Genomic DNA, 72,089 nt, shown 5'->3' with positions numbered 1-72,089 from the left:
GTACTGTTTTGTGAATAATAGTAAAAGGTTGGAAGCCTTGTGCTTCTGTAAATTCGTGGGTGTTATTGTCTTTACATTCTTGCAACTATACTTGTGTGTAAGAGTATTTTACTTGCTGTGTGTTTTAGGCAGCAAGTGTGAGTTGGCTGAGTAAAGTTAGAAATTCAGAGAAAAGTTGTTCATATTTCTGGCTTAGTGCCATCACAAGGCACTAGATTCGTGTTCAGAATTTACCCCTGTGACACCTAGTATCATGGAATTTGACTTTATTTACGCATATATTTAGGCATAGACTCTACTGTGATTTAATTTGGTTTCCCTTTTTTGTAATATTTAACATGTGCTCTTTTAGTATATAAATACCAGAGATGTGAATGAGTGAGCATTCTCAGTCAAGCCTTTACATATTTCTCTTGTATTTCTTCTATCTTGTATTTTTTCTGTAACCCTCACTCATTAGTCATTCCTCAACTTTCTGAAAGCCCAACTCAATCCTTTTAGTTCTCTTTTCTATTGCAAAGTTAACCCAATTGTCAATATCAAATTTACAACTTTCATCAAGATCAAATTGAAATTTGAATTCATCTGTACTTCAACCATTGTACAATTTCAAGACTTGAAGTAGAATTGGAGTGGGTTGCACAAAATGGAGGCAAGTTAGTGGGATTTTATGTGGTAAAAGAATAACATATAGACTAAAAGAAAATTTCCATAGGACCATTATTACTTGTTACACCTACTATGTTTTATGGAGCGGACTATTGTCCCTAAAACAAAAAACAAGAACAACGCCTTCATGTAACGGAACTGAGAATGATAAGATGGGTGCGTGGAGTGACTAGAAGAGATAGGGTCACTAATGAAAGTGTGACAGGAAAATTAGGTGTAGCACCCATTGGTGAGAAAATTCGAGAGAGTAGACATAGATGGTTTGGACATATGACACGGCGGTTGTAATAGAAGGAAAGAGACGGAGAAGGCGGCTAAAAATTACATGGGATGAGGTTATTAAAAATGATTTTAAAAAGTTAAATATAGAAGGTGAATTAACATGTTATAGAAAAGCTTGGAGAGAGAGAATTCATGTGGCCAACCCCATTCATATGGGATTAAGGCAAGGATCATCACGATGATGATGAAATACAAAAGCTTTTCTACTTCAAGTAGCTTATCTCCCAGTATCAGTTCATTTATTATTGTGAGGCATCAAAGTCAAACCAAACTATACCTCCTTTGATGACAGACTAGTTCTGTGGGGGCTCACATCCGGGATGCTTGGAGGGCTACACCTCTTTGTATTTGGTGGTGCATTTGGCTTGAGAGGAACAGGAGATACTCTGATGGAAAGGAGTTGCCTATTTCTTGTCTTAAGTTCTCCATTGTTTCCACTCTTTTTTGTTGGGTTTCGGGTAGAGATTATAGATCCATTGAGGACGTTGTCGTTCTTTTGTTGTTCCTATGGGATGCGCTCCCCTTTTGAGCATTTTTTATACCATTCTTACTTATCAAAAAAAAACAGACAAGTTCTTGCCGCTTCTTTCATTGTCAAAAGTGAAAAGATTGAAACAAGGACTACATCAAGAAGTCCACTAATGTGATCCTCCAAACACAACCCTCCTCTATCAACCTTCTCATTATTGCAATTAAAGAAAAATAAAAAATAATAATTAAGAAAGTGAGATAACAAAAACACCAATCCCTAAAAGTATAGTCTATACTGTCTTTATTATTAATTTAGCACCGTAGTGGGATCCTAGCTTTGTCTTTAGCTTTCATGGTGCTCAGTTCTTTCACATTCTCCTTCTCCTGATGAGGCTTCCTTTCTTTGTTTAACAACCTATTTTTTATTTCCATCATCATCATACTCATTTTGGACAACATTTTAGTACACAGTGAAGGAACTATAAGACCACATATTCACGTTCACATATAGACCAGTGTACATGATGACATTTAAAATTATCAAGTTTTCTACTTTTTTGTATATTTTACTCGGAAATGATCAGAAAATTAACTTGTTTCTATAGAACATTAATCAGATAAGGAGGTATGTCCTATAATCACATGAATCAGAGAAAATTCCGCCTTGGTCTGGTAGTAATCTTATCCCACATCCTTTCTGCAAATATTCTATGGGTCATTTGCCTTGTCATTCACGGCTATCCAGAAAACTCGAGATAAACCACAATGCTACCATCCTGCAAAACAGGTTGCCTCAATAATAAGTCCTAGGTGAGAGTACCTATGTGTAAGGCCGAATTCCTTTTATGTACACAAGTATATACTCAATCATGACTACATTTGAAGCAAGTATATGACTTCAGCATGACTGCATTAACAGAAGGAAATGCAATATTTTCACATTGTGAGAAAATATAAAAGAAAATAATCATCCTTTTCTCATGGAAACATGTCTAAAAGGAAAAATTAGGATTTAGTGACCCAAAGAAAAATTAGGATTAGCAACCATAAAGTAATAAATAAACTTAAGTACTTAACCTCCCATTAGGTCACTAAGGAATATCTAAAGCTACGTTCAAAAAGTCTCTCCTTATTCCATTCTCTGGCATAACAGAACCGCTAAAAACGCAAAGAAAAAATTAGGATTTAGTTACCCCAGGAAAAATTAGGATTAGCAACCATAAAATAATAAATAAACTTAAGTACTTAACCTCCCATTAGGTTGCTAAGGAATTTCTAAAGCTACGCTCAAAAAGTCTCTACTTATTCCATTCTCTAGCATAACAGAAACGCTAAAAATGCAATAACACTTGGAAATAATGATAACTTTAACATCAGATAAGAAAACTATAGTGATTGTTCTATCAAAGTGGCTGCGAAAGTATAGATATAGCTTCATTAACTTTCTTTTAGTTATATTTTCATAAGAAAGATTCCAATGTGATCATGACCAATACAAATCATTTAACTTTCAGGTGGTCCAAGGAAAGCAATATGAGGCAGCCAAATAACCGATGAGTAGAATGATAATTTTTTTATTATATAGTTTGTCATATAAACAAATTTGCTTCCTCATACCTATAAAAACAAAGCACTAAAAAGAACTAGAGAAGAAATCCCAAGCGAAATATATGGCAGTAAATATATAAGACAAGATCTGCTTCAGTTCTTGTTGAAGGAAAACTGAGTTAACCTGACTTTGGTCCTAAAAAATTATTTCTTTATTTCTTTATAACAGTAAATATATAAGAAATCCCTAGCGGAGGGTACCAAGAGGAATAGACTGGGTATAAATACAAAATGTAAAACTGATATGTAAATAATAATCCTTCTATCTTTACTTGAAAGAAGCTATAATTAATTTTCTGACCACAACAAACAATTCTACAGAAGTTTAACGCAACTGCAGAATCCATTGATTAAAGCGTATAAAAGCTTCCATGCAAGTACAACAAGAACAAAACATATTGTTAAACTAACCTTTTACGTAAACGGGATTATTAACAATAATCTTGTCTTTTGAAGCATCTGGAAACGAAGAGCATCTTTGTGAAGCAAGCTATTGCTATGTTCTTCTAGAGCACTCATCTGCATATTCCTATTGCCTTCATTCCCATAAAGATTTCTTCTGTGAAACAAACAATCAATGAGAGAAAACACTTTCAAGGAATTAATTTGTGAAAACAAAATGAAAGCCAAAAACAAGATTGAGACCATCAAGTACCTAAATTGAAGTAATCAACTTTCTTAGTCACCTCCGAACTTGCTTGTTGCATAGAGTTGTAACAGTCTTAAAAGATGAAAAGCTACAGTGTGAAGTATGATGGACTTTGGCCCTAAAAGAAAGAGTGAGAAGGTAGATTGAAGCCGAATTTAGGACATGTTAAGGTTTTAAAAACAGGTGAAAATTGTATAAACAACAACCACCACTACCAAGCCTTTTTCCCAACTACTTGGGGACGGCTACATGAATCCTATGTTTCCATACCGCTCTATCTAAGGTCAAAGACTCAATCAAGCACATGCTATCATATCCTTCTTTACTAACTCTACCTACATTAACTTTGATCTTCCTCTTCCCCTAGTATGTGGACTATGCCACTCTTCCTAACTAGCGCTTTTAAGGTCTTATTTGCACACGTCCAAACCATCTTAACCGATTTCCTCTCATTTTATCTCTGATTTGTGCTACTCCAACCATCTTCCGAATGTGATCATTTCTAATTCTATCCTTTATAGTCTAACCGCTAATCCATCCCAACATTTATATTTCCACCACACTCAATTTATGCCTATATTGTTTCCTAGTTGCCCAACACTCTGTGCCATAAAGTATGGGTACCCTAATAGTGGTTCGATAGAACTTCCCTTTCAATCTTAAGGGGACACGCCTATCACAAAATAGACTAGATGCACTCCTCTATTTATACCATCTTGTCTTGGGTATCTTCCTATATGCTAACAATGGATGTAGGGATATAGTCATTGATTTGAAAGCTAAAATTGTTGAAGGATTTAAATATTAAATCTACACCCTCTCTAACAACTTAAGCTTTTAGAGTAGATGGTTGTTAACATGGTATCGGAACAGGCAAGTCCTGTGTTCAAACTTCACCATCACTCTCATAATTAAAATTAAAACACGTGTTGTTTAAGTGTGAAAGTTAAACATTAAAGTTATACCCTCTCTAACAACTTAAACTTTTAGAGTACATGGTTGATAACAAAAGTAATAAAAAACTTCATATGAAAGACTTTGTTCATATAAGGTAGAAGAAAGAATGATAATATGAATATTCCAAGTTGAGTCTCGTGTTGTGAAAATTAAGCATTGTAATGTTTGTACCTATTATAAATATTAGTGTGAAATATCATTTTTCTGTACCAAATAAAATGAGTATGACCTTTAATCATGCTCAATTTTCATGGAAAAACATGACCCCGTGTATAACTAATTCAACTCAGAGACACACAGAGAGAGAGAGAGAGAGAGATTTCATGTGTAGCCAGCCAAAAATCATATACATAGCTGCCCATCCAAACATGGTATCTCCTACCCCCCAAAGTGGAAAGTTAGGGTTTAAGTTTTCATAGGGGTAAAAGAGTGTGAGTATCTTGCCAAGGTAAAATAAAATAAATAAAAATCTCTCAACTTCCTTTTGCAATTAATACTTCCACTTAAGCCTTTTCCCAACATTGAACTATCCGATATATTTACAAGAGTAAGATGTACAAGCAATAGCTTATAACATATAATCAAAGATTTAAAGGATTACTAAAGCTACTCCAGCAGGAAGTTTGGTTCCAAGGTATTTGGCACGTTTTCTCGCTGTTTTTTTCTCCTTGGTCTCCATAAACTCCAATGGACTTCTTATAAGAAGTGGATTGCGAGGATCAAAAGTAATCTTCTCAAGCATGACAGCACTCTTAATTAAATACATTGCAAGCTCAACATCAATTGTAAGCCCAGCAAACCCAATGAATTCCACCACCTTAAGGTACTGATGGGGCCGAGATGTAAACAGTCGCAACAATTGCAGCTGTAACAAGGAGGCTTGGAGTCATACGGTGCTTTAAACATCTAAGTAAACAATTAACATACAAAACCAAAATACCAAGCATTAAATCTTAATTGCTGAGGGCAAGTTAGAATCATGACATTGCTAGACTCAATTGAAGAGCCAAAACGAAATGATCCACACGTTCCATGGAGATTGAACACCAATATGACTAAACAAGATCAACAAAATTTCTTTTATGACATTAGTCACTCTGCTTATTGTTTTTTTTTCCTAGTTATCGCCTATTTTGATTTCACTATGCGTATTGTTGCAACCATAAATAATTATTCTGCCAATTTAAAAAACCTTTAATTGATCCATAAAAAAATTACTCAAGCACTCAAGAAATAAAATCAAGACAAGTTTAAAAGCTTAGGAATGACAACCAATGGATTAACTATCAGTAGTAACATTGCCAAATTGTCCACAAATAATAACTAAAGATCCTGAAAGATATATTAAACTTCTGCCACTGCAAGGTACTCTCGGGAAGTAATAGAAAGAGGATGATTCCCATTGTGCCGTTGGCTTGCATTTTTCATCTTCCAATCATGGGATCAAATTTCTGACTGGGGTTTCTTAGTTTGTTTTGTTCTTTAATTGTCTGTGCCTCTTAATTTATTGAATGATCTCTGTTCCTTCTCAGTTCTTCCTAGTGCAATATCAATTTCTCCTTTTTCACAACATTGTTCTCTTCACACCTTTCTAAGAGTTGATGAACTAATAGATCGGTGGGTTCATTCTAAGCATGTATGCTTGGGCCTAAATAACATGGAATCACTTAATCAGTCACATCCTCAATTACTGATCTATATGGATGTTTTTGCCTTTAAACCAAAACAACTCGGACACAACAAGATAAACCAAAAATGGAGTATAATACTGAGCAATCACTCAACAATCTGACTAAAGTAAACCATATTCGAATTACACTTTTGAGAGCAAAGAATCCTCGATACTAGCATGGTTGAAAGAGAAAAACAAAAAATAGAAGAAGAAAACAGTGTGTTAGAGATAAATTCACACGGTTCTGAAGGGCAACAATACTGAATCTAACCAAATAAGGATACAACCTCAAGAGGACCTACTCTTGGACAAGTTCTTGAGCAATTCATTAGTATCCATGGCAAAGGTACTTGAATAATCATGAGAATAAAGCAATCTTAGAATGTGTAACATATTAAATGACCATGTAAAACTCTTAGGTAGTAAATATTAAATCAACATGGGAACAACACAATGACATAAATGCAGGTTGTAAAGTAAAACTCATTACCTCCAACACAAATTTATACAAGAAAGGACATGCCTCTATTAGGGGAGCAAAAACCATAAGTTCTTCATTTTCAATTGCACTAATTCTCTAACTCCAGTTGCTTGAGCTTATTAAATACAGGAAATTTGGCTAAACCAATACTATTCTGAATAAACCAAGGAAAAACTAAATCAGCACAGATTATTAATTATGGTAAAAAAGAACATAAATAAAAATTAAGGGGGGGAGATCAAATGAATTTGTTACACTCACTAACCTTGATGGAGGTCATGTGCAAGGTAAGGCTCTCTAGCTGGGAAAGATAGCTTGAAATCCCCAAAATGTTATAAATTAGATATTTGCAATACTCAGCCCCGATATACATTTCAACAGAATCTGGAGGTCCTTAAATGGCAGGCCTATTTTTGGTCCGAAGTATTTAAAAGACATAAGATTCATTGCAGAAATCTCAATACTTTTCACATAGTGGCAATAAGTTATCTCCAAGCGCTTCAATTTGATTGATACATTGGGAACTTTCAGATTTACTAGACAGTCAGAGTCTTGCACAGACAATTGTTCCAGAAATGGACACTTAGTTAAGAAGTACTCGAGAACTTGTCCAGTTACATTCACATGTGCCAGCAGGAGATTGGTTAGGGAGTTGCAGATAGTAAACCCAAGAGACAATGAATGCAAGTGATTTGTAATCCGACCCGTGTCAGGAAAATTGTAGCACGTCTTAACAATAAGGAAGTCCACGAATGTGATCCTCCAAACACAACCCTCCTTTATCAACCTTCTCACTATTGCAATTTTAAAATTAAAAAAACAATAAAAATTATTAAGAAATTGTGATAACAAAAACAATACAAAAATGCTCAATTTTTGTAACATAAGTTGTTCATCGAAAAATAAAATAAATAGAGATATACAAATCCATACATTAGTGAAAAGATGGTTTGAATTTTTACCTGGTTTTCTCCATGGGATTTGATTTTGTCCAAAATCCAACACAAACAGCTGAAGATTCGAGAGATAGCTTGTTTGCTAAGAGACTTGCTTGCTTTGTTCCACGCAGTGAAAAAAGTAGCCTATAAAACAACATCACATTCATACTCCGGGTTGAATAAGGTTTGCACTCTTCGTGTCTTACTAGGTTTAGGATTTTCTTTTTTTCTTTTTTTCTGCCAAAAAAAAGAAGAAGAAGAAGAAGAAGATAAAAAATAAAAAATAAAAGAAGAAGAAGCAGAAGACGTACGCAGTTGGCTGGCTGGTCGCCCACTTCTCTGAGAAACAAAAGGCAACAGAGAAAATAATAAAATAAAATAAAAAGGATAAAGTGTAAAAAAATAAAAATTGTTATATAGAGAATGTGTAAATATCTTTTTTGTTTAAAAATTTACCTTATATTTTTTCAAATTGAGTAAATAAAGACAAATCTTTTATATGAAGACTGAAATTTCTAAACTGTCCTTAAGACAAAATATAAAAAAAATTAATTTTAAAAACTTTAAATTTTAAAAAATAAACAAAAATATAAATAAAATACTAAATATATAAGGGCATTTTACAAAAATATATAAAAACCCCAAAAAATTATATATTTATTGTTTTATTTATTTTTCTATTTTTATTTATTTAAAAAAATCCCTAAAATCCCTTAAAGTTATTTTGGGATTTTTATAAAAAAAAATTTGGTCAAAATTGTTGACTGGGGGACAATTTGTTACAAAATTTTAAAATATAGAGATTTATATGCAATTTTTAAGAAGCAGATGTGTTTTTTGCACATTTTTTATATAGTATGGGAGTATTTTAGCACTTTACCTAATTAAATGTAGTAATGATATGTTACATTAACGCCTGCCATAATATGGAACTTTAATTTTTGTTTCATAAGATTGGACTTCAAAAGTAAAGATTAAAAGCGTTAAAGTTAAATTTTCTATGAGTTTTAAAAATTATGTATTATATCTATCTCGAAACTCAATATTTATTTAGACAACAATAAATGTTATAAAAATTAAAAATAGGAGGCCAATTGAAATTTGCAAAATAACTATTGAAACCTAGGGTATATCCCAAAATTTCAAAATTTTGGGATATGCCTTCCTCCTTTATCAACACCTTTCATCACTGTTTTAGTCTTTCAGTGCAACGTTACTCCTTTTTAATTTGGGATTAACAGAAAAAGTAATAATAATAACTAACACAATGCATCATGGTAATGTTTTTTTTTTTTTTTTCTGCTAATTAAATACTAGTCCACTAAATATTAAATATTTCAAGAATATCTAATAATTTTTTGTAATTTTAATAATATTTTTCTCTTCTAAAATAGAAAATCAACTGTTGAGGCGTTCAAGGATGGACCTACATGTAGCTAAGGGGACAATGTGTCCCCTGATTTTTTTTTTTTTTTTTTTTAATAGTAATTTACTCTTTGTTAATTTGGTTTTTTCAATTATACATCTATTAAATATAACTATTGTCCCTTGAAATTACTAAAAAAATTCATTATTACCCACCTCACCTTATTATTCGGTCCGTTCCTGGGTGTGTTAGTGTGTTTTGTAAAAAGTATAAATAAATAAATATAAAATTCGGTGGTACAAAAGAGGAGGAATTCAAAAATAGAAAAATAAATAAAAAGAAATAACTTTTCCATACGAAATAAGTACGTCCCCGTTTGAAAAGAAGTCCATGTTCTGATTCGAGAGAGCTGTTCAAATGTTCGGTGGCTTGCAAGGAATTGGGAAGAAGAAATGGGGAAGACAACAATCTTGATATTTTAACATTTCTTTTTTTTTTCTTTTTTTTTCGAGTTTTATCAAATAATCAGAAACTAAACACAACAGTATAATCCTAATTATTTAATTGAGAAATGTTATGACGTATGTGTGATGACACAGTTCAGTACACAAATCTTACTCAAAATAATATTCTGAAGTGTTTTTTTGGGTTTTATTTGGTAATTTGTGTAACAAATTCAAATTACACAATATAACATCAAAAATTCAAATTACAAAGATAAATGTTATATATATAGAATAACAGAAAGAAAATGTATGCTTAAGAATATAATGTTCTCTTTGCAATATGTCATTGACTTTTGGATGTTGGACCTGAAAACAAATTAATGGGAACCACTAAATTACAAAGGATGTCCAAGTCCAATGGTCTGGCCATCAGATGTTACATAAGTTCAATCAAATTAAAAATTTGTTAGTGAATTATTTTTAAATAGAACTCAACTCACATTTGTGATTTGATTTAGGTTGTGACTTTAAATAGAGCAAATAGAAATATATATAAGATTTATGTAGCTGACAATAAGTAATTCAAAAAAAGACTTGGTTGTTATAGTTATAGAACTCAACTTATATGGTTCATCTGTATTGTTTTAATTTTATTTTTTGTACTTCACTTTTATAATCATATCATCATCTTTACCTTTAATCTCATATGAATGGTTCTGTTTATTTATTATCTTCCTCCAATCTTTTTTATTACATACTATGTGCACTACTGTATAGATCTCAAAATAGCATGTGGAGAGGTTTTCTTTGTTTTTTTGGGTTATGAGGTGTGCATTGCATGTGAACTTTATTGTTCTTGTCATTCTCTCTAGTGGTCCAATTTTATTTAATTGTGAAAAGTAACAACAATACAACATTACTTTTTCTGTTCTAAAATAAGTGTTCGTTTTAAAAATTGTGATTATAATTTTTTTAAAACTCCTTAAGTCTTATAAAGTGGGTGTGGGAGAGAGGTGCGAGTACCAAAACATAAAAGTAATAAAATCTAAGTCATACACAATGAGAACGGGAGCGAGAGCGCGTGCGAAATACGAGAGTGAGAGCGACACTCGTTTAGAAGAATTGTGTGACTTAGGTGATAAGAACACAAAATTTAATATGAATTTTTTGTTTTTCATAATTTGTTTTAATAAGAAAAGGCATTAAATATAATTCAATAAGACGCGGAAAAATTGGAAATAAAAAAAGAAAAAAGAAGTTTACTAGTGAAGGTAAGAAATATTTACAAAAAGTTTACTAGTGCCTGAAATGAGTGGGTCTCGTCATTGTGCATTTGTGCCACTGTGAGTTTCGCTGAATCCGAGTAACTAAAATAGCAAAAGCACATTTGAATTTGTTAACCATAAAAGCCGAGAGAAATTAATTGTCCTAAATTAATCAATTAACTTGGTAAATCAGATTCTTCTCTTGACATTTATTTTTATTTATTTTTGTTTTAAAATTTTAAAACACGTACACACCAGCAATATTACTTTTAACGGGTACTTAAACATTTAACCACATTATGAATAGGCGAGATCATATCAGACTGGGACGGACCTACTACATGCATGCCATAAAATATTACTATTGCCCCGTGAAATTTTTATTATTTTTCCTCCGCAGTAAACAATCAAGGACTCTAGGATAGTAATAATATATATATATATATACCCTATTGTTTTTTAAAATTGTTTGTATGGTTTGTGATTTCAAAAAAATAAGACAAAGACACCACCACAATGTATCTTGGGATGGTAGGATTTGAGTCCAACCTTCTAAAAATATATACTTGAGCCCAGGAGGGTTCGTTATTGGGCCTTTAATTTTTGTTTGCAATGGTGCTCATTATCAACCCAATCAAATTCACAATGCCCTAAATGTCTAATATAAAAATAACATAATATATTGGGCCATTCAAGAGTGAAAAAACATTTGTTGCAAAAAGTAATATTGATACGAAAGGTCAGGCCTAATTTAGGTTTCTGTAATCAGCCCGCCCCAATAATTTGTGAGAAACTCGACTCCAACCCATTGTTTTGAATACAAATCAGATTTGTGGGACCACGAGCCTTCCAAATTTATATCTTATAATATAAAAAAATACATTTATTTAACTCATATTACAGTTTTTATACTCTTTGATGGACAATGTTGTTGGTTGTGGTCCACTGGCCCATTCGAATCAAAATAATAGGTTGTAGTCGAGTTTTCTCATAATCAAATTTTCAATCTCAATTTTGAAAACCCATGGTCAAAATTAGTAAGGGACCTAAATTGTTGGGCTGGTCCTAATTGGGCTGAAATAGATACTGTAGCATGTTGCTAATCAGTAGGCATGTGACAGGGCACCCTCTTTCCAAACTCATCCCATCAAGAAAAATATTTTTTCAAACCCGAGCCGAGGCGTCCAAATATACATATATTTTAAGAAAAATAATTCAAACTTAAATAAATATAAGGTAAATTTTATTAAAAAAAATTTTAGTATAATCAAATATTTAAGAATCATAATAACAAAAATATTGTTAAAATCTAAAATTATCCTTAGAAATAAAGAAAAATAAAAATTAGAGCTAATATATAAATATTTATTTATAAATTAATTATCAATGGGGACGGGTTCGGGGATTTGCGGGTTTTAAACCGTCTTCCCAAACCCGTCCCTAACCTGATTATAATGATTCCAAACCATTCCCATTAGAGGCGGGACGGATATGCTCTGCTATGGTCTTGGCTTGGGTTGTGGGGAATACTATATGAAAAGAGATTCTTCGAATATACGTGCTGAACTTCCTTCAGGTTTCCTACAGCCAACATATATTCAAAGAATCTCTTTTCATATAGTATTCCCCACAACCCAAGCCAAGACCATAGCAAAGAAAATGACAGACAACATTGAAGCCAAAATCATAGTAGCATGTAACTAGTAGCACATCAAAGAAAGTAGCAGACAAACCATTGAACTAAAATATATACCAAACTCATAATTATTTTTAATTCTACTTCAACTAGTCCAGAATATTAGTTGCATGCATCTGGAAGTAAAATCATAAGGAAAGAGATATTCACATCACACGATATCATATCAAAATAATTCTACAGTGTGAGACTGCATTTGAAGAACAATTGTCATTTCATTTTCTACAAAAAAAACATATAATACGCAACAGCATAAAGCAAAGTCCAAGTATCATCACCCAATCAAAAAAATCACAGTTAATCAGCTGTAATAATGAAGCAAATAGCTCTTATGCTGGAACGATTATGGCAGATTGTTCCATGGTCTACAACCAGGAGTATTTCATTCAATGGAAGAAACGAAAGTGATAACTAAACCGAAATTTTTAGTCCCATAGTTAGCAATAATGATGCCGTGTCAACATGGAAATTTTAGAATAAATTTGATCAACTGGAATTTGTCACATTAACAGATTTAAAGCATCAACTATCGTCAAAACAATATGGTACATGGCAGACTACAAAAGAACCTGAATTTGCCACATTATTATCAGCACAAGATTCCTCCAAATGGCAAAACCATTAATCCATCATATCAAGTTGCTATTTTTTTGGCAGAGAAAAGAGGATGAAATCAATCCTCTAAAGAATCAGAGGGTAAACTGCAAAAAAAATGAATAATGCAAACAGATACTAATATGTCTTGGATCGAATACAATCCCTGCAAGCATCAAATATCAATCATACCAGGCATCGGAAATCCTACATTATTGATCCAACAAAAAAAGAGTATCACTTTCTCATAGTCTTACAGGCGAAGAGCATTGTATTTGTCAATCATAATCGCAGCAGTTCACACCTTCGCAGGTGCAGTACCACCAGTAGTTGGCCTAAAAGGAGAAACAAAACCTCGTTATTTCAAGGTAAAGAAGTATACTACACTGTTGAGAAATAGCTGAAAACAAGAACATCCATATATGTAGGTTAAAATTAGATAATAAGGACATATAAGTATAATATAAATTTCCACAGGGAAAATCATAACTAAAACAGAAAAAACTTACAACCCAACAAAAACTTTGAAAGCTTCATAGATACCCCACTGCGCTCCAGTAAGGGTTCCGATCTTGACAATAAGAAGAGGAAGGCCACGGGTAAACAAACCCCACAAGCCTAGCTTCTCTACAGCGTGTAACATGCACAAATAAATAAGTATAACAAACACAGTGACCCTAAAGAAAGAAAATAGAAGGGCATTAGCATTACTCAGTGGCCTAGTTAGTAGAGAGCCCAACTCTCTGAGCGGGTGTGCCGTGTTCGAGTCCCTCCTCACCCTAGTTTGCCAGGATAATACATATATATATATATATATACACATATATATATATTTAAAGAAATTACATATTTTAGTATCAGCATCTTTAACTCACATCCAGATTATCAGCAAGATGTGATACGATCGCACAGAATACACCAGCAACATATCCACCAGCAAAGCTCACCCCAAGCTGCAAGCTTTTGCTGCACTGGTCTTTTGGAGTTGGGATAGCATACTTGTAGAGCATCTCCACAATGGTCTCAAAAGATGCGAACTTCATCATTGTATCTGTCAAATATCCAATTTTTTTTATTGTCAGAGGGCCTCCTAAGAAGGGATTATCAGGTGTAATTCTTCTAATGAAACATAAAAGTAGAAACAAGGCAAAGAAACCACAACTCCAGCCACTCAAAATACTTACTATAGTTATGTCTCATGTGCGCCAAATTTTAGACAGACAATAATGTACCAATTGATTATTAAATACTAGATGATATTAAATCACATCAACTAGCTACTTAAATAGACCTCACTCCTTCAAATGCCAATCTTTAACAATGTAAAAGGCCTAAGGGCCATGCGAAGACTACACATGAAGCAACCACAACACATTCGTCAACTGAATATCAGCAACAGTTGGAGTATCGACCCAATGGGCACTGCAGGGGGTATTGGTCTTTTTTTGCAGGAAGATGGCGTATTCCGTATAATTGATCAATGTGACTTCCAGGTTACACTTGAATTTTGTTCAATCCAACAAAGGTAATTGGGTTCTCATTATCATTTATGCAAGCACTGATGACCGTATTAGGGCAGCCCAATGGGATTATCTACAACAGAGAGAGCATAATTGGAATCATTGATGGCCCATTATAGGTGACTTTAATGATTTATTAATGCCAACTGAGAAGAAAGAAAGAGAGAGGGGGGAGAGGAGGTTTGGATACCAGAGGAAAATCCCTGCTAATATATCCAGGAACGATTGGATAGAGCATTGGCTAGTGGAGAATGGCAGCATATTTTCCGGGTGGAGTTACCCATCTTACTGTTCAGGTTCTGATCATTGGGCTCTTCTATTGAATTTATATCCTAATTTCAGCAAGAACCATCGTCAATTCTATTTTGATGTTCGTTGGGTTTTGGACGAGCGATGTGCGGATATTATCCGTACTGCCCGGCAAGGTGCTATTCAGGGGTCTCAGATGTTCAAATGGTCTGAAAAAATTAAAGCCTGCAAATTAGCTTTATTGCAGTGGGCATTCTCTCGGTCTTGTAATTCACGAAGAAATATTTAGGTCTCTGAGGCTTGTCTTAAGCAGCTCAAGGAAGACTCTCAGAACTACAACCACTAACAACTTTCTCCAAACAGAAAAATACCACCAGAATTATTGACGCGACGAGGAAATTTATTGGGGCCAGAAATCTCAGATCCAATGGTTGAAATTTGGTGATCGAAACTCCAAGTTTTTTCATCCTTCTACAATCTGCCGAAGGAGGAGAAACAATGTTTCTGGAATTGAAGATCTCAGTGGGAAATGGCACGAGGATGAATCTCAAATTCAGGCTATTTTTCAAACCCAATCCCCTACCAACATTGCTTCTTTTATTCAGCATGTTCTAGTGAAGGTACATGTATATGTATCTTACTACCGGGCAACCATGTATGGGCTGGGTGATCAAAACTCTGCCAAATTGGTTGGGTTGAATTTGGCCCATCCACCAAAATAAAATTACCATCATCACGAAGAATTGCTACTAAAGAAATTGAAATGCTAGAGCTTATGTTTGTGGACCAAGTTTGGGACTCATTGACAAGCACTAAGTTACCATCTAAAATTTTCAGTTCTGATGAGAATACATGTTAGAGACACCTCTCTCTGTCATTTGGGAGAGAGAAAAAAGAAATAGACATTTCATGTGTAGTTGCAAAAAATTATATACACGGCTGCCCATCCATCTTTCTCGGTCAGTAATCTCTCCACTGTACCACCAAGGACAGTAGCCTAGTTGTATCTCCTACCTCCCGAAGTGGAAAGTCAGGGTTCAAGTTCTCATAAGGGCACAAGAGTGTGAGTTTCTTGCCAAGATAAAATAAATAGATAAAAAATCTATCTACTACCTTTTGCAATTAATGCTTCCTCTTAAGCCTTTCCCAACATTGAACTATCCTATATATAATACCAAATAAATTAAAAGGAGAAGGATGTACAAGCAATTGCAGAAGGAAGTTCGGTTCCAAGGTACTTGGTACGCTTTCTCGCTGCTTTTTTCTCCTTGGGTCTCCATGAACTCCCAAAGACTTCCTATAAGAAGCGGATAGCGAGGATCAAAAGCAATCTTCTCAAGCAATACAACACTCTTTATTAAATACATTGCAAGCTTAACATCAATGGTAAGCCCAACAAACCCAATGTATTCCACCACCTTAAGGTTCTGACCTTAGCCATTTTCTTCTCAGAATGGGCTTGGACCATTGCAGCTGTAACAAGGAGGAATGGAGTCATACGGTGCTTTATACATTTAAGTAGACCATTAGCATACAAAACCAAAATACCAAGCATCAAATCATAATTGCTCAGGGCAAGTTAGAATCATGACATAGCTAGATTCAATAGAATAGCCAAAACGAAATGTTCCACACGATCCATGGAGATTGAATGCCATGTTGTTATCATATAACTCAGCAAGATAAAAAATAAAAATAAAAAAGAAATTCTTTTATGGCTCTAGTCATTCTGCTTATTGTGCAAGCATAAATAACTATTCTGCTTTAGACATAAGATTGAGTGGACATGCAATTTAGAAGACCTTTAATTGATCCATAGAAAAAATACTCAAGCATTTAAGAAATAAAATCAAGACAAGTTAAATGCTTAGGAATGACAAAAGATGGATTAACTTTCAGTAGTAACAACGCCAAAGTGTCCACAATTAATAACTAAATATCCTGAAAAAATAAATTAAACGTCTGCTACTGCAGGGAACTCTCGGGAAGTAGAACAAAGGGAATGATTCCTATTGTGTTTTTTGAATGGCATTCTTCAGCATTTTTCATCTTCTAATTATGGGGTCAAATTTTTACTGGGGTTTCTTAGTTTGTTTTTGTCTTTAATTGCCCGCAACTTTTAATTTATTGAAGAATCTCTGTTCCTCCTCCCCACTGCAATATCAATTTTTCCTTTTTCACAACATTGTTCCCTTACCAATAGAATTTTAAGGAAAGAGAAAAGATTTCAAAGTTACCTTGTAATGGACAGCAGACCGTGACACCTTTCTAAGAGTTGAACTAATAGATTGGTGGGTCCATTCTAAGCATGTATACTTGGGCCTAAATAACATGGAATCAGTCATATCCTTGATCATTGATCTAAATGGATGTTTTTGCTTTTACACCAAAACAACTCAGAGACAACATGAAAAAGCAAAAATAGACTATAACGCTGAGCAATCACTCAGCAATCTGATTAAAGTAACCATTTTCGAATTAAACTTATATTGAGAGCAAAGTATCCTCGATACTAGCATGGTTGGAAGAGAGAAAGGAGAAAGAAAAAGAAACACTGCATTAGAGATGAATTCACACTGTTCTGAAGAGCAATAATGACTAAATCTAACAGAATAAGGCAACAGTCCAAGAGTTCCTATTTTGGGAGGAGTTGTGAGCAATTAATTAGTAATTTAGTATCAATTGCAAAGATACTTGAACAATCACAAGAATAAAGCAATCTAAGAACACGAAACATACTAAACGGCCATGTAAAACTCTCAGGCAATAAATATTAAATCAACATGGGAACAACAAAATGATATATATTCAATTACAAAATCAAGCAGGAGAATAGATCAAGCTAAACAGTATAAGATCATTTTTCCTATTACTGATAATATTGTAATTTGTAATAGCCATAAAGAAGGAAGTAATTGCTCGGGAAAATTGAAAGCTTTTAAGCCAAAGTCCAAATGAATCAAATTTCCATTTGGAAATTCAATTACGAAAGCAATAAACGTCATAGTTTAGAAATGCAGGTTGTAAAGTAAGAAGTATTACCTCCAACACAAATTTATACAAGAAAGTACATGCCTCAGGGGAGCAAAAACAATAAGGTCTTCATCATCACTAGCACTAATTCCCAACTCCAGTTGCTTGAGCTTATTAAATATAGGAAATTTAGCAAACCCAATACTATTCTGAATAAACCAAAGAAAAAGTAAATCAGCACAGATTGAATAAAATAAAATTAAAGGGGGAGGAGATAAAATGAATTAGTTCCACTTAATAACCTCAATGGAGGTCATGTGCAATGTAAGGCTCTCTAGCTGAGAAAGATTACTTAACATCCCCAAAAAAGTTAAAATTAGAGATTTGCAAAACTCACCCTCGATATACAGTGCAACAAGCTTCTGTATGTTCTTAAATGGCAGGTTTATTTTTGGTCCGAAGTACTTACGTGACAGAGATTCATTGCAGAAATCTCAATATTTTCAACATTGAAGCAGTTAGTTATCTCCAAGTGCTTCAATTTGAGTGATACATCAGGAACTTTCAGATTTACGAGTCAGTGTCTTGCACAGACAATTGTTCCAAAAATGGACAGTTAGTTAAGAACTACTCAAGAACTTGTCCAGTTAAATTCACATGTGCCATCAGAAGATTGGTGAGGGAGTTGCAGCTTGTAAACCCAGGATAAAATGAATGCAGGTTATTTGTAATATGACCCGTGTCAGGAAAATTGTAACCCCCATCCGTTGAACATTCTGACAAGTCTAACTCAAGCCTTTTAACTCTCTTTTCTATTGCAAAATTAACCCAATTGTCAATGTCAAATCTACAGCTTTTATCGAGATCAAATTGAACTCTGAATTCATCTATACTTGGACCACTGTATGATTTCAAGACTTGATTAACCCAACTCATATACAAAGGCCTTTCTTCTTCAAGTTCCTTGTCTCCCAGTAGCGTTACATTTATTACATTTATACCTCCATCTCTTTAGCTTGGCAGAATTTCAAAAGTATTATTATGACATGTTTGGATCAATTCTATAAAAACGATTCTCAAAAACAAAAACAGTTTTCATGAAATCCAATCTCTGACAAGAAAGAAAAAGAAAAAAATACAGAACACATATTTTCAGGATGAAATAAAACCTTACAAGATTTTATAGATTCGATCTGCAGATAGGTTGCACTGCTTGACTTTACAATCCGAGATGAGATGTATCGAGGGCTGCCCTCCGTAGACTTTTAGATCTAGGGTTTATTTTTAACTCTTAAATTTAGAGAACCAACTGTTGAGATGGATTAGAATCTAATGGCTGAAATGAAATCTTATGAACTAATTGAATTATCAACTCTTTGGGCCTCATTAATAAAATGAAAATGATGCAAGTTGAACTAAACTTATACTCATATGGACTCAACCTTTTAAATATATAATGGTAAACATATATGGGCCTTTGAGTTAACGGGTTTGTTTTCCGTTCCGTACATTGTAGGCCCAGTGATGGCACGATCTACAATGTTGATCTGAATTCCCATATGTGAATTGTACTTATTATTATATGTTTAGTAAATAAATATAAATTTACAATTTTAATGTGCCAAATTATCTCAACAAAGAAAAAAAATAAAAAAACACATGCCTCCATGGAGGCTCGAACCCCTAACCTTCCTTTAAAAAATAGTGACCTGGTACCTAATGTTGATGATCAAACAACATTTTATAACATACTAGCAAAGAGCACGTGCATTTGCACGTGATTAAATATCTTTGATAATTTCGTAAATAATTCGTTCAAAATATAAATTATTACTATATAATATTGTAAATCATGTTATATTATTATTTTTTCCCCCAATAAGAGATATGATATTATCAATTATATATTGAGAACTACCAAAAGCTCATAAATTCACTTTCTATGCAGTATTAAAATAATGAGCTCGGAAACAAGATCAAATAAAAATAGAGCCAGAATGAAATGCACACACCAAATATGTATGCATTAAATAATATAACGAAGTCTGTCAATCTAATCAAACATCAAATTTTATGCTCTATGAACATAAGATTGAAATCTAAACTTATTGATAAAACCAAAAGATTTGGTTTTACCAAATGAAATCTAAACTCATTGAGTCTTAATATGAGTACAACAAAGTTTGTAGATTCATTGACAGTAAAAGATCACACGAAGTTTGAAAATAAAGAACATAAAGCATGATAATATCATATGAAGAGATACCAAGACTTCAGATTTTACTATTAAACATTTCTTTGAACAAATGATATTTTTGTCATGGATTATGTTTCAATAATTCTAATGATTCTAATGAAGAGGACTCTTAAAATTAGGCCCTCTAACAAATACGCAATCTAAATCATAATAAATACATAATTAGAGCAAAATATTAATTTTATAAATCTGAGCTATTACTTACTTATATTTCCTAAGGACTGCATGAGTTAGCTCCTCTCTTTCTCCCACAAGTATTTGGCCCTCTAAAATCGGTGCAGGTATTTGGTTTAAATAATATTGTTCTTTCACTAAATTTTTGCAATAATAATACGAATGTAAAGCTATATTACCTTCAATTCTACCGTTGATCTTGATCTGAGAAAGTCTGTATCCTTTCTTTAGTCAAGTGACAATGCTGACTCTTGCAATGCGATATTCTTGGACCTTCAAATTTAGTAATTCAACATCATAAATGGAAAAGAAAATTGTTAAAAACTATATACATAACAAATTGAATATAAATTTAATTATGTACATATATGGATGTGTGTCAAAAGGAAGAAAAGAACAAAAAAGAGATCATTTTCGGTAAAAATGTTCTTTTTTTAAGAGAGTCCCCGCGCTCATCAATCATGTTACTCGCAGTAAGTACTTGAGTGAAAAAAATTTGTCCCACATTTGACTAACAAACCCTACAAATTGAACAAGAAGTTTAGACAAATATTTTATATGAAGCATTAAGTTTGAAAAGTATAATTAAATAAAATATGTAGTATAGATTTTTGTGTGCACAAACCTATATTTTTATTCCATCTTCATCAAGCCACAAGTAATCAAGAACTTGAGCGGCGCATGGTGATATACTTTAACCCATTTACGTATGTTCCTTGCCCTTTCCACACGTACATCTTTGGTGATGTATCCACATCCTACTCCCAATTCCTCCTTAGCAAAAATACTTCTTATTTTCGTTAACTATTATATTGTGTCAGCATAAATAATATCCAGAGAGATGGCCTAAATTGGGGTTGAGAGAGAGAAGGGAATGATTTATCATCTTGAATAACTCTTGAGATAACATTATGAATATGACTCATTCTGAAGTTTCAAAGCAAAATCATCTTGAGTAACTCTTGAGATAAATGTTAGGAATGTGAATCATTGTGTACTTTAAAAGCAAAATAGTTATAAGTGAACACGAACCGTTATGTAGTGAAATATAATGGTATAAGAATTTTTGTGATCCCATGCGTTTGTGAAAGAGTGGGTAATTTTTATTATTAAAATAAATTATTTACGCATCATTATGTGTTTTAATGAGTATTTTATATTTTAAAAAAAAAATCAAAATTGTTAAGAAAATTACACTTTTAGAATAGTATAGATATAGATATAGATAGATAGACACAGATAATTCACGAACCGTGAAAGACCAATTCGGTTGTGAATCACAGTTTTCTTTTGATAATTATTTTACTATTGACGGAACAAACTCAATAACTCATTGCCAACCACATAAATTTGTTTTATAAGCAAATACAAGTTTATACAGCAATAATAAACCTATGAAGAAATAAAAATATATTTGTAATCTAAAAACGTGACATGTTCTGGGGGTTATAAATATAATTTTAATCTAAAATATATCTGTATACTTCTGTGTAGTTTTATATTTGTAACATGTGTCATACAGAAATGCTTCTCAATGTGCATGAAAATGTATACACACATCAGGTATTAACCGTCAAATCTCATTTGTTAGTTAAAAAAAGTAGCTTATGTTTCTATATCCAATGGTGACTCAGAAAATTATGAGGGGGGCTTTAAATTTGTGAGGGCAAACTTATATAGTGGGTCCATTTTTGTAATTTCAGTGGGGGCATCATCATAAATTCTCAAAAATTAAAAATATAAAATGCAAAAAAAAAAAAAAAATCTGGCCCCCACTGGTCCTATTATGGGTCCGTACCTGACGGTGAGGATTTAATTCGTAGAAAAAAAAATTTGCAGCTGAGGTGAACGCTCCTAATGTGTTGTATTATTATTTATTAATGTTATAATATATATATAGTCCACGGTTTGATCCTAATGGACTTGGAACCAAAATCGTAAACTAATAGTAACCAAACAATAAAACACCAAATCGAAGGGACAATTTGGTTCAACTCGAACCGATTTACTCATTCCAACTCCCTTTTTCTTTTTTTTCTCTTTTTTCTTTTTTTTTTTTTCTTTTTTGCATTCCTATTAGAAACCATAAGACCAAATCTAGCATTTTATACCAATTATTTCAATCAACTCCTATAATTTCTAGAAATGAAAATTTTAGCCACTCATTCAGTAACATTTCTGCCACTAGATTGAGCCTGTGATTCTAAGAAGAGTCTTACTAGTTAATGTTCAGAAACTGAGAGAAGGTTCAGCCATTGCACCATTTTCGTAATCTCTGCAAAATAGACTCTTTAGCAATGGTGGGATTAGAGAAATTCCTAGCTCACCAACTAACATAAGATGCAAAAAGTGGCTTACTGTAGTCCCATGCTCGCACGATGCAGGTTAGCAGGTTGTCACAAAATCCCCCAGCAATCTACAGTAGAACACCGAAAGAAATATGTAAAATTTAATAAGAAATTAAGCAATTTAAACAATATGAAGAAACAGCTGTGTCTGGAGCCAAGGTTGCTTAGAACCTTGTGTGCAGACCAAAAAAGCAAGTGGATTGGGGCTTCCAAACCTTGCCATTCTTAACAAAGCATTCATTATGAAACATATTTGGGAATTAGTTAATAGAGATCAGCAAAGAATTTGGGTCAAGTGGACTTCTCTGTACCTGATTAAAGACTCCAACTTTCGGGATTTGAAGATTCCGCAGTCTTGCTCATGGAGCTGGAGGAAGATTCTGCAAGTAAGACCACTTACCAAGAAGTTTATTAGTCACAAAATTGGAAATGGCCCATTTGCAGATAGAATTGGGGAGCAACATATCATTGCTTCTGACATCCCACTTGAAACCAAGGTCAGCTACTTCATTCATGGAGGTGCCTGGTCCTTTCCACAATACATTACTCTTCTTTTCCCTGAGCTTCTCCTCCTTCCACCGCCACAACCACAAAACAGTGACACATTCCAATGGCTTTCCTCTCCCCCTGGGAATTACTCACTCAAGCAAACTATATCCCATATCTTTGGTCAATTCCCAAATGTCCCCTGGACAAAGGCAGCACCTCTTTTCTCAATATTCAAAATCCATTGCAGAGATCCATTCACACTTGTTCTTCTCATGCCCCTTTGTTTCCCCCATTTGGAGCTTCATTCAGACAAAGTCTCGAGCATTGGAAGGGCAACTCGCCATGGTGTATAATGTGCAAAATTGCTCTTTCTTCTACAGTCTACCGATGGACAAAGTTTTCGCCAAAAACCATCTTCTCAGAATGCTGCGATGAGGCAAATTTGCTTCTATGCTGTTGAGAGACTTTCCACACTTACAATCAACGATGAACTCACCGATCAACTCGAAATCCATCCCCGTCGTCGGCCACCGCCAAGACCACCGGATGCAGCCAGCTGATGAATTGGTGGATCGACTGAAAGACCAACAGGTCCAATCCCTCCTAGCCGGAATATTCTGTATACCGTTGGTTATGGCTCTCACGCCATTATCAATCGCTATAAATTTATATTCTCCTGGGTCACCTTTTATAAATACTATCGTTAAATACTTAACAAACAAAATAAAGCAACTTTAAATTTATGACGTAACTTTTGTACAAATTATTATCCTCAAATCAGATTGTGTGTTCATATGTCGAAGCACATTGGGTTCAAATGACTCGATGCCGTTCGGATCATAAAGAATTGACAAGTTTGTTTATTTAATCATTTTAATTTAGGGTTTAATAGTTTAACGTTTAACTCGTGTAACTTATTTATAAATATCTAATCCAACATGTCATAGTCCTAAATATAACCTATATAATATGTTATATGTTTAAACCCAATTATAGCGAACAGTTAACTCATTTTAATATAAATTTTGACTAAATTTTATGATATTTCTTCTTATTATTAAATAGACCAGGTTTAGATTTACCTGTTAATTAAAATATCCTTACATAGACATGACATGATTATGACCACGAATACGAATTGCCACCCCTACTCTTGACGAATTTGAAATATTGATACTAGTTGTTATTATTTTGAAAAGTTTAGACTTGACGTGTTTAATAAAAAATATTCGTTTGAGTTCAATTAGAACCGTTTTCAAAATTATGTTGACTCGCTCATGTAAGTAAATGAGATTACACAAACTTTATGTTCCTGAATATGTGTTCTTAAACCAACTTATGTAAATGTATTCACGAGTCATACACAAACCTAAGTTCACAAACATATATAAGCGTACACAATTTTATGTTCACGAGCCTATATAAGGAGTTCAACATTGTTCAGAATGGACTTATTAACTAAACAAGTCTAAAAATTGAACTCATAAATAAAAATAGCTGGTGGATGTGTTTTTTAATATATATATATATTAGAGCTATTGGATATTATGTATATTTTTCACCGTATAACCATATAAAACTAAATATGTATTTTTTCCAACACACATATTACCTTTTGGAAATAAAATATATATTTTTGAAAATCTAGTAAATAAAACATTTTACACTGACGTAATTATCAACCAAGCATGACTAATTATTCTCCTGGAAATGACAACTTTGTGAAGAAAATCTATTCTTGAGCTTTCAAAATAAACTAAACCCACTTCCACGATAAGATGTGGATTGCGAAAAAAAAAAAAAAAAGTGCATAATTTTCTTTAAAATGGCGCTTTTTGTGGGCCTGCGGAACCATCTGGGAGTCCCGATTTAATTGGCTTTTTTTTTTTTTTTTTTTTTTTTTTTGAAGTTAAAGTAATTAGTCACACACCTTAACTCAACCGAGGCTCAAACTCCCGACCTCCCTTTGGGGAGAAAGGGGTGATACCGGCCAATTGGTCGTTTGGTATATTAAATTGGCTTTGTTTATACATTATAGGAGATTTTATACACATAACATTAAGGCTCCGTTTGTTTGGACCTAAAATGTTTTTCAAAAAATATTTTTAAATTTTTTGGTGTTTGGTTGTCGTAGAATATTTACGAAGAAAAAAAATATTATAATTTAACAAAAATAACTTATCGACAAGTTATTTTACCTTTGCCAAATACCAACAAAATAAAAATAAAAGAATATTTTACTTAAAAAATAAAAATATTTTTCAAAAATAATATTTTACGTCGAAACAAACGGAGCCTAAGTTAACTTAATTTTGAAATGTCACAAGACTCATTTATTTATACTTTGCATAATAAAAAATTTCCACAAAATAAATTAAATCCGGTATCATCCTACTCGAATAAAATATACATTCATTGTTACATAATTTAAAAACATACATTCATTTCTGATTAAAAAAACTAATAATAAATAAATAAATAAATAACTAAAAATTCACATTACCAATGCTTGGTAATATTACAATCACTCCTCTCTAAATCCTACAAAACTTTAGTGTAATCCTCCTTCAACAAACCTCTTCATGCAAGCAACATCCTATAAATATGTAACCTTATCTCTCAAAGTACAATAAGTGAGCAACAAATGAGCAATATTCACCGAAAACATATGTAAAATTAAACATAAGTTATATTTGTAATCGAATGTAGACTAATCTCGTACCCAACAAATACGATTGGGAGGATTAATATACAAATTGGAAGTATGTGATCAAAATTAATTAAGGAGCCTGAAATTGAGTAATGAACAAGAGATGCAATAACGATTAGTATAAATGCAATGAGGGTTTTTAATAATAGATACTGAACAACATATGTACATATATATATAATATCAGTACTGTTCAGTTGCTCTTTGGTGTGCAGGGAACAATATACGCGACTTTTACTTCAATCGTTGGATGAAATCCAACGAAATTGAAAATAACTAATAATATTTGTTTTTGATTTTTTAAAACTCCAAAGCCACTCAAGTGTTTTAAATAAAATGGAAGACCTTATAATAAGGGTTGATTGTTTCCTGTGAGATGATTTTAGTGACGACATGGAGATAAAACAACATTCCCTCCTGTACGTCAACCTCCCAAAACATCCTCTTGCCTGTGGTGAATTTGACATTATTAACCATTTCCTTTATTTGGGGAATTTGTGTTTTTGTGTGTTGCAGTCAGGGTTCGGCATTCTTACGGGTGAATTTTCATAATTTAATTTGGTTTGATTGTGTCTAAAACTTTCTATTCTTTTTCTGATGAAGCTACTGCATATTACATATGCTATAAAATTATATTCTTCTTTATTAAGAATTATTAAGGATAAGGATATTTCTTCATACAAAATTTTTGACAGAAAATCTATATGTTTTTTTTTTTTTCCTTTCTCTTTTCTCTTTATTCATAATTACTAAATCCTTCCATACTATAAAAAATAATAATAATAAAACACTGACTACAACTTGTAAGTTTAATTACGAAAAAATACAATAGTGTGTCCTTTTAAGAATTTTACCTCCTTATTATAAGGTCTTCTATTTTATATAAAACACTTGAGTAGTTTTGGAGTTTTAAAAAACCACAAACAACACAAACAATATTAGTTGTTTTCAATTTCAGTCGTTGGATTGCATCCAACAATTGAAATAAAAGTCGTGTATATTGCTCCTTGCACACTAAGGAGCAACTGAATAAGACTATATATAATATAATATACTGTAACATACTTGATTATATTTATATGTCAATATAAGGGGAAGTAAATCTACGGATGGTTAATAAGAAAAAGAAATAGGAAGTACAAAAATACCATGCATTGAAGATAAAAAAAATCAAGTTTGTAATAAGATTTGAAGGAATAAGAATTCAAATCACTCTTCAAGGGCAATAATTCAAAACTGAAAAAGAGGGGGAAAAAATCAGTCTTACTTTGAAGTACCTCAGATTGCTTTCTAAGGAACAGCTAACTTGTTCCTACTTTCCCAGTCCGAGCGAACAGAAAGAGAGTCTTACAACTTATTAGGGTTTGACTGCCATTTAAGGACCTTGAAACACAAAGATCGACGGGGCAAGATTAGGGATTAGGTTAGTGGAGAGAGAAAAAGGGCATGAGACTGATGAGAGTGGTCGTCAGCCATTAGGGCATTTGATTAGTGCTCTGATGGATTAGAAACCGGAAATGCCTTTTGTTCCTTCTAATAATTTATTTAGGTGTGTTTGTATGGAGTGATTTGGAGAGATAGGGACAGAAAAGAAAAGAAAATAAATGATATGGCTCAAGTATGTTTGGTGGCTTAAATGGAGAGGAAAGAAAGGTGCCTCATTTGCTATCTTCGAGAGAGAAAAAAAAACATAACGTGGTTTAGTAATATTTTGATAATACCAAAATTAATCTTTATAAATAAATATATAAATTTGTTATTCCATTAAGTCCTAGTTCCATTCAAGTCCCTCTTTCTAGCATGCTTATGTGATAATCCAATGGATCATTTTTCTAGTGGATGGACTTCATTTGGTTAGCCCCAAAAAATCAAAATCAAAATCAATATTCTTTGATTGAACTTAAATAAACCACTTACAAATATAAAAAGGAATGACAGTAATTTAGTTATTATCCTTTCTTTTCTTTTATCTATCTAAATAATAATAACTATTATTTTTTTTCTTTTTTTTCCTATCTATCCAAACATGAATAAAAATTATCATTATCATTTCTTTTATTTTATCTCATAACTAATATTATAATTTCTTTTCTTTTCTTTATCTCCTAACTAATACTATCCAAACGCACCTACGATTTGTAGTTTTTTTATTTTATTTTTCACATTTGTGATTATAAAAGAATATATATCTCTCTCTCTATACACACACACTAGAAATTCATACATGCAACTAATTTGAATTTTTGACTACCACTTAAAAAACACACACACTCGTGCACACAGGGATGGATCTAGAAATTTATATGAGGGGGGACAAATTTATATAGAGGGTTTTTTTTTATAATTTCAGTATGAGCAATTTTATTATTTCAAGGGCGTAAATGCAAAAAAATATAAATTTAGAGGTGTAAAATATAATAATAAAAATTTTCAATGGGGCCAGATGCCCCCATTGAGCAGACTATAGATATGTGCCTCCACGCACATGAGATCAACTTTGACATTGTTAATTTGAAATTTTCATAGTAAATGCAAAAAAGTATAAATTTAGAGGTGTAAAATATAATAATAAAAATTTTCAATGGGGCCGGATGCCCCCATTGAGCACACTATAGATACGTGCCTCCACGCACATGAGATCAACTTTGACATTGTTAATTTGAAATTTTCATAAAAATAATTAAAATTTTATTGCCATCTACATAAAAATTGAACACATAGCTTTGACATTGTAAATTTAAAAACTGTCATATATAAATTAGGGTTAACTTCAGTTACACCCTTCTTGGTTTGTCCAATCTTTAAGGAAATCCCCTCACATTTACAAAATTTCAATCAAACTCCCTAGTTTTTATGGCACACATCAATCTTTCCCTCGGTCAACGGTCAAAGTTGGTCAAAGATACTTATTGTCAACATCAGTAAAAAATTAAATTTTAATTTCCAAATTGCCCCCTGTTTGGTTACAACTATATACCATCTTTGAATCGGATTGTACTAATAAATTAAAAAATTAAATTTTAATGCCCAAATTTTAAGATTTTGTTTGTAATTTCAAAAGGTTGGATTCTGTAATTTATTCTCATGAAGAAGAAGAAGAAGATTGTGAAGATTTTGTTTGTTTAAACGCTAAATACTAAGATCAGAGTATCCAAAAGCTACAATGAATAAGATTTTGCAGACTTACTAAAATAAAAATATCGAAAAGGAGAAAATTATTCGTATTAGGGCTAATAAGGGATTTTGCAAACTTACTAAAATAAAAAAATCCAAAAAGAGAAAATTAATTCATATTAGACTGATAAGATTAGGGCTTTTAATTTTAGATTCAAATAGAGATAGAAAATTAGGTATCCAAATGAATAAGATTTTGCAAACTTACTAAAATAAAAATATCAAAAAAAGAAAAAATTAATTCCGGGCTGATAAGATTAGTGCTTTTAATTTTAGATTCGAATAGATAAAGCTAACCTTGGTGGAAGTTATAAAACCTTGTTTGGTTAAGTGTATAGGAAAACGACAAAAAGGGTACATTAATTATTACATTCATCTATTTATTTTTATACCATGTCTGATAGGGGTATGGCTGATTTTTTGTAAATGTTAGGAGTCCCTTAAAAATTGGACAAAGTAGTAGTGTAACTGAAGTTAGTCCTATAAATTAATTTATTTTTATCATCCGCATAAAAAATAATATTGATAATGTAGTTCTAGTGGTTTAAGTCTCTTCAGGGATCCACTTGTAAGATATGAGATATTGAGAGAAGTCCACCTAGTCTTATTTTTTTCATATGGTTAAATCTCTCACTTTCGAATTGTTGTAGTGATTATTACTAATTATTTAATTTTAAATTAGAAAATAATCCACAACTGTTGCAACTTGCGGCCAATATTTGAACTTAAAACTACAAAGAAATCAATAGTGTATTAAGAAACTCTTAATCTTATTCACAGCAAATCTAAAATTAATCATTTAAACTTACGCCACAAATAACAACCATCATTTTAAAATTCTTAACATAATAGAAGTTTACTAAAATTATAATTCTATCAATATTTTATGATAATGAATTTCAATGCATCTATTATCAAACCAAGTCAACATAAATCAATATTTAAAAAAAAAAAAAAAAAAAAAAACAAAACACAAACACGCAATTAAAATAAGTGAACACTACTAACTTATTTGTGTCTTCATAATTGAATAATTTTATAAATGGCCAATCAAATCAAAGAAAACACTTATAAAATAATTAAATTAAAACTAAAACTAAAACATTGTGAAAAGTGCACCGAATAATAAAGAAATAGATTCTTCTTATTCTTAATACGTACATAATGTTCTGTGTGAGTATATATAAAAAATAGCTTACCCTAAAAGGGATGTGCTTTAGTTGGGCTTAGATGGTTAATTATTAGAAGGTAAAATAGATTTTTAATTTTAAAAAATTGTGTTACTAACTCACCATTGAATGCTAACTAAACATGACCTTTTTTGTTTTTTACTTGAACGCGATTCATACAAGAAGTTGGATAATTAGAGTATAATATAAAAGACATGATAACCGTTAAAGAAGGAATTTTTTTTTTTTTTTGGCTGTATGAGTCCTATTGAAACGTGATTGTATTGCTTTGAATATGGAATAAAATTCATTTTGGTTGGTGAAAAAAAAAATTGGATGGAGTGAATCAATTATGAAAACTCCAAATGATATGGGAATTTCAATTATTAAACAGTAATAAAGGGAAAAAAAATCATTCTATGAATCCTATTGAAACGAGAAAAGTTTGAAGTAATTAGAGGACATAATGAATAAATAGTCAGCGGGAACACTGGGATGGATTAAATAAAACATGGAAAACTCCAAATGATATAGGAATTTAAATTATTAAATAGCCTTAAATATTCACATATATATATATATATATAATATATATATATATATATATGAAATAAAAAGATTCAGAAAAATATTTATCAAGTGGAATATATTCAGTAGATTAACTATATATATTTATATATTCAACAAATAGGAATAAGTAGAACTCGTTCTTGTTCAAGCGATAATATATATATATACACACACACATATTAAGAATAATAAGCATATTAACATAACTAAAGAATGAGAATACCATGGTGAATAATTATGGCTTATTTGCAACACACTTGAGATAATTAAGAAACAGAATAGAAATTTTTTTCCCAAACGCCATATCCTCAAGAAAAAAAATATAAGCAACACGAAATACATATTGAAACATACCTTAAACCAAAATAGGCCTTGAGTTCTTCGCATCAATCAAACACTGACTTTTCTTAGTACGCTTTGAAGTTTGATAAGTTAGATGACACGAGTACATATTGAAATAAAAGATGGGTAGAAAAAGTGAGAGAGGTAGAATGAGAGAAAATGATAGGGGCAAAATTCCATCCGCCAATTATATAACTTCTTCAAATACAGTCGCCGAGGCCCAAGTAGACGTGAAAGAAGCATTTTTTTTGTTTAGAAACAATGGGAATATACCAAAGGGCCTTAAGCCTAATGGTATAACCTCGTCATCGTCAAAGAAGAGGAAAGGAGTTTGAGCTCGGCCGTGGACAAAAAAGTATGTGTTTGTTTGACCATTCAAAATAAAAAATAAAAATAAAAAATAAAAAACAATGAGAATATAGGAACTCTTTGATTTTTTAAAAAGGAAGGGGAACAGGAAGGGAAACTATTTTGTACAATGTCTCAAACGAAAGGGTTAAAACTGGTGGAGTGACTTATGTAATGAGAAAACTGTGTAATCGTTTTTTTAGAATCAAAAACTGCGTATACACTTCTAAGAAACCGAAGCACGTGCAACATATTTAAATCGAGTATATTATACTACTAAAAAGTGTGTATAAAAAATAGATTTCACTTGGTATAATATATATATTAGACTCCATGACACTATTAGAGGCTTACGGCCCTTCGTCTGATCATCATTTTCTTGTTCAATACGAATGAGGTCACCACATGGTTCCGTGTCCAAAATTTTCTGTTACATGCCATATTATCTAATATATTGAATTCTTTAAAATTATTTTTAACTTCAATTCATCTTATTTTTGAGTGTTTTATCATCTCTTACTTTTTTACTAACACATCTCGTGCATGTACCAAACCAACACATCTATAAGTCTTTGGTATATGTGTTCAAATCATCTAAATTTATTATTTTGAATTTTTTTACCAACGGCTGATGCATTCTGACACTCTTATTAGTGACCCTATCTCTTTTAGTCGTGGACTTTTCTTGCAACTTCAATCGAATGCGAATCAGTCAACTCATCCGTCTTAATATTCTAATTATTTCAACATGAAGACGTTTTTGTTTCTTTCTGAGACCCAACCTCCACTCCATAGAACATTATTGGTCTAATAATAGTCTCGTAGTATTTTCATTTTAATCTATGTGTTATTCTTTTATTGTATAAATTCCTACTAACTTGTTTCTATTTTGTCAAACCCGCTCCACTTCTAATTATTGCATGCATCACTAGTAATCTCTCCATCATTTTTGTATTATTGATCATACAAAATAAATAAATAAAGTGCTTGCTTTGAGCAATAGTTTTGAAATGCTATTATTATATTATCAATGTCCGATTCCTTATTAAATTTATATTCCATAATCCACATATTTCATTTTAGTACAAACCCTTTCGATTCTAAAACAATTTTTCACGTTTCTAGTTTTATTGTTAAATGTCTTCTACTCCTTGTTGGTGATTTTATTTATCATTTCTATTTAAAGTTTTTTTTCTTCTTCTTCTTCTTCGGGGTATTCCCTAGCTGTTTAAAGTAAGTCTTCCGTGTAGTTAATATCTCACTTTCTTTTATTAATATTGTGTTATATATATCATTAATATATTTAATATGTTTTAGGTATTTAGTTGCTCCATCCCCATTTTTGTTAGTTTATAAATATTTGTCTCGCCTTCTTTTGTGCTTATTTATTTTTATACGAGACATTTGGTAAGTGTAGGTGTGGCGATTTTATAGGCGGTTGTGTCGTGGGGGAGTGTGAGACATTGACAAAGAACAAGTTATAGGTACACAATTCCACATCGTCTAGCTGTGAAAAGGAAAAGTGTTGTATATATAGGTGTGTCACTCCAATCGATACAAGGTATTTTGGGGTAAAACCTAAAAACAAAATCATGCGAGCTCAGATTCAAAACGAATAATATTGTATCATGTGGTAGAGTGAGTTGTTAAAAATGATATCAGAATCTAACCCAACTGGAAGTGTAAACAATGAGGACGTTGGGTCTTAAGTGGGGGTGATTATGATTACATGTGCATAATTTCACCTGAGTGTGTAAAGAAAATTATTATATATGTAGGGTATCACTTCAATTAGTATAAAACTTTCATACAATGTAATGGAGTGAATGATTATAATAAGTGTAAAATCTCTCTAAACGATAAAAGTTTACTATATTATAAAGTTTTTTCTTTTTTGTTTAATTATTTATTACACCACCTCACCACGTCTCTCTGTTAATAAACTCATCTCCTTTAGTTTTGCCCAAAATCTCTTTCATTTTATTCCTAATATAATATATCATTTTCATCCACAAGTTATTTACATCAACTTTTCAATCCCATTGCTGCTCCTTTTACATATGTGTTTTAAATGTGGTGGCTTGACCATACTTTCGTTGTTTCTACCTCTTATTTTTAATACAATTTTCGATACGTAAACAACTTAAACCCTTTAATTAATATGTTTAGAATTAATATGTGATATTAATTTGTGAGGCTTTCCCTTATAATCATGACCCCGAATTTCTAACAATCCTTCATTTATTACAAATCAGATACATCAAAATATAACCAGGATCATAAAAAAAAAAAATGTCCTCTTTTATACCAAAATCAATTTCCTCAAATACAAAAAAATCTCCAAAATAAAAAAAAAATTTAAATCTCGCAACGCCAACTCTTCCGTCCTAAGCCTATATTTAGTAATTTTCGTTCATCTTCAGTATCTGAAATTGGAGGGTGGTGAAACAAAAAGTCCCAGTAAGAAAAATCATAACAAGAATTTCATAGAAGTTTAACAAAATAGCTTCACAAAACATACATATTCATGTGAGTATATAAACAAAATAAATATGTATTTAATCAAAATATTTAATAAAAATATTTAATCAAAACCACTCATGTCATTCAAAGTATAGTGAACCCTACACTGATAAACAAATAATCCTCGTTGGATCACAAATCACCAAGCTTTCGCTGCGCCCTCTGCAACTCTCGACCTCCTCTCTGTCCTCAAACACAGACACTGTCTTTTCTCAAGACTCTCTCTATCTCTCTCAACTCACTTAGTGCATGAAACACCCGAGACAAATACTTCAATAAATAGGCAATTGGCACCGACACGCGTCATACAATAGCTTGGTCACCCAACAACTTGCTCATCACACAAAACTCACGTGAAAAAAATGAAGCCCGAGTCAAAAAGTTAGTCCTGTCAAAAATCTCATCATTACTTACTTTAACCCAATCTTTACTCCAAACAGACCACCCAATCCTTCACTCTTCGATAGACAGATCATATATATATATATATATATATTAAGTAACAAAATCAATATAAATATACAAAACCAACCCAAACCCATTTCTCACATGCTCTTTTCCATTTCCCACCTCCATCAAAAATACAATACACATATATAAATATATATATTATATAACAAAACTAAATTAAATTTCAAAACCCATTAACTTTAATAAATAAATAATTAATTTAGATACTCTAAAAATCATAAAATTTTAAATTAAAATTTAAAAATTCGGGTCATCACAAATCACTTAACAATCTTTATGTGAGGTCTATTCCCACCTTCCATATAAGCAATAACAAATTTGCGTTTTACTTATTTCACTTTTTATTGTTATTAGATGCTCTTCTCTTATTTTTTACAAAGAAATTGTTAGTTATTGCTAAGTCGTATGCCAGTGTTTCTTCAATCTCATTATACTCTCCAAAATCATATCCTTCCTAAACTCGTGTATTTTTTTATCAAAAAATCATACATGATTCAATTTCGGTGGATGTCAAATAAGCACATGACACCACCCTCCAAAATTGAAAAATGTATGAAGTTTGGAGAATGCATCATTACTCATATCCTATCTTATGTTCACTTACATGTCCATTAAAATTCGGACGTGTAAATATACTTTTATAATTAAGTATAAATTGTATCAATTTGGCAACAATGAACTTTGCGAACCACAAATCTTGAATAGTTGCCATGGCGATACTTCGTCAGATGGTCATTATGTTCGTGAGAGTAAAGATGAAGAATGAGTTGGAACGAATGGCATTCTATGCTACCATTGGATCGGGCTTCTTGGCTGGCTTCTTGGAAATTTGTGGCATTTTGCATTTCAAAAAGTCTTGGAGGTACGTGTGGTTTCAGTTTGTGGAAAATACTTGCAACAACCTACTAGTGGTAGTTGCACCGAAGGGTAGCTTGGGTGCGAAGATAGTTCCACAAAGATGAAATGGGAGGATAATTTTCTCTCTAAAATGGTTAGTCTCTCTCAGTATCTCTCCAAACACACACACACACACATATATATCACATTAATACACCCACGCACATATCTAGTTTAAACAATGAACTATATATTTCAGCTCCTATGACTACTTTGGGTATTTGATTTTGCTTCTTTGGTATTTGTCTATATGAAACTTTTGAGATATTTTCTTATTGCAAATTGGAAATGAAAATTTATTATAGCAATATTCTTAAGCATAGTGCTTGACCTATGCATGATTTTCTCAATTATAATTAGACCATTGAGAATATATAACCGATTACCATTCATTCTTAGCATAATGTGATACTAAATAGTTCCCAGAGAATTTATTTGTGGTGTCATTTAATGCTTCTTGAGGCGTATACACACTTGTAATTCAAGATACTGTTAATAGAATCTGAAGATGTGAATACCTTTTTTTTATATATATTTTTTTATATTTTTAGTTAGCTCCAATGGGGCAATTAGCCAGTGGACTTTTCAATTTCTTTTATTTTATATGCACAAATTTTAGTATTAATAATTGTGTCACCACTGAATCTCAAATGATAAATAAATAAAAAAACACCTTCTCTCCTAAATCACTGCCCCGAACAAGTTCTTAAATTGAAAAGAAAGCTATATGTCTTTCTCCTCAACGGGTCCATCAAAAATTTAAAAATAAAAATTCAAATAATTTCCTACTTTACAATTTATTATTTTGATTCATTTATTTGTTAATTATATATATATATATATATATATATATATATATATATATATATTATTATTTTTTTTATCATTTTATTGTTAAACAGCTGGCCTCTTAATTGAATTTTTGAATAAGGCCACCATTGTATTCTAATATTTGTTTTTACATTTTTAATTCATTAGATTTGAAATTTTGAGATGATCCACAAGTCCACATATTAAAAAAAAAAAAAAAAAAAAAAAAAAAAATCACAAATTAATCCAGCCTAAATTGATGTAACGATCCCAAAACTAATGCCAAGAATTTTTTTTTAAAAAAAATTCGGCATAATCTCCCCTAAAAATAGACCTACCGCAACCTGTTTAAATGCATATTTAACCTGTCATGCAACTAATTTCCGAATTCACGGCAACAAAAGATAATGATACAACCTACTAATCTAGACAATGCTTCAAGCTAGGATTATCCTTCCATTCTTCAACAAGTTACATATCATCAAGTTCGCATCCCATATGTCATCAAGTATCATAAGTGTATTACATAATCATGGTTCTTCAAAAGAAATTTACATCATTACACCTTTGGAATTTTATAAAAAATGAGGGATGAACAAAGAAGTAGTCTATTACAAAATAATAAGGAAAATGCTCCTCTAGCAACTTTCAAAGTTGGGGTGGATTGTCGTCCACCGGTTCTTTTCCAAGACCTGAAAAAAATGTATAAATAGTAGGGTGAGCTATATGCTCAGTAGGTGACACTTAAGACACAATTCTTGTGTCCTAGTGAATCCAATCAAAGCATAGGCCAATGGGAGATAGGGATCATACAACATAGGGGATCAAATACAACATACAATTCAATTCCAATTATAAACAATGCAATGCAATGCAACGCATGTCAATGACATTCTCCATTTTCATTCTCAAAACCATCACTTTCAAACGTTAATATAGCCCGCCCTTTGGTAACCCCGCCGCGACACGAGAGGAGGATTGGCTAGTGGCCCTGACCCTTGGTAACCCCGCGGCGTCATTATGGGGCCCAACTAGCTCAGCCACACTAGGGCGACTCCCTAGTCCCCTCTAGGCTATATTAACATCCGGCCCGTTGGTAACCCCGCAGCGACCGGGTTTATCAAAACCAATTTTTCCAAACACATCACCCAAAATTCCCATTTTTTTATTTTCAAACACCAACATCCCTTCCTATGCAACCCAATAAAATGTATGTATCTTACATGATGTCAATACAATGATAAATGGGAATTTAACACTCTACAACAAGTACCATTTCATATAACATTATAGCATGCTTGTAAAATAATAATCATGATAGAAACTCACTATATAAACATGCTATCCATTCAATCAAGTAACACATATTCACATAACATAGCATATTCTCAAATATCTCAGTTTAAACAAGAATCAAAGCAATCAAACATGCTGTAACACAATTAGAAGAGCATGATTCAATATGGAATAAGATTACATAACTTAAGATGTCCCTACCTCAAGATTGCATCAAAACCCTAGAAAATGGATCCTCAATTTCGAGCTCCCAAAGAGGACCAAAAGTTGGAATTTCTGATACTGGCACGTAGGGCTCATCGTGCTCGTCGTTTTGCCTCAAACGGTACCTAAATTCGGCAAGGATTGAGAGAGTAATCAAAGGTTAAAGCTTGAAGTGAAAAAAAAAAAAGAAAAAAAGAAAAAAAAGGAGGAGCCGAGAGACAAACAGAGAGATGGACGCAAGAGAGAGAAGATGAGGTTACAGTGAAAAAAAAAACATGGTCTTAACATTTGTGGGTCCCACTTTTTTTTTTTTTTAAGATTTCTTTTTTTTTTTTTTTTTTTTTTTTACACACCGCACACAGACATATATATATATATATATATATATAAAGGCACAAACATTACAATTGAGGACCCTTCTAGCGGTGTGTAACATATTTTTGGTATTTCCGCATCTGTCACAAGACTCACAACACCTCTGAATAAGTATAGAATATTTTATTATATCGGTATAAATACACCTTGAAAAACAAAAATGTCATATAAATATATACTTCGTATATTAGTTATAAAATACTTTATGAAAATTCGATTTTGTAGTGCCATAATAATACAACCTTTCATGTCCTTAGACCGGACAAAGTGAAAAAACCGGAACACGGTTTGTTCGTTTCGACTAAACGCGGGAAATTTCGCCTGAGTTGTAACAAATTCATCGATCCATTTTCTCTCTCTTCAGTTGTCAGAAGGACGTGCAATATCTTCGACGATGTGACATGATTTTCCCCCCTTTACTAGTGATTACTTTGGAGGTGTGCTCTTTATATTTCCTCTCCTCTAGGTTTAGAACTTTCTCTGGGATTCAGACTGGTGAAGTAATGTGGAGTTTCTGAGGCTCTGATTTTTGGTGCGGAAGTCATCATCTCATCCTTCTATTTCCGTTTCTCTCATTAATTTGTAATGGAACTGAGTATATTTCCTTTCTCTTTCTAGGTTTAAAACTCTCTCTATAATTCAGATTGGTGAAGTAACGTGTAGCTTCTGAGGCTCTGGTTTTTGGTGTGTAGATCATCATTTATCATGTGCCCTGAATTTTCTAAATAAATTCCTCAATTTTATTAAATCAAAATACTTCATTATACGAGACTAACAAAAGAAATACTCTCTTTATTAATACAAAATTAATTCCTCAAATTAAATACAAAAAAAATCTCTAACTACAATAATTTAATCCTCAACACCAACTCTTCCATCTAAACTCGCAACTAAAAATCTTCAAGCATTATTGATACCTGAAATTATAGGGGGTGAGACGGGAGAAGACCCAGTAAAAAAAATTATAACAAGAATTTCATAAAAAATTAGTTTCAAAAAAATGTTTCTAAACAAAATACATATATATAATTTTAACAAAATAGTAACATTTAATAAAGATTTAAATGCAAAAAAACTTCCTCTAGTATTGAGACAGTGCATATTGTGTGGTAAAAAATCTCCCTATACTATTAATTTGGTGCGATTAGATCCCTGGTGGTGTAAAATGACGATAATACCCTCACTTCAGTTGAATAAATTAATGATTATAAATACCGCCCATGTAAAATAACTCTTTTATCTAAATTTATATAAAATAGGATTTATTTGACAAAAAAATAAAATAAATATCAAATTGTATAAGATAGGGATAACCCAAATATGAATATAACTAAATCTAAAATAAACATGTTCTTTCGTATTTTAAAATATAAATAAATTTGTCATATATATATATATATATATATAATGCCGACGACTCCCACCTCAACGAAACCCAGTTCAATCCTCCGGTTCATGTAAGCTTCGTTGCTCTACCTTGTCGGTGACCCATCATCAAAGATTCAACAGTTTTGACAAGCTGAATTTAAAGACCCATCTCGTCTGGAGTTGCATTGAAGGCCGGTGAGCTCTAAGCAACAATAACAATTCTGGTGACAGAACTGTGACCTCCACAAATTGAGCTTCAACTACCAAACCAAGAAGCCCACGGCGAACAACAACCCGAATTCTGGCGAACCCAGTTCAGTCCGTCGAGCTTCACATTCACCCAGTTCAGTCCGGCAAACTTCACATTCACTCAGTTCAGCGTGCTCCAACTTAGCTTCATCTACATTAACAACAGAGAGAATGAAATCGATAACGTCCACGCAAGCTCCCCATCTACATGCACTACCGCTGGTGACCAAACTAGTGAGCCTCAAAGATGAACCAACAGTGTTCTTCATTGAAGAATCATTCTGGCCGGAGTTACATATGTGACCCATTTCTGACGTACTCCACTTCAGATCAGCGAGCTGCACTCAAAGACTCACCAATTTCGATGATCTTCAGTTAGACCCAAAAGCTGCTTCAACACCATTAGCTCCGGCGAGCTTCGTTCAACAATTCGGCCAACTTCAGGCGTGAATTGTAGTGACCAAAAGCTTCAATCTGGTGACAATCAGTTCGGTGAGCTTCAATCTTAACATTCAATCATTTTTTCTTCACGAAATCGACAATAATCGAAGCCTTTATCAGCAATGAGATTTTTATCAGCCTTGTACTCTTGATTAGGCCAGTAGTTTCCCCGGCCTCATGGTTGTCTTCATCATTTATCGATGATAAAATCCGAACGTCAAGTTCTACTCCTTGAAGTTCCACATTCTCTTCAACCCGCAATGGTAGTTGTGCATCTGGTTATGACGACCTTCCGGAGTATATGTCGTCACTATTAGAGGAACCTTGCCTTGAGCCTTCTCTTTATGATATTTTCCCAAATTTTTAGGACAAACATTGTATGTGTTGGGTTGAATTTGTTGTTGTCACCCTATTACTCTTCATGTATCAATAATATTGCAATTTTTTTTTAGGCATTGGTTTTTACTTCAAATGCATTTTGTTAATATATATATATATATATATATATATATATATATATATATATTTTCAGTTTTGTCGTTGTGGTTTTTCTTGCATCTTGTTTTCCTGTTGCAAGCTGCTGCTTTATTTTTACTTCAATTGCTACCTATTTTGCCTTTTTTTTTTTTTTTTTTCCTGCCTTATTGCATTTGGATTGCAATTTTTTTTTAGGCATTGGTTTTTACTTCAAATGCATTTTGTTACTATATATATATATATATATATATATATATATATATTTTTCAGTTTTGTCGTTGTGGTTTTTCTTGCATCTTGTTTTCCTGTTGCAAGCTGCTGCTTTATTTTTACTTCAATTGCTACCTATTTTGCCTTTTTTCTTTTTTCTGGCTTATTGAATTTGGATTGTTCATGTATTTAGTAATTACTGATGTTTTGAAATCCGTATCAAAATGTTTAGGCATTCAAGTAGCCCGTGGGTCTGTTTTTCTGGGCCTTTTCTGTTCAATTGAAGCAGCGGGAGGGAGGGAGAGATGAATTGGGTTTGGGGTCCTTAAATGCACAAATAGTGAGGGACAAAATGGAAAATAAAAGGATAAAACGAAATTTTCAATTTTACTTTTGTAAAAAATTATCAAAGGAACCAGTTATGCAGCTTTTCAAAAAATAAGAACTTATTTGTTACAAAATTTATATATCAATAATTTGTTTTTCACTTAACCCTTTAATAAAATATTTAAAACAAAATTATTCCAACAAATCAAGTTACGAAGAACCCTACACAGAAAAAGAGAATTATCATCACTTAATTATCCGAGCACCAACTCTCAGCCCATTTCTATCCATCTCGGCTCGCTCTCTCTTTAATTCTCAAATTTTTCTCTTCTGTTTGCTTATCAAACAACAAGCCAGATGCTAAAATATAAATAGAGGAAATCTCACCGACACAACAATTATCATTACATTTGGTACCAAAAAATCACATTAGTGGGACCCGCCTATTCCCACTTGCAGCTGACAGTCCCTTCTTTTCTTCTCTCTTATCCCATATGATTCGTACAACCTGCCCTTTCTACTCATTGTCGGCTGGGTGCATCTCCTTTTCCATCAGACAAGAAATATAAATATATATATTTATTTATTTATATCATCAAAAACCAATTCAACCCATCTTTATAATTCAAATGAGACCCGCCAAAATATCATCAAAATCTCTTTTTCTCTATTTATTTCGGCACTGCTCCCTTTCTTTTCTTTTCAATTTCGGCGGGCAGAATCCATTTTGCTTCCTATCTCTTCAGATGCAACTTAATTATATATCTTATATATATATATATATATATAAGAAAAACTCTCAAGCGGTAAAAAAGGCGGACTATTGAGCGATCTTTCAAGCGAAGTCTATTTTTAAGACTTAAAATCTATATTGGTGGACCGCTTTTAAAAGGGTGGCTCTCTATTATGTCTCTCTCATCTCTGTCTCTCCAACCTAACTTCAGCTACGGGGAGATCCGGCGAGTAGCTACCGACAACGCAGCAACCCACGGCCGGAAAACACACACCCACGTGTTCGGCGACACGTTTTCTTTCTTTCCTTTTCATTTGTCATTTTTTTTTTCCTGCCGGTGAAGAAGCAATCCCACGGGCTCTGTAGAGATGAGAGTTGGTGAATTAGATTCACAGGCGGACACAGAGGGGGGCTTGGGTGGGCTTGAGCCCCAAAAAAAAAAAAATTTTAGTATTGTATTTTCAGCCTAATTTTTAAAATTTTTTTTTTTTAATAGTAGTATTAGTCCCTGTTTAACCTATTCAAAAAAAAATTACTTATGAAATTGTGTAATTAAATTTATGTTCAATACTAGCTCCAATAAATAATTCTTGGATTCGCCCTTAATTAGATTTGGGGTTTTTTTAGGATTCGACATCAATTGAATACTCCGATGATCAATCAAAAGAAGGGAAAAAAAGTGATAACGAGAGGGGAAAGGGTGTTTTGCTGAGTAAGGGACTAGGGAGAAGGGATGTGCGCATGAAGAGAGGAAAGGTTTGCGCAGATTAGATTTCTGAACGGCGACGATGACAATGAAATTTCTACAACGAGCCCACACAGGCAGTGGATAGATGGTAATAACCGTATGAAGTATTCTTACCGGCAAGCATGGAGTCCGGCAAAGACAACGACGGTAAGAGCCGAACAACCCGGACTGCCGGTAGCCAAGGATGAATCGCACCGGAGTTTTGTTTTAACCGGTGATGCAAGGAAAGTGACAAAGCAAACAAAGTCTACGCCAAGAATTGGGTTTGGTTTACTCAGTCGTTTCAGTGGACCCACCAATATGGATTTAAAGTCTTAAAAATAGACTTCACTTAAAGACCGTTCAGGAGTCCCTTTTTTTGAACAGTCTAAGAGCCTCACTCTTTATATAACTTACATCCCTTTATATAACCTACATGCTGATGCTCACGATTTCGATGTATATAAATATAAATATAAATGCAACCACTAAATCAATTCCATTTACTATGTCAAGTGGGACCCGCAATAACAAAACCTATTTCCAGAACATTCATCTCTAATTTCGGCACCTGATCACCTCAACATAAATATAAATATATATATATATATAAGGGAACAAAATCAAATTGAACCAATTAATCTCTTCCATCAGTCATCATCACCAGTATATGTATATACTTACATTATCAACATTTCAAAATGAAACTTCATCAAACCACTAATTTAATGAATAAATAATTAAATAAAATTAATTTTCTAAAACCAACACTAAAAAACAAAATATCAGTAACTCAAAATTTTTAAGTCAACAAATCTCCAATATAAAATTAAATACTCAAATTTGACAACCAAAAATTATGAACTAATTAAATTTTAAATTTTAAAATTAAAAAATTCAGATTGTCACAAATCAAATCATCCTTCTATTTTCGTTTTTCTCACTGATTTGTAATGGAATTGAGTATATTTTCCCCAAATCCTCCTATCCAAAAGAGGACTTAATGAAAGAAATAAAGAAAAGAAAGTAATTATATTTGATACAAAATTATTTTAATAAATTACAACCATGACTTTTTCATAAGTTTTGTCTTTTACCATAAAAAAAGTAAATTTAGTATTAATAAAGTTGACATTTCATTTCTCATTATTCATACCTTATTAATAATGGTTTACCAAATGTAGATTAAATATGAAGTATGATCAAACTCAAATTTTAAAAAAGTAAGACACAATACCACTAATATAAATATATATTTTAATAAATAGGACAATTATAACTTTATAATTTTTATACTAATGTTACATGAGTTTAAAGGTGAAATTATATGAATACAAAATTAAAAAATATTATATTATATATGATACTACTATTTTTTAATTGTTATTGTATTTTTTATTTATTTTTTCATATTACAAACTGTATTACAGTGTAATGTAAAATTTAAAATGTGTAGATCAATTGTGCAAAACAGCCCAAGAGTCTTGGGCCTCTTGGCCAAGGGTTAAAAATAAAAAATAAAATCATTAAAAGAAAAAAAGGTATTGAATACGTCTCTTGTTCGTAAAGTATTGGTCTAACACGGCACATGTTTTTTTTAGGTTTTCTACACTTCATAGATCTATAAGCCAACTTACCCCTCTAAACCCGCATCTGAGGTAACACCCAATTCCCTCTGGGCAACCAAATTCATTATGTGATCAATCCATGAGAAAATTGAGGCATTTAACACAAAACACACATATATACACAACAACCCAATTCATAAAACATCAAATTAATTCAAAAAGTGATAAGCATGATAAAAAATATCAAAAAATAAAGAAAATGCTAGTATTCTTGTTTGTATAAGATAAATGAAAAAAAAATGACAGTAATTGAATTATTATCATACCTTTCGTTTATAATTTTAGATGTGAGTTTTTAAACCAATGCTATAATTTTGGAGGCTAATTTTGGCATTATAAAAGTATCACTAATCCACTTTCCTTTCCCTCCGAATCTTCTAATTTTTTTGAGAAATACAATATGACTTCCCCAATCATTTCTTTTCACCTCAAATCAGCCAATCCAAACATAATATTCTCTATCTTTCTTTTCTTTCCCTGTCCCCCAAATCCTCCTATCCAAGCGAGGCCTTTGATGGATGTATAATTTAAATACCCGGGGAAGATTGTTAAAGTAACGCACTATCTCATAAGATTGAGATAGGCTTTACAGACTAAGATAAAGATTAGAGATTACGATAAGGATTACAGACTAAGATAAGGATTACAGATTACGATAAGGATTAAGCCTACAAATTATGATAAGGATTAAGACGACGGGAACTTTACGTGACATCCTGACGTAAGCCCTATAAATAAAGGGGGCTAATCGACGTTTTGAGTATGCAATAAATCCTAACTCAATTTCTTGATTTCTCCAGAGAGAAATTACTTCGTACACTGACTTGTTCGTCGGAGCCTACTCCACCAGTAACACACCTGTGTTTGTAGGATCACATTTTCTTCTCTTTGTTCAGGAAGTCAGATCAGATCCGGGTTTTGCAAAATCCATCATCAACAATTGGCGCCGTCTGTGGGAACTTATTTTTGTTCTCTAAACAAAGCATGGTTCGTTTGCGATCTAGTCTGGTTGCTGGCGAGGACGAAACGTTGCAGGTTTCTGATTAAAGGGACTCGACGGGGCAACCCCCCGTCGTCCCAAACGATCAGGAACGCGTCGTAGCGTTGGAACAACTGGCGAACCAGTTAGTTCAACAAAATGCGATGATTCTACAACGCTTAGCAGCCCCCAACGAGGAGAGAAACAGTGAAGTACCCGTAGGGTTAACAACGACTCCCGTAGGGTTAACAACGACATTGAGTTAGTCAAATAGGGGGTCAACAGAAGAGCCATCAGCATCGGTCCCCTGAACGGAATACCACCAGGCTCTTGGAGATACTTCTAGTTATGTTGGTGACAAGACTGAGGATGTCACTCATCTCGATCTAGAGATGCAGGATCTGAAAGCTAGGGTTGACGATGTTATGCAAACGATTCAAGGGAAGGGCCAAGCTGCAGTGAACGATATGGTACAGAAGACCAACCTAGCTTTTAGACTAGCTGTTATGAGTTGTCCTCTACCTAGCAAATTCAAGATGCCAACTATTGAGAACTTCGATGGGACGCGGGACCCTCTCGACCATTTAGAGACCTACAAAGCTCTTATGTATTTGCAAACCGTACTGGACGAGATTATGTGCAGGGCTTTCTCTACCACACTAAAGGGTTACGCTCGTCTCTGGTTCAATAAATTAAAGCTAGGTTCCATTGAAAACTTTGAAGAGTTAAGCAAACAATTTATAGGACATTTCATTATTGGGCAAAAGCATAAGAGACCAGCAACACATTTACTGAATGTGAAGCAGCAGAAGGGAGAGCCTCTTCGTGATTACATAAGTCGTTTTAACACTGAAATGCTGCAAGTAGAAGAGGTGGACGACAAGGTTGCCCTCACAGCCTTTATAGGAGGACTACAGACTTCGAAGTTCCTATTTTCCTTATCAAAAGAAGCCCCTACGAGCATGACAGAGTTAATGGTTAGAGTGCGGAAGCACATGAATGCTGAGGATGCTATGAATGCACGAAAAAACAAAGATGGTGAAGATAAGAGGTCGGATAAAAAGAGGTCAACACCTAACACTAGGGAGGAAAGGGAATCGAAGTACAAGAAATTCTCAAATAGCCAAGCTGACAGATCGTCTCGCCGTCCAGTGAGCCCAGGCAGGTTTAATAACTACACCCCCCTAAATACATCTGTAGAGCAGGTCTTTCTGCAGATTCAAGATGACACATCATTGAAATGGTCGCCAAAGCTAAAAGCTGATCTAACAAAGAGGTCTTGAGATAAATACTGTAGGTTCTACCGGGACCATGGACATAACACAGAAGATTGTTTCGACCTCAAAAACCAGATCGAGAACCTTGTTTGTAAAGGTCATTTACGCAAATTCACGATTGGGAATGGAAAATGAGGCTCCAACGCTGCCCGAGAGGGCCGAGATGATCGCCCTCCTCAACACCAACCAATGGGTGAGATCAGAGTTAAATCGGGTGGCTTCACTGGTGGTGGGGAGACGAGTTCAGCTCGGAGGGCTCATGTTAGGAGAATTCGGAATTTTTCAGAGGTGAATGAAGTTGGAATGACAAGTCCTCCAACAAAATTACCGCGAGTTAAAGGAGCCGGTCATAACCTTTTCTGAAGAAGATGACAAGGGAATTCACCAGCCCCATGATGACCCTCTGGTAGTTTCCATGGTCGTCGCTAATTTCATTATTCGACGAATACTGATAGACAATGGTAGCTCGGCTGACATACTGTTTCTTGGGGTGTACGAGAAATTGAAAATTGGCCGAGAGAAGCTCTGACCCATGAAGTCACCACTGGTGGGATTTTCAGGTAACAAAGTATATCCACTGGAGACAGTTACCTTTCCAGTTACTGCAGAAGCCAATCCAAAGTAGGTCACTGTAATGGTGGACTTTATAGTGGTAGACTGCCCATCGTCATACAACATTATCTTGGGGAGGACAACATTGAATGCCATGAAAGTAATCACTTCCACTTACCATCTCCTGATGTGTTTCCCAACTAAATATGGTATGGGAGAGAGAGCTAAGAGGGGACCAAACAATGGCTTGCGAATGTTATGTCGCCTCTCTCAGAAAAACAAAATCGCAAGAAGCACTTACGATTGAAGGGCTGGAAGGGAGAGATAGGCCAGACTTTCATAGAACGGAACCTATAGAGGAGCTAGAAGAAGTCATCTTTGGTGATGGTGAGCCCGAGAAGAAAGTGAGTATAGGGTCTTTACTCCCCCCAGGTATCAAAGATAAACTTACTCAATTCCTTAGGAAGAATCGAGACGTATTTGTTTGGGCGCATGTAGACATGCTTGGTATAGACCCCATTATCATGGAGCACCGCCTAAATGTAAATCCTAACTTCAAACCTGTCAGACAAAAGAGGAGGACTTTTCGCTCTAGAGATGAATCAGGCTATATCAGAAGAGGTGGAAAAGCTCTTAAAAGCCGACTTTATTTAAGAGGTGTACTACCCTGACTAGCTGGCAAATGTGGTCCCAGTGAAGAAGGCAAATGAAAAGTGGAGGTTATGTGTGGATTTCACTGACCTTAACAAAACTTGCCTGAATGACAGCTTTCCTCTCCCGAGAATCGATATGCTAGTTGAGGGAACGGCTGGACACGAACTACTAAGTTTCATGGATGCATATTCTGGATACAACCAGATGTCCATGTACACCTCAGATAGAAAAAAAATCGCTTTCATCACTGATAGAGATTTGTACTGTTACAAAGTAATGCCTTTTAGGCTCAAGAACGCTGGTGCAACATACCAGAAGCTAGTGAATGCAATGTTTAAGCACCAAATTGGTAGAAACATGGATGTATATGTTGATGACATGTTGATGAAAAGATTTAAAGCTGTAGACCATTTGACTGACTTGCAGGAGACCTTCTAGGTACTTAGGAGGCATAAGATTAAACTCAACCCTAGCAAGTGTGCCTTTGGGGTTTCCTCAAGAAATTTTTTGGGATATATGGTAAGCAGAAGAGGAATTGAGGCCAATCCAAAGAAGATCCGAGCAGTCATTGACGTGAGATCGCCAAAATCAACCAAGGATCTACACGACTAACCAGGAAGATCGCTTCCTTGAGTAAGCTAATCTCTCAGTCAACTGACAGGTGCCTACCTTTCTTTCGTGTGCTAAGGAAGGCTTTTGAATGGACCCCAAAGTATGAGCAGGTGTTCAAAGAACTAAAGTTATACCTTAGTTCTCCCCCACTATTGTCTCGAACCATACAGGGAAAAAAACTATACATATACCTTGCGGTCTCCACGACAGCTGTCAGATCAACTCTGATACGAGAAGAAGAGGGGGTCCAAAGGCCAGTGTACTTTGTGAGTAAAGCACTCAGGGGTGCGGAGAAAAGATATCCAAGGATGGAACAGTTGGCCTTTGCTTTAATTGTGTCCGCCAGGAAATTGAGACTAAACTTTCAAGCGCATACAAAAGTAGTTCTAACAGATCAACCCCTTCGATAGCTCCTACACAAGCCAGAAAGCTCTGGTCGACTGATGAAGTGGTCAGTAGAGTTAGGGGAGTTCGACATTCAGTACAAGCCAAGAACATCAGTAAAGGCTTAGGTGTTGGCTGATTTCTTAGCTGAGTTTACCCCTCCAGAATATGAGATAATTTTCGACAGAACCAGGTTCAAGTGTGTAGATGGGCCCAGAAGTAGTCTGGAACTTATTCGTGGATGGGTCATCTAATGTTTAGGCTAGCGGAGCTGGGCTTGTTCTTGTTTCCCCAGAGGAAGAAAGTATACAGTACGCACTTCGGTTTGGTTTCAAAATAACCAATAATAAGGCAGAGTATGAAGCCTTGATAACAGGAATATGACCTGGTCCTCTTTTATAAGGGTCGCGATACCAAGTCAAGCTTGAAGAGTTGTGTGTGAATTTAGGAGGTGGCCAAGTTTTACATTTATAAAAAGCCACTATTACCTTTCTCTACATAAAATATAGATAGGGTGAGTAGGGATCGTCCCAAGGGATTTGATGGTGTATCGAATTGTGAAACTACAAATCAAGCAAGTATTGTCTAAACATCATGTGAAGAGTACAATATATCTAAATAATAGAGCATATATTGTCTAGACAACATGGGGATAGCACAATAGATCAAAACAAGTCATTAATGCTTCATTAAACTCACAATCCACATACAACACAATATTAGAGGAATATGCCATTTGGACTCACAAGCATGGAACATCAAACATCAAGAGTAGATTGTCCTCCCATCTAACATTATACTACCACTACACTAAATCTACACTACTAGCATGAAAATAAAGCTATCTAGACTAGGGGAGAGGCACAAACCATCAAGAATAGGCATAAACCATCAAATGAACCAAAATAACATTCATTAAGCATATCATCTTGATAATCTTTAGATCTATAGCATCAATACACATAGACATGCATCAAAAACACTAAATCTAGAGATAAGCACATGAATATCCTACTCTAGCATACATAGACATATGGATAGAATAGAATAGTCAATTGGAAGCATTAAACCATACAAACCATGAAATAATCAAGATTCATGAATATCAAGATGTATCATACAACACTAATCCCTCAATAATACACAAGATTAGAGTATAGAAAGCATGCTTGGGGCTAACTCTAGCCCCAAGAAGATGTCTAGCCACTCGTGGTAGTGATGATCCAACCCTCAAGGGCTAACTCCATGGCTGCTCCTTGTTGGTGAAGATCTCATCCAATGGTTGTTCTAGCTTCCTCCCTTCTTCCTCTCCAAGAATAGCCTCCAAAAATGATTTTCAATGTGTGACAAGAGACTCTAGACTTCTCTCCAAAAAGTGTATCATATTCCTTATATAGGTAGGTCAAATACACCCTATGATGAGCTGTGGTCGTGCAAGGCATATTATCCAATGATTGGGTGAAGGACGGAATAAATGAGCTGGACTTTAACTTTTTCTCGCTGGAGGAAGTTCGATCGATCGAACCTTAACTTGGATCGATCGAAGATGGGTTCGATCGATCGAACTGCATCTTGGATCGATCGAAGTGGTCTGACTCCTCCGGATAAGGACAAGGCTGAGATATTTCGAAGATATTTATGGGGAAAAGGACAAAAGTGGTTGGTAGGCGTACAGCTGTGGATAAAATCAATCATTTGAATAGGACAAAATAGGGATCGATCGATCAAAGGTGATGTTCGATCGATCGAACTTGGAATTTCAGCAAAGACCAAGGTTGGATCTATCGAGAAGTACTGTGATCGATCATAGATGTTCGATCGATCGAACTCTAAGTTGGATCGATCGAACTTTTCAGCTGCACAACTTTGATTCCTTTTTGCTCCTTTCTTTCTCCACTTTGCTCCCTCCTTTGGTTTATCTCAGGATTGCTTCAATTAAGCTCTTATTTGGTTGAGTTAGCTTAATTTTGGGATTAGTGCCTGAAAATATAAATAACACGTAATAAGTCTAAAACGGCAAAGTAAGATAGATAAAGGTACTACAATGCTTAAGCTTAACGGGTTTAAATGCGCACTTTTCAGTGCTCATCACACCCCCAAACTTAAATATTGCTAGTCCCTAGCAATGAACTAAAAAGTAAAGGAATGAAATGAACAACTAAACAAGTATAAACTGGAAAGCAAGTAAAATGATAACACCATTTTCGTAGGGAACACGATTGCATTTAGCATATGCAACAAGCCTTTTAAACCCCTAGGTTACCCCTAGTGGACGAGTAAAGTCTCGTGAGGGTTTCCAGAAATGGTACCCACAAATATTAAGCTCATTCTTTCAAAAGAGGCACCAATATTGCAAACAAGCATTGGGAGAAAACTACCTCAAGTATGCAATTTTTCAACCATTTTTAAGCAATCTCCCAAAATTTCAATATCAAGCAAGCAAGCATGGTCCTCCACACATCAAGAAAATGATCATGAAAATCGAAACAAGTCTAGAATCCATGTGAGAGGTCCGGCATCAAGTGTGTTGCTATCTTAGCCAACTAGAGAAGTAATCACATCCTTACCCTCAAACTAGCACACAAATCTAGTACCGATCATCAAGATAAGAGAGTGGACCTTTTATTAAAGCTTTATTTTTCTAGGTGCGCTTATTCTTTTCACTCTATTTTTTTTTTTTCTTTTTTTTATTGAGGATCAAAGATGGAAATATTGTGCAATGTGTTGATCTCTTAAGCTTTCTAGAAGATTCATGTAGCGAGCTTTAGGTTAATGACTCCCAAACCAGATGGCTTTAGGGCATTAGGTGTTAAGACAGCCCTACGGACTTACAAACTCAAATCAATTAGGCTACAAATCAAGACAACAACCATCTAATCATTTCCTACTTCTCACCTTTTGGGAGAAGTCCTCACTTTTATTACTTTTGCAACTTTTTTTTTTAATATTCAATTATTAACCTAGAGTTTGGGCCCTCCACCTTTCGGCGCGAGAAGTTCACTGCTTAATGAGGCAAGAATCCCGGCTACTCAATGAAAAGGGGTTGTTATCCACCTTTATCAAGAATGAAAGCTTTCAATGCACTATTAGCCCAATTGGGATATAACCAATTCAATAATCAACAAAGCATGTACCCCACAATTGAATGCTAGCGTGCACCGGTGCTAGTGTAGAATCCTAGAATGAATCTCAAAATAATCACAAATTCAGGATGATGTGGACCACAAATGCAAGCAAGATATCAATCTTTTGAAAAATTGACTCCTAAATGGCATCCTCAAGGCATACAAGGAGTATTGGACTCTCAAGTCAAGCAATTTTTAAATTTTAAGCAATATAGTCCTCAAAAGATCAAAATCATAGATAGAAATAGACCAAGTATAGAAATATCCCTCAAATACACAAGACATGCTCAAAATTTGAATTTTAAAGTAACACTGAAACATACACCAATACCCCCAAACTTAAACTGCACATTGTCCTCAATGTGTGAAAAGAACAAAGGAAAGAGTATACCAGTGCTTTAGACATGAATGATCGGGATAGAAGTATCCAAAGTGGGTGGCATGGCCCCCCCAAACTTGGGATAAACTGTGGTCCTGAAAAGTTTGCACTCGGATAAACTCATTAGATAACAAGATAGGATAATCAATGCACAGTGGACATGCAAGTGTAAAATGGGATAAATAGAGAATACAGAGAGAGGTGTAAGAGTGGTCCTGAAAAATTGGGCAGCACTCTCTCACTGAAGTCACTGTGGTGTACCTGATGGAGTCAAACATACAAATATGAGATACTAAAAGACATCCATAATCAAAAAACAGTATATAGAGAATATAAAGTGCAGGTACATCAATAAAATAATAAAGCCGACAGACCGGCCGCAAAGTATAATACAGTAACAGTGACAGTATAATACAGATCCAGAATAAAAGAAATGAAAGCATAGAACAACTGGAAGTGGAGTCTCAGGAGGCCTGATCGTGAAGATCTGCAGTGGCTGGAGATGCAGGTACGGGTGCAGGTGCAGGGAGTCGGCTGGAAAGATCGGCAAAGCAAGCCATGACATCCGCCCTGAAAGAGGTGAACTCAGCTCGGTGGGCAGTGATGTCGGCTCGCATGGCTGCTACGTCCTCCTCCAGTGTCTGCAAGCGTACTCCGAATCCAGGAGTGGGAACTGGAGACTCAGGCAGAGATGCCTCTGAAGAAAACTCCCGAACTCGCTCCTAAGCAGCGGCTCGATCACTGGTATCATCGGCATCAGCATCATCTGCAGCATCGGCATACTCCTCCGCAGGTCGCTCCAGGTCAATGTCCATGCGATCGGTAGCCGAACCGACTGGTGCGTCGTCCGCTGCGATATCTGCTGCTGCTGGAGGTGCCGGCTGTGCCTGGGCTGCCTCCTCCTCCTCTAGTTCAGCTGCTGCCTCTACAGCTGGCTCCTGAAGACTCCGAATAAGAGCATTGTAGCTCTTATTCCAGTCGCTCCTCCTATAGAAGTTGGACCGTGCAAGGGGCTCCTCATCTGGGGGCACTCTGTAGCGCTGGTCAAGAAGGATCTGCTTGATGGGGTGTCCGAAGGGCAGGACCTTGGACCGCTTAGGGTCTTTCCTGGAAATGAAAGAATCATACAGCAACCTCATCACGCTCCAGATGAGGACTGGGATAGATACCCAGCAGCCCGTGTAAAAAGCGTAAGGAGCTGTCAAGTAGTCATGACGCCTCTGGATCTTATGGCCCGCCATGTAAATGTTCTGGAAGAGAACTGTGTCGATGAACCAGAGGTCGTCAGGCAAGAAGGTCCTGGTAGCGAATGTCTGACCACCGGCATGATGGCCTGTCAAGGAGACAGCCATGTCAGAAAATGAAGGCCTATGCAGCCTCGGGTATGTCTCTGCAAGCTCAGGTGGACACCGGTGTGGGCACCGGCAAGCACGGGCCAGAGTGTCAGATATAAGAATTTAAATGCATAATAGAAACATGTATGTCAAATAAGATAGACAAAATATGAATGACATGAATCTATGATAATGATGAAATGTGAGTCATGCTAAGCAATGTAGGTATAAAATACATCCAATGTGGAATATCACAGGCATTGTGCATATAAAGATAGCATGAAGACGACACAAGATGAATGGAGTGTGTATGTGTGATCTTTGAAAGTTCGATAGACGACACAAGATGAATGGAGTGTGTATGTGTGATCTTTGAAAGTTCGATCGATCGAACTTTAAGTTCGATCGATCACAGAAATTTTCGATCAGTCGAAGTGAAAAATGTTCAAAAGTTGGATCGATCGAAGTGAATTGGATCAATCCAACACTTGGATCGATTGAAGTATGAAAGTGCACAAGATTGGATCGATCGAAGATAGTGAAATGAAGTTCACTACTTCGATCGATCGAAGCACAAGTTCGATCGATCGAACTGTGCGAATGCCAAATCTGAAAAGTCGCAAATCTGTGAGCTCTAGAGCACGGGGCCCACACAAACTTGTTTGTGGGCCCATCTACACACCAAACATCCAATCCTCAACACCCAAACACTCCCCAAACTCTACAAATCACATCACAATCCCCAATTTGGTTCGGCCGAATGGATATGTATATGTATATCATGTAACAGGAAATTCAAGCTTCAATAATGGACGATTTACACATTTATAACATGATTCGACATAGAAAATCAATAACATGCATCAATTTAAGCTTGGAATCAAGAAAATTGCATTCGGTTTACCTCTAAACCGAGGGAGATGAGATGAGAGAAAGGTGTGAAGCCGCGGGGAAAATGAGACTTGAGTTGGCCGGAATTTGCTCGCCGGAGATGGGGAAGATGATTAGGAATTGGGTTTTTGCCAGATTAGGATGAGATTGAGAGAAGAGGGAGACTAGGGTTCGGTTTCCTTTTGAAATTGGATCGATCCAAAGTGATCGATCCAACTCGGTTATATTTTAAAAACACGATATGCAGAGTTCGATCGATCGAAGATGGAGTTCGATCGATCGAACTTAAGTCTCCACTCTTAATGGCATTTTTTTGAAATTTTGGATTTTTTTTTTTTTTTTTTTTTGAAATGAATTTTGGAAAATCAAAGGAAATTAAATTAATGAGATGCAAATTTCGATCGATCGAAGAAAGATTTCGATCGATCGAAGAGGATAAAGAATGTACAAGTTTAAGGGTTCAAGAGTTGAAACATGTTGGAACCTTGGATCGATCGAACTTGGAATTCGATCGATCGAACATGAAAAATTTTGAAAAGTCCCGAGAGCATGCATTTTGGAATTTGGATGCAGGTCCAAAATTTTTCTAAGTGTTGGGACTCATGATCGATCGAACCACATGTTGGATCGATCGAAAGGTAGTTCGATCGATCGAAATGATTTACGATCGATTGAACTTTTGAAAATTTGGAGATCCCGAGAGCATGCATTTTGGAATTTGGATGCAGGTCCAAAATTTTTCTAAGTGTTGGGTGCAAAATAAGAGCTGGATTGATCGAGTCCATAGTTGGATCGATCGAACCAAAACTTGGATCGATCGAAATTATGCCTAAATGCTCAAAAGGACTTGAATGCTCATGCAATCCCTTACTCAGTTCCTTCCAATGTATATGAACCACAAAAATAGTATCTAGACTTCGCAAGAATCAAAATGCAAGATAGAAATGAGGGAGGAATAGGGTTTTGACATCCTACGAATTTCGGTGCTAGTCTTTAACGTCTCTAGCAAGACCTAGGGTTCTTTTAACCCGGATCAAAGATCTTACAATGCATCCCCTCCTTTTTGGGATGAGAGATGTTTCGAGTCACTCCTAACAAATGGTTCTTAGAAGAACTTGTTGGGGTAAACTCAAAAGACGTCTTGAGTTCCTTGTCAAAACTTTCCTTGGGCTTCTACGCCATTTCACAACAAGAGTTTGAAATCACTTTTCTTGCATGCAATGCTGAAGATGAAGATGAAGGCTTTGAAACATTGTTCATGCACAAAAGCTCATTCCTTTCACAAGCAAGATCATGATATTCCTCTACCACATTAACCTCTTCATCATATTTGTCAAATGGATTGGGTGTGGGGTTAAAGATGTTCAACTTCACTCTCATGTGCCCAAAAGAAATCTTCATTATCCCCGTCCTACAATTTATGTTGGCATTTGAGGTTGCCAAGAAAGGACGGCCAAGGATAACCGGAATTTGGTTCTTGGGATTGGGCACCGGTTCCGTGTCAATGACGACAAAGTCAACCGGGAAGAAGAACTTATCAATCTTAATCAACACATCCTCAATTATCCCCCTAGGCTTCTTAATGGATCGGTCGGCAAGTTGTAAAACCACCGACGTCGGTTTCAATTCACTTAGGCCCAATTTGACATAAACCGAATAGGGAAGAAGGTTAACACTAGCCCCTAAGTCAAGAAGTGCCCGGTTGATGACATGTTCACCAATGACACAAGATGTTGTAGGTGCATCGGGGTCTTTAAACTTTGGCAAAGTGTTGTGTTGTAGAATGTAACTCACTTGTTCGGTTAAGACCACTTTTTTTTATGTTTGGCTCTTGTTCTTCCGCTTTTGGGTGCATAAGTCCTTCAAGAATTTGGCATAAGCCGGAATTTGCTTAATTGCATCTAAAAGTGGAAGATTGACTGTGACTTGCCTAAACATATCCATTATCTCATTGTTCTTGGTCTTTTGCCTTTCTTTTGAAATAGACCCTTTCAAGGCGTCCGGAAATGGAGCTTTTTCAAAAACTCTTTTAGCATTTTCTTTCAAAGAATTTTCAGCATTGGACTTGTTCGATTCATTGGATTTCAAATCACTTTTCAAAGAAGAATCATGAATAACATTTTTCAAAGAACTTTTCTCAAACACATTTTTCAACACTGTTTTCAATGAATCTCTTTGGAAATCATCTTTCAACTCACAATTTGAGGGCTTCTCATTCTCAAGATCATGCACATGCAATGAAGGAGGAATAGTGTGTGGAACGGGATGGGTGACAACTTGAGGTTGTACCGGTTCACTCTCTTCATTAGACATTCTAACTTGATTGTCTACTACCCTACCACTTCTCAAGGTTGTTATCGCATTGACATGCTCAACATTATGCCCTTCCAATGAGGATTTGGTTTCTACAACACATTATTGTTTGATTGGGGCATTCATGTGCATCTTTCCCTTTTCTCTAGCATTAAGTGTTTCAGCTATTTGCCCTACTTGGGTTTCTAGCTTGGCAATTGATTAAGAATGAGAATGCAACAATTGAGTATTTGCTTCTAGAGTGCTCAAAGCATTTAAAACCTTTTCCTCAAAAGCGGAACCTCTAGAATTTCCTTGAGAATATGATTGGTTAGGAAAAGGAGAACTAGCAAATTGATTTCCTTGTGAGTCATATGGTCTTGAACCTTGGGATCCTTGGTTTTGAAGTGGAGGTGGAATGTATTTCCCTTGAAAACCGCCTTGGGAAGAGTTCGAGCCCTCCCCTTGGTTTTTCCAAGAAAAATTAGGATGATTCCTCCAACCGGGATTGTAATGGTTACCATAAGGATTGTTCCCTTGGTTCACAAATGTTGCATTAACTTGCTCAATGGGTTCATTTTGAATTTGTCCATGAGGACAATTAGAAGTAGAATGAAGAACACTAGAACAAGTCATACATGATTCATTTTGAGCTCTAGGAGAATGGTTAGGAAAGGAAGACACTTGATTCGCCAAGTTTTGATTAATCAATTGATCAAACTTTTGAGATAAAGACTTCATCTCGGCGGTTATATCATTTGAGTGGTCAACTTGATGTAAGCCAACACTCTTCCTACCTTGAGAATTTCTACCATTCCTAGATGACAATGTTCTATGCAAAGAGTTTTCACTCATGCTCTCATAAAGACGCCACACATCTTCCTCTTGCCGGTCTATATAAGAACATCCCATTGAAGCATCAACCATGCCTTTATAATTGTCCGATAAGCTTTCAAAGAAGAATTGGACCAATTGCCATTTAGGCATGTCATAGTGAGGACACTTCCTAAGCAATTCATTGAAGCGTTCCCATGCCTCGTGGAAAGTTTCTCCCTCCCCATGTGCGAATTCTCTAATGGCGGTTCTCATAGCATTGGTCTTCGAAACCGGATAGTACTTTTTCAAAAATTCTTAATGCATTTCTGCTCAAGAAGTTATAGAAAAAGGCCTAAGGTTGTTAAACCAATACTTCGCCTTATCTTTAAGGGTGAATGGAAAAAGTTTCAGCTTTAAAACTTCTTCCGGCATGTCCGTGTATCGAACGGTAAAACAAACTTCAAGAAACTCATCCAAATGCTTGTAAGGTTCTTCACTGGGAAGTCCATGAAAGTTAGGTAGCATTTGGATAGTTTGTGCTTTAATCTCATAATGGTGTGCTTTAAATGGTGGCAATTGAATGCATGTGGGTGCATTATACTCATTAGGCACATAGTGATCTCTCAATGTGAGTGGTGGATTAGCAACTTGAGGTGCAACATGGACACCTTGGTTATATTAAGCTTGATTAATGATGGGGGGTTGTGGTGCATACATTGGCCTTGGAATTCCCATTGGAATTTGGCCTTGTTGTTGAGGAAGTTGATGAATGTATGGCCTAGGCATGCCTAATGGAACTTGCATATTATCATTTTGCACATTGGGGTGAAGGATGCCTTGTTGGTCTATGTGACCAAGGTCTTCAACATGATCATCATTGAGAGCGTCCATTGGTATATTGGTTCTATGTGAACTTCCTCTTCCCCTTGGATTCCTAATAGTGGATTCTAAATGCAAATCAAGAGGGACAAGAGTAGGTCTCAATGAACGATGACCATGCATGCACAATGCAACACGAATAAGCAACTTTCTCAACAATGCAATTAAACTTCACAACCACAATTTTCAAATGCAATGTATGTCAAATAAATGCCTCCACGTGGGCCCCCGATTTAACTAAGGAGATTGAGTAAGAAGGTCTCACAATAGTCCTTTAGCACTTCAACTCCAAATTTAAAAGCCTAGCTTAGCAAAAAAAAAATTAGCAACTCTTCATTTTCAGCATTTTTTTTTTCTTTTTGCTTGCTTTGCTCCTTAGCTTTGAAGTTCTTTGCTAGCTCCTTGCTCAATGCACCTTGTTAATGAAGAACAAACTTAATAAATAATCAAAAACAGAAAATAAAAAGAAAGTAAAGACACGATCAAAAGAGTACTAATCCTAATTGAATTTCACAATTCGACGTTGCCAATTTAAAATCCCCGGCAACGGCGCCAAAAACTGACCGGGTCCTCTTTTACAAGGGTCGCGATACCAAGTCAAGCTTGAAGAGTTGTGTGTGAATTTAGGAGGTGGCCAAGTTTTACATTTATAAAAAACCACTACTATCTTTCTCTACATAAAATATAGATAGGGCGAGTAGGGATTGTCCCAAGGGATTTGATGGTGTATCGAATTGTGAAACTATGGTAATTAGGGTTAGTAGGTCGAGTGATCACTCAATTGGTTGGTTGGTTGATTAAGCTAAATTGAATTCAACTAAATAAAATAATATGAGGTAAACAAGAGAGAGAGAGGTCTTGGGGTGTAGAGATCACCACCAAGCAATACTTTTCTATACTACTAACAAGTGATCAATTGAGGGTAATGGATGTGTTGCAATATGATAAGGGTGTGTGTGCATTAGGTTGATTCAATTGGCAAGGATGACAAATCAAGCAAGTATTGTCTAAACATCATGTGAAGAGTACAATATATCTAAATAATAGAGCATCTATTGTTTAGACAACATGGGGATAGCACAATAGATCAAAACAAGTCATTAATCCTTCATTAAACTCACAATCCACATACAACACAATATTAGAGGAATATGCCATTTGGACTCACAAGCATGGAACATCAAACATCAAGAGTAGATTGTCCTCCCATCTAACATTATACTACCACTACACTAAATCTACACTACTAGCATGAAAATAAAGCTATCTAGACTAGGGGAGAGGCACAAACCATCAAGAATAGGCATAAACCATCAAATGAACCAAAATAGCATTCATTAAGCATATCATCTTGATAATCTCTAGATCTATAGCATCAATACACATAGACATGCATCAAAAACACTAAATCTAGAGATAAGCACATGAATATCCTACTCTAGCATACATAGACATATGGATAGAATAGAATAGTCAATTGGAAGCATTAAACCATACAAACCATGAAATAATCAAGATTCATGAATATCAAGATGTATCATACAACACTAATCCCTCAATAATACACAAGATTAGAGTATAGAAAGCATGCTTGGGGCTAACTCTAGCCCCAAGAAGATGTCTAGCCACTCATGGTAGTGATGATCCAACCCTCAAGGGCTAACTCCATGGCTGCTCCTTGTTGGTGAAGATCTCATCCAATGGTTGTTCTAGCTTCCTCCCTTCTTCCTCTCCAAGAATAGCCTCCAAAAATGATTTTCAATGTATGACAAGAGACTCTAGACTTCTCTCCAAAAAGTGTATCATATTCCTTATATAGGTAGGTCAAATACACCCTATGATGAGCTGTGGTCGTGCAAGGCATATTCTCCAATGATTGGGTAAAGGACGGAATAAATGAGCTGGATTTTAACTTTTTCTCGCTGGAGGAAGTTCGATCGATCGAACCTTAACTTGGATCGATCGAAGATGGGTTCGATCGATCGAACTGCATCTTAGATCGATCGAAGTGGTCTGACTCCACCGGATAAGGACAAGGCTGAGATATTTCGAAGATATTTATGGGGAAAAGGACAAAAGTGGTTGGTAGGCGTACAGCTATGGATAAGATCAATTATTTGAATAGGACAAAATAGGGTTCGATCGATCAAAGGTGATGTTCGATCGATCGAACTTGGAATTTCAGCAAAGGCCAAGGTTGGATCTATCAAGAAGTACTGTGATCGATCATAGATGTTCGATCGATTAAACTTTTCAGCTGCACAACTTTGATTCCTTTTTGCTCCTTTCTTTCTCCACTTTGCTCCCTCCTTTGGTTTATCTCAGGATTGCTTCAATTAAGCTCTTATTTGGCTGAGTTAGCTCAATTTTGGGATTAGTGCCTGAAAATATAAATAACACGTAATAAGTCTAAAACGGCAAAGTAAGATAGATAAAGGTACTAGAATGCTTAAGTTTAACGGGTTTAAATGCGCACTTTTCAGTGCTCATCAGAATAAATATGGCAAATGCCCTAGGGGTTGAGCAATTAAAGGTGTACATCGACCCCCAGCTGGTCGCTGGATAAGTTCGAGCGGAATATGAGGCAAGGGACGAAAAGATGAAGAGTTACCTGCAAAAGGTGGAGGAATTAAAGAATCACTTCCAGAGATTCTCAATTCATCAAATACCACGAGAAGATAACGGGAAAACAGACGCCTTAGCCCGGCTAGAACTGCATTGGAACCTGAGATCAATAGGACAGTACAATTAGAATATTTGGACGAACCATCTATATCTAAGGAGAGACAAATTGAATTGTAACAAGCGATATTGAGTGTGGAATGGGCAGATCCTATCATCAGATATATCAAGGATGGGGTGCTACCGACAAATCGAGCAGAAGCTCGAAAGGTCAAGATGCGGGCAGTTAGGTATACGCTTATCAAAGGGGTGCTCTACAAGAGAAGCTTCTCCATGCTGTATTTACGATGCATTTTTAGCGAGAAAGCTAACTACATTTTGAGGGAGATCCACCTAGGAGTTTGTGGAAACCATGTTGGGGGTCAGTCTCTTGCTAACAAAGCCATTCGACAAGGATACTATTGGCCCACCATGTAGAAAGATGCACTTGACTTTGTTAAAAAATGCGACAAGTGCCAACGATTTGCCAACATCCCGAGACAACCGTCAGAGGAGATGACTCCCATGTCAGGACCATAGCCATTTGCTAAATGGGGAATGGACTTGATTGGCCTTTTCGTCAAGGGTAAAGGGCAGACTAAGTATGCCATTGTTATGGTTGATTACTTCACTAAATGGGTAGAAGCTAAGCCTCTGGCCAAGATCACAGAGAACAATATAAGAAACTTCGTGTAGAAGTCAATAGTTTACAGATTTGGGATTCCTAGAGTGATTGTCACAGATAATGTAAAACAGTTTGACAACTCTCACTTCAAAATTTTTTGTTCCGAGCTCGGGATTCAAATCCATATCTCATCGCCAGGACATCCCCAGGCGAATGAACAGGCCGAAGTCATTAACAGAACAATCATTCAGATGATCAAGACTCGACTCAATGCTTTAAAGAGACTGTGGCCTGAGCAGCTACCGAGTGTACTATAGGCTTACCGTACTACTATAAGGACTCCCACAGGGGAAACCCCTTTTCTTTTAGCGTTTGGAAGTGAGACAGTAGTCCTTGTAGAGATTGGCCTAACAAGCTTTAGGACAGAGCACTACGAGCCCAAGTAGAATGAAAGGGAGTTGGAAGCAAGCTTAGACCTAATCGAAAAAAGGAGAGACCAAGCCCAGATTAAGATGGCTGCCTATCAACAGAAGGTTTCCAAGTATTACAATGATCGGGTCAAGCCTAAGAGGTTCTCAGTAGGAGATTTAGTACTCCGCAAAGTTACTCAAACAAGTAAGGATTCAACCATAGGGAAACTGGGTCCCAAATGGGAAGGGTCTTACAAAGTTACGCGGTGTCAGCGACCAGGAACATACTGGTTTAAGGACTTAGAGGGAAAGCCATTGCCCCACCCATGGAATGTTGAGCATCTGAATAAATATTATTAGTAAACAATTTCAATTTAATCTTAATTTATTATTTAGTTTTGCTAATACTTCTAGTTCCAATAATTGTTTCATTCTCTACGAAAGAATGTCGTTAATAACCTTGTTATCAACTTTAGTTTTAATAAAGTATTCCCTACTTGGATCAGTTGTTTCAAATAATTCATTATCATTTTGATATTTTAAGATATTCATGTTAAATGGATGAGCTGAGTATAATTCATACTAATCTACTTCCCTTGTTAAAGGGTGAGCTGGGTGAAGCTCACAGTAGTCTACTTCCATTGTTAAAGGGTGAGCTGGGTGAAGCTCATAGTAATCTACTTCCCTTGTTAAAGGGTGAGTTGGGTGAAACCCATAGTAATCTACTTCCCCTGTTAAAAGGTGAGCTGAGTGAAACTCGTATTCATCTACTTACCTTATTACAGAGACGAGTTGATTAAAACTCATCTTAATTTACTTTCCATATTAAAGGGATGAGCAGACCAAAGATGTCAATAGAATGAAATATAAAATAATATAATGCGACAATCGCAATGGCAAAACATAACTATCCATCCTACTCATCAACCCTACAAATATAAATGGAAAGTAATTGCAAAAAAAGAGAAGAGAAAAATGGGAGCAAATAAATGAATGGCTACACATTTATTCTATTCGGAGTCACTCGCTTCATTCAGTTGAATAATAGAAAAGTCTCAGTCTGCAAATTCAGAGGCAGCACGATTCCGAAAACTTCAAAGCCATCAAAGTAGGCCTTTGACATAATCTCCTTGAAGGTTGGTGAGGCTTTAAACTCATCAACTGCATTGGATCTTTCCACCATCAGTTTATGGGACATCTCCTTGTTGAGCTTTTGCACATAAGGTGCATGACAAGCTTGCTCTGTTTCTAACCTAGCACGTATTGCTTGTAGAGCGGCCTCATGTTTATCACGCTCCAATTGTAAATCGGCTTGGTGTTGGGAGCAAGTAGAAGCCAACATCTTGGTGTAATGCTCCCCTTCTTTTGCAGCTAGACATGACAAGTAATACGTGTGTGTGTTCACCTGTACACACGTGGGAACAAAAAGTTACAATGAAGAAGAAAAGAAAAGCTACATAAAAACAGAGGATAATGGAAAAGTTAACCAGTGCAAGATCATGCATGAGCCGGTCTACAATCTCAGTTGGAGGGCAAGAATTTAGATACATCATATCTTCTTTCAACAAAGACTCACTTATCTTCTTAAAAGCAAGTTGAGCATTTCCTAGAACAGATGTTGTTGAAGAGTAGGGATCTGATGGGAGTACCCCTACTTCAGTAAGGAGTGGCCTAGTATCATCCACCAGCTGATGAGGGAATTGCGAGTCGGATACATGTAGAGAAACATTTGAAATAGGTAAGACTATTTGTGCTGTAATAGTAGGCTTATCTTTTTTCCTCTTGGCGGGGGAAGTAGGTGGGAAGTCACTTGAGCCTTCTTTGAACTTAGCTAGAAGCTTCTTATTAAGTTTTCGGGATATAGTTACAGAGGACTTGCCAACAGGCTGAGGACCAATCCCATGGGTAAAAAAGTCTGAGGTGTCACGAGTGAAGACCAGTCCCTCACTAAGTGGTTAAAGGCTTCCTTTATTTGCTGGAGATCATTAGATGAAATGGCAATCTCTTTAACGCCTGAAAGGACAACAACTCTGTTAATAACTCAAACAAATTTGTTTTTTTAGTTTTAAAACAAAAGAGGGTATCATTATGGACAACTCAACGGTGGAATTCTGATTACACCACGCACGAGGAATGGAAGTCCCTATTCGCAGGAAAGCACTTTCATCAGGAAAGAACTCCCAACCATCACCAGAAACGAAAAAGAAATGGCTTTTCCATGGTTTATGCTTAAGGGAATTTCCAGAGATAAGAATTCTATCACGTGGGGAGAAGTACAACCAGTCACCCCTTTTAGGAATGTAGCAATGAAGAAACTCTTGGATAGTGAGCGAGGCATTACAACAAGCTCACCATAGAACTAAACAACCCATCATTGTTCTCCAGGCATTCGGGGAGAGTTGAGTCGGAACAAGATTAAGGTGACGCAGTGGTTCCCTAATAAAAAGAGGGATTGGAAAACGCAATCCAGCAATGAAAGCAAACTCATAAAAACAAATCTCAGTTGGGTAAAAGGAGGACGCTCTATCATCAAGTGAAGGAAGTCTAAGAGCAACACTGTCTGGAATTGAATAAGTTTGCCTGATCCGATCCAGATCACGTGAGGTAAGGGAACTTGTTATATCATGTACTAGATGTGTCTCTGACGGAGCCGAATCAGACTGGTGGTGTTCCTCGTCTAACATAGTGTTGGATTCTGGGTGAAACATGCATACTGGCAGTAACACACGCTACTGTATGCAAGAGCCTAGCTTCACAATGACCTATAAAATTTTCTAACTTTGGTCTTGGTATACTGAGTTGGAAGAAGAAGCAACAACGAATTAAATAGAAGAAGGAAGAAAACAAGGGCATGGAACATACCACATCAGTACAATTGGTACTACTTGGCTTTCTGGAAGTTGGAAGTAATTTGAATGAATTCTACTCAAACCATCTCGATTTATAGCGGAAGAACGTAAACAGACAAGGAAAATATTTATGGTGGAATTCTACTAGAAATCTGCTTCGTGAGGGACAATTAGCTCTCAACGGGCTATTTTGCATATGAATTTACTTTTACAAGGTAGAATATGATTAGGAGTCAATCCTCGAATAGGACAACCACACTGGCAGTCCCACATAAATTACCTATGTGCCGAAAGGTAGGCTGCCGGTATGGCAGCTTGCTATATATACAAGCTGCTAATGTGGCACTATGACAAATATTTCAAAGACATTTACGATCCTGCCAATGTGACACTACGACAAAAAAAATTTCAGGTATTCGCGAAGTGGCAATATGAGTCAGGTTAATGGACAAGGCTCTACTATCTTATAATCAAACCAACTTATTGTAGAAATATGGGCTGAATGGTTCTACAATTCTACCTATCTATTATTATATTTAGGAATTAAAGTTCCGGTGGTTTGACAAACAATCCTCCGAAACGGGGGGCAACTGATGGATGTATAATTTAAATATCCGTGGATAGGGGAAGATTGTTAAAGTAACGCACTATCTCATAAGATTGAGATAGGCTCTACAGACTAAAATAAGGATTACAGATTACGATAAGGATTACAGACTTAGATAAGGATTACAGATTACGATACGGATTACAGATTATGATAGGGATTAAGCCTACAGATTATGATAAGGATTAAGAAGACGGGAACTCTACGTGACATCCTGACGTAAGCCCTATAAATAAAGGGGGCTAATCGACATTTTAAGGTACGCAATAAATCATAACTCAATTTCTTGAATTCTCCAGAGATAGATTACTTTCGTACACTGACTTGTTCGTCGGAGCCTACTCCACTGGTAACACACTGGTGTTTGGAGGATCACATTTTCTTCTCTTTGTTCAGGAAGTCAAATCAGATTCAGATTGTGCAGAATCCATCATCAACAGCCTTAATGGAAGAAAGAAAGAAAAGAAACTAATTATATTAGATACAAAAATTATTTTAATAAATTACAACCATGACTTTTTTCATAAGTTTTGTCTTTTACTATAAAAAATAACTAAATTTAATATTAATAAAGTTTCATTAAAAATACGACATTTCATTTCTCATTATTCATACTTTATTAATAATGGTTTAAAAAATGTAGATTAAACATGAAATATGGTCAAACTCATATTTTTAAAAAGTAAGACACCATATAACTAATATAAATATATATTTGAATAAATAGGACAATTATAACTTTATTAACTTTATAATTTTTTATTAACGTTACATGAGTTTAAAGGTAAAATTATATGAATACAAAATTAAAAAATATTGTATTATATATGATATTACTATTTTTTAATTGTTATTGTATTTATTTTTTTTTTTTTTCATATTACAAACTGTATTATATTGTAATGTAAAATTAAAAATGTGTAGACCAATTGTGCCAAACATGTGCCCAAGAGTCTTGGGCCTCTTGGCCAAGGGTGAAAAATAAAAAATAAAATCATGGGTAAAGTACAGTCACACCCCCTGAGATTTGGCAAAAGGACATTCAAAGGAAACTTACCTATTTTTTGGACAAAGACACCCCTTGAATGTTCAAAAATAGACAAAGACACCCATTTACATGAGAAATTGACAAAATTATCCTTTGACAGTTCAGAAGACTTTTTTTAACTTTATAATTTAATAAATTGGACCAATCTACCCTCATTAACAATTTATGCATAAAAAAAAAGTAAAAAAAAAAAAAAAACTTTATATTGTTCACTTCATTTTTTTTTTTTTTTTTTGTTATTACTTTATAAGGGTCAGTTTGGTAGGGTATAAATGGGAGGAAATGGAAGGGAATGTGATGGAGGGGAATTAAAAATTTATGTTTGGCAAAAATTGTTGGACGGAAAGGGAAGGGAAGGGAAGGGTTTGGAGGGTTAACTTGTGCTTTCAACAATAAATTTCTTAACCTCCTAAAAATGGGAGGAAATGAAGGGAAAGGGAAAGAGAGGCTTGGTGTGTGATTTCAGATGCCAATCTTGCCCTTGATATGGGTTTTAATTGAACTGGAACAGTGGCGATGGAAACATATATATATATATATATATATATGGAACCTTGCGAAAGATATGGGTTTTGATTTTCTGAATAATCTGAAATGATATACCATACGAGTTTTGAACTTTTGATTCTTGCACACAGAAAGAGAAAGAGAGAGAGAGAGAGAGTTGAGAACGAGAATAGAGATGGAGGCGAGATTGGGGGAGGCTGAAATGATTTGCCCTAATTTGTTTTTTTTTTTGTCTTTTCTTGTGGCCCTTCAGTATAGGAGACTATATGTGTGTGTGTGTGTGTGTGTGTATATATATATATATATATATATATATAATAGAGATGAATACGAGATTGGGGAGGCTAAAATGATTTGCCCTAACTTATTTATTTATTCATTATTATTTTTTTTGTGCAGTATAGGAGAATATATATATATATTTATTAAAATATAAAAGGGTATAATAATCAATTTATTAAAATAATTCCCTTTCCTTTATTTTCCCAAACATGATTATTGTCCTTCATTTTCATTTCCTTCATGAATCAACCAAACATAATACCAAATTAAAATTATCCTTCCCTTCCCTTCCCTTCCCTTTCCCTTTCCCTTTCCCTTTCCCTTTCCCTTATAACTAATATTATCCTTTCCCTTCAAACCCATTCTACCAAACATACCCTAAATGTCCCAACTTCTTAAAAATATAGACGTCTAAAATGATTTTTTGATCCATTACATATACTTCAAATAAATTATATTTTGTTATTACTTCTTTTCTTTTTATTTTTAAATTAAGATGCTTAATTCTTTCATCTAAAAAAATTAAACCAATCTCTTTTCCTTAAAAATAAAAAATATGATACTAGTATAACTTTATACATCTTAAATTATATATCAAATATTATGTATTTCCCAACATAAAAGAAAATAGGTACCAATATAACTCTATGCATCTTAACTTTATGCATACCTTTGATTTTTTTTTTTTCCCCTTTGTTTTATTATTATTTTTTTCTCCTTTTATGTTGAGAAATTCATAATATTTTATATATAATTTAAGATGCATAAAGTTATACTGGTATCATATTTTTTATTTTTTAAAAAAAGAGATTGAATTAATTTTTTTAGATGAAAGAATTAATCATCTTAATTTAAAAATAAAAAAGAAAAAAGAAGAAGTAAAAATAAAATATAATTTATTTGAAATATATGTATTGGATCAAAAAATTATTTTAAATGTTTACATTTTTAAGAAGGTAAGATATTTGTAAAGTAAATAATAAAATATATATATATATATTTATTAAATTGTTCATGAAGGTAAATTAATTAAATTTATTAAATTGTTCATGAGGTAAATTAATTAAATTTATTAAATTATAAAATTAAAAAAAGCCTCTTAAACGATTAAAGAGTTGATCAATTTATCGTATAAGGAGTGTCTTTGACAATCTTGAAGGATATCTTTGTCTAAAACATAAATAAATTTTGTTTGGATGTCATTTTGTCAACCTGTGGCTGTACTTTCCCTAAAATCATTAAAAGAAAAAAACCCTAATGAAGACGTGTATAGTTCCGAAAGCATTGGTCTGACGCGGCACATGTTTTTTTTAGGTTTTCTACACTTCATATATTTATAAGCTAACGTACCCCCTCTAAACCCACATCTCTAACCAACACATCTCTCTCTGCGGTGGTGAAAGAGCCGTCGCCGATATTTCATCTTCCCTGCCCCGACCGCATCAGTCCTCCCCCTCTAGCAACTGCTATGCCTCTCTGGTGAACTCGACGCCGTCGTCCCTCCATCTTCAACGCTGCCGTCGTTCCTCCATCTTCCTTGCAGCCGTCGATCTCCATCATGCTTGCAACCGTCGATCTCATCCTGACCCGCCTATGCCCTTCTCTCTCGCTCTCTCTCACCCACAGAGTTCACAGCAACCCTTATCGGCGGCGGAACCACCGATCTCATCCTCAGCCGTCCAAAGGATTCAGATCTGACGGATTTATACTCAATCCTCACCCACAAGATTTTATCCCAGCCTCTGCCCTTCTCTCTCGCACACAGTTCACAAAAACGATGGAATCATCGTCCACGTCCACATCCACGTCATCAGCCGTCCAGATCTGACGATGGCACACCAGATTAGGTTAATCGCAGGTTGATTTGGGGTGGAATCCAGATTAGGTTAATCGCAGGTGGATTTGGGGGTGGAATCCAGATTAGGTTAATCGCAGGTCGATTTGGGGGTGGAATCCAGATTAGGTTAATCGCAGGTGGATTTGGGGGTGGAATGGGTCAGGGTGGATTTGGGTCAGGGTGGATTTGGGGTGGATATGGGTCAGGGTGGATTGGGGGTGGATATGGGTCAGGGTGGATTGGGGGTGGATATGGGTCAGGGTGGATTGGGGTGGATATGGCTTGTGAGAGCGATGCAGCCCAATTGCTTCTACTCACGAGCTAGCCCACCAAATGTTTAACCATTTCTACCCCCTTTAAATCCCTATGAGAGCGATGCAGCCCAATTGCTTCTACTCACAAGCTCGCCCACCAAATGTTTAACCATTTCTACCCCCTTTAAACCCCTATTTAAACCCCAGAGAAACCCTAGAGAAGCGAGAAACCCTAGAGAAGCTAGAGAGGCGAGAGAAACCCTAGAGAAGCTAGAGAAGGAGAGAGAAGCGAGAAGAAAGACCGAGGTATTTATTTATTTATTTATTTTTCCCTCTATATATAATCGTATCTATAGATCTATCATCTCTAATAGTATAGATCTTTTCATTTATTGTGCTCATTTCCAGATCTCAATTATGTTACCGAATTCTGTTGTTTGATGTTGTTCGAATTTGTTGTTTGATGTTGTTCGAATTTGTTGTTTGATGTTGTTCATACCGAATTGGTTGTACCTTTTGTTCATTTTCATTCATTGTTCATTCTGAATTTGCATTTTCTAGTCTAACTGTCTCTGTTATTGACTTGTTGAGACACGCAGATCATTTGCTAGTTACATAACTGCATATACAATATATTTGAATACATGTTAGAAATGCAGCGAAGTATATATTATAGATGTGTGTAGTTCTTCTATAACAACTCGTCCCAATTTTAAAAATTGCTTACTTCTGCTGCAACGGAAAGAGTCCCCGGGCTTTTCTGACCTTTGTGCTCTTTCATCACCTTAAGCTGCAAAGATTACACATGTTATCTTTTTAGTTCCATGGCCTAAATTATTGGCATCATTTTCTTCACTCTTCATGTTGGGGGTTATACGCATTGAGAGTTTTTTTTTAGAAATAAAACTAAAAATTAAAATTAAAGAGTTTTAAATTTCGAGGGAGAGAAGTGAGAACAAATTATGATGTTTTTATTGACTCCGTAATATTTTTTTATAAACATTAAACTATTATCTACACCTATATTTTTGATGTATGTACTGTTTCAAAAATGACTATAATATTTTTTAATAATATTGTATCTTGTAGAGAATCCAAGCCAGCACTCTATTTCATCTTTTATGACTTTTGGTTACGGGAATAAGTCAAAATGTAATTATTTCTTTTTAAAAATTATGTTATGCTCTGAAATTTGGTTTTTATTACCTTTCTACCAATGTTGAAGTTTACTACATTTTGAAATAATTGCTAATTTTATGCAAGGAAAATGATAGTATATAATTTGTCATGTAATTCTATATTTAAGTTACGGTGTTTGTGAAGAATTTAAAGCTACACTTTTCAACCATTAGTGTTTATCATGTTATTCTACATTTAAACATTTAAGGTATCAAAGTTTGTACAATGTTAAACAATCTAATGTTTGTTTTAAACTATGTTTAGATATTGCTATTGAGGTTATGCTTTGTATATCACAGTTCTGTTGTGTAATTGTTTTTTAACACAATTACTTTCATTTATCTAATGTAATTTGCTGATTTGTTTAAATTTTCGTAAAATTGGTTTGTTTAAAGTCAAACTGGTGAGAAACATCTAGGCCTACATAAAATTGGTTTGTTTAAATTTTCATAAAATTGGTTTGTCTGCCATTGCATGTTATATAACAACTATTGACAAAGTTATAATTGAAAGGACTTAGTTCAGACTATGTAACTCATAGTGTTTAAGTGTGTGTCTGTATGTTGTTGTTTGTAAGACAATTGATGTATTTTGAGGTTAACAATTGGTAGATGACATGTTGAAAGAATGATTTTGAGCCTGGAAAGGTGAGATGAGATTTCAGGGAAGGTTTTTGTGTGGTAGGTGGTCTGGGAGGTTTTCCAATGGATTTAGGAGGTTTAGTGGAGGTGGGGATGGTGAGGGAAGGGGTGGAGGAGAGGGAGGTGGTGCCATTTGAGAGAGAGAGAGAGAGAGAGAGAGCAAACCTATACACTGTTTTAAGTTTTAAGTATATACACTGGAAATGGGTTATATTTGGATTATCCTTGCCTCTTTGGCCAAGGATCAAGGTTGTTAACTTGGGTTTTACTTTCTTTTCTTGTATTCAGATTCCATATTTGTTGAGTTCTCTTTTACTTACCCTGATTTGTTATTTGTTTTCTTAGCTTCACCTTTTCTTAGATACTCTTTTGGCTTCCTTTTGTTTTATTCACTTTCAATATTTGTTATAACATTTTTTTATTTTCTCATTCCTTTTGACAGATGGCTAGGATGCACCATTTTGGTGACAGGCTCCATGAGCTGGAAAGAATGAAGACGGTGGTTAGAGAGGATGAGCAAAGGCTCTCCCGGGCAAAGAAGCTTCCTCCTGAAGAAAAGGAGAGGCTTACTGTGACACTGAGGGGGAATAAGCAGCGTCTGTTGCAGATGCAGGGTGCTGTTGATGCGGAATCGGCAAGCCTAGTCCAGAGGAACTCGTTTACCATCTCAGATTTGGCCGGTCTGGCCGCAGTGACCTATTTGACAAGGACGCACAAGTGGGATGGAAGTGTGTCTTTGGTTGACCCCAAAAAAGGGGTGAAGAAGTTTATTGAGAAGGCACTCGCTGAACATTGCTTATATTCCAAAAGAAATCGCAACAAAGCGTAGGATTAGAATATTACAGAATGCTCCTTTGGGTTG

The 72,089-nt window shown here is 34.9% G+C and overlaps 2 protein-coding genes and 2 long non-coding RNA genes across 16 annotated transcripts in view; 1 reads left to right on the top strand and 3 right to left on the bottom strand.

The window, feature by feature from the left end:
- LOC132303846 (mitochondrial phosphate carrier protein 3, mitochondrial-like) overlaps positions 1-8,337 on the bottom strand; it is a 22,610-nt gene extending 14,273 nt beyond the window's left edge. For 6 of the 10 annotated variants that reach the window (XR_009481366.1, XR_009481374.1, XR_009481369.1 and 3 more), the window contains exons 1-5: positions 7,752-8,031; positions 7,055-7,583; positions 6,799-6,943; positions 3,686-5,501; positions 3,442-3,589 (exon numbers count right to left, since the gene is read on the bottom strand). The gene's annotated coding sequence lies outside the window, so the exon portion shown is untranslated. The other 4 variants (XR_009481368.1, XR_009481367.1, XR_009481372.1 and 1 more) reach the window with 4 other exon arrangements.
- Positions 8,338-12,950: 4,613 nt separating this feature from the next.
- On the bottom strand, positions 12,951-23,856 carry LOC132303845 (uncharacterized). Of its 4 annotated transcripts, none has more exons than XR_009481364.1 (9): positions 22,927-23,856; positions 22,626-22,683; positions 22,487-22,542; positions 20,447-20,540; positions 17,906-18,045; positions 16,282-16,336; positions 16,067-16,160; positions 13,604-14,145; positions 12,951-13,429 (listed from the first exon to the last, which is right to left on the bottom strand). It is a non-coding gene; the product is annotated as an uncharacterized LOC132303845 (long non-coding RNA). The 4 variants fall into 4 exon arrangements; XR_009481365.1 differs by having other exon boundaries at positions 12,951-13,721; positions 13,970-14,145; positions 22,927-23,849; XR_009481362.1 differs by having other exon boundaries at positions 12,951-14,145; positions 22,927-23,847.
- Positions 23,857-33,698: 9,842 nt separating this feature from the next.
- Positions 33,699-34,172, bottom strand: LOC132302311 (uncharacterized). The gene is made up of 2 exons (XR_009480807.1): positions 34,046-34,172; positions 33,699-33,843 (listed from the first exon to the last, which is right to left on the bottom strand). It is a non-coding gene; the product is annotated as an uncharacterized LOC132302311 (long non-coding RNA).
- A 10,658-nt stretch (positions 34,173-44,830) lies between these two features.
- On the top strand, positions 44,831-46,415 carry LOC132305323 (uncharacterized). The gene is made up of 3 exons (XM_059802983.1): positions 44,831-44,874; positions 45,050-45,188; positions 45,459-46,415. Exons 1-3 carry the CDS (start codon positions 44,831-44,833, stop codon positions 46,413-46,415), a joined length of 1,140 nt encoding a protein of 379 aa, XP_059658966.1.
- The last annotated feature ends 25,674 nt before the right edge of the window (positions 46,416-72,089 follow it).

This window comes from Cornus florida, unplaced genomic scaffold (assembly GCF_030987335.1).
Source record: "Cornus florida cultivar Cherokee Brave unplaced genomic scaffold, ASM3098733v1 CherokeeBrave_3.0.0_Hap2_Chr04, whole genome shotgun sequence".
NCBI lineage: Eukaryota > Viridiplantae > Streptophyta > Magnoliopsida > Cornales > Cornaceae > Cornus > Cornus florida.
Note: the sequence above shows the minus strand (reverse complement) of the source record. Positions and strands in the feature narration are given on the sequence as shown.

Bases quoted from the DNA above. Each gene is read 5' to 3' on its own strand.
- LOC132305323 (XM_059802983.1), top strand. From the start codon at position 44,831: ATGATAAGGATTAAGACGACGGGAACTTTACGTGACATCCTGAC. The intron at 44,875-45,049 runs GTAAGCCCTATA...CTCTTTGTTCAG, and splicing joins ACTTTACGTGACATCCTGAC to GAAGTCAGATCAGATCCGGG. The intron at 45,189-45,458 runs GTTTCTGATTAA...GAATACCACCAG, and splicing joins GCGAGGACGAAACGTTGCAG to GCTCTTGGAGATACTTCTAG.